The sequence below is a fragment of the Haematobia irritans genome, chromosome 5, assembly GCF_050003625.1.
Source record: "Haematobia irritans isolate KBUSLIRL chromosome 5, ASM5000362v1, whole genome shotgun sequence".
NCBI classification, from domain to species: domain Eukaryota; kingdom Metazoa; phylum Arthropoda; class Insecta; order Diptera; family Muscidae; genus Haematobia; species Haematobia irritans.
In genome coordinates this window covers 12,007,553-12,079,641 of record NC_134401.1, presented here as the reverse complement: position 1 = coordinate 12,079,641, position 72,089 = coordinate 12,007,553, and the positions used below count along the sequence as shown (strand labels likewise).

The 72,089-nt window shown below is 31.4% G+C and overlaps 6 protein-coding genes across 8 annotated transcripts; 1 reads left to right on the top strand and 5 right to left on the bottom strand.

Moving 5' to 3' along the window:
* Positions 1-2,813: 2,813 nt before the first annotated feature.
* On the bottom strand, positions 2,814-3,638 carry LOC142238510 (trypsin beta-like). The gene has a single exon (XM_075310180.1). The coding sequence runs from the start codon at positions 3,634-3,636 to the stop codon at positions 2,857-2,859; it is 780 nt and encodes a 259-aa protein (XP_075166295.1). The 5' UTR covers positions 3,637-3,638; the 3' UTR covers positions 2,814-2,856.
* A 1,000-nt stretch (positions 3,639-4,638) lies between these two features.
* On the bottom strand, positions 4,639-5,577 carry LOC142238589 (trypsin beta-like). Its single transcript, XM_075310280.1, has one exon. It carries the CDS (start codon positions 5,494-5,496, stop codon positions 4,717-4,719), a length of 780 nt encoding a protein of 259 aa, XP_075166395.1. The 5' UTR covers positions 5,497-5,577; the 3' UTR covers positions 4,639-4,716.
* Positions 5,578-8,268: 2,691 nt separating this feature from the next.
* Positions 8,269-29,333, top strand: Mlf (myeloid leukemia factor). 3 transcript variants are annotated; one of them, XR_012722496.1, is made up of 6 exons: positions 8,269-8,496; positions 16,201-16,430; positions 16,501-17,050; positions 18,242-18,535; positions 20,970-21,364; positions 27,963-29,333. XR_012722496.1 is itself a non-coding variant. In XM_075308825.1 (5 exons), the coding sequence occupies exons 1-5, from the start codon at positions 8,447-8,449 to the stop codon at positions 28,168-28,170; spliced, it is 1,332 nt and encodes a 443-aa protein (XP_075164940.1). In that variant the 5' UTR covers positions 8,270-8,446; the 3' UTR covers positions 28,171-29,333. The 3 variants fall into 3 exon arrangements, 2 of the variants coding, with proteins under 2 accessions (XP_075164940.1, XP_075164941.1); XM_075308825.1 differs by lacking the exon at positions 20,970-21,364 and having other exon boundaries at positions 8,270-8,496; XM_075308826.1 differs by lacking the exons at positions 18,242-18,535; positions 20,970-21,364 and having other exon boundaries at positions 8,272-8,496.
* A 7,167-nt stretch (positions 29,334-36,500) lies between these two features.
* Positions 36,501-38,156, bottom strand: LOC142238960 (tubulin beta-2 chain). Its single transcript, XM_075310722.1, has 2 exons — positions 37,630-38,156; positions 36,501-37,569 (listed from the first exon to the last, which is right to left on the bottom strand). Exons 1-2 carry the CDS (start codon positions 38,020-38,022, stop codon positions 36,622-36,624), a joined length of 1,341 nt encoding a protein of 446 aa, XP_075166837.1. The 5' UTR covers positions 38,023-38,156; the 3' UTR covers positions 36,501-36,621.
* Positions 38,157-41,302: 3,146 nt separating this feature from the next.
* bug (thioredoxin domain-containing protein bug) lies at positions 41,303-42,621 on the bottom strand. Its single transcript, XM_075312113.1, has 2 exons — positions 42,546-42,621; positions 41,303-42,359 (listed from the first exon to the last, which is right to left on the bottom strand). Exons 1-2 carry the CDS (start codon positions 42,580-42,582, stop codon positions 41,485-41,487), a joined length of 912 nt encoding a protein of 303 aa, XP_075168228.1. The 5' UTR covers positions 42,583-42,621; the 3' UTR covers positions 41,303-41,484.
* A 12,520-nt stretch (positions 42,622-55,141) lies between these two features.
* On the bottom strand, positions 55,142-56,467 carry Had2 (beta Hydroxy acid dehydrogenase 2). Its single transcript, XM_075310072.1, has 3 exons — positions 56,318-56,467; positions 55,851-56,229; positions 55,142-55,703 (listed from the first exon to the last, which is right to left on the bottom strand). The coding sequence occupies exons 1-3, from the start codon at positions 56,347-56,349 to the stop codon at positions 55,170-55,172; spliced, it is 945 nt and encodes a 314-aa protein (XP_075166187.1). The 5' UTR covers positions 56,350-56,467; the 3' UTR covers positions 55,142-55,169.
* Between the last annotated feature and the right edge of the window lie 15,622 nt (positions 56,468-72,089).

Sequence of the window (72,089 nt, the reverse complement as noted above, 5' to 3'; positions counted from 1 at the left end):
TCGCATCCCATAATGAGTTTCGTCTTTGTTTTCAGTGACTCCTCAACTAAGGTCTTAACGGCACATGGAGGCATCTCCCTGTCATGTCCCATATAGACCGAAGATACCCAATATTTGCATTTGGCTATTTCTAAATTGGCAACGACAGTGATTAGCCCCCAGTATTAGTAAAATTCCATGCCTTATTCTAGTTAATGAACTATTCCTAACTGCTTTCAGTTTAGGACTTTTTTATTGAAGCAAGTAAATTTTATTATTTTAAACAAAAAATTAACTTAATGGAAATAAAATGGCTAAACTAAATTGATGAACATTTTTTCCTTTAGTTCCGAAGGCATTTTTTTCTGGGTGCAGAACATCATTTTAATGTTTGTTTGTTTTTTATTTTATCATGGACAACAAGATTTAGTTCTTATAAATTAAAGTACATGAATTATATGATACAATTACGATATTCTCCACACTTTAATATAAGTAAAAATGTATAAGTATTAAAAAGATTCCAAATAATATAAAAAGACAAATTAATGGACATTAAAAAAAAGTTTAATTAAAATAAAATTTTGAATAGAGATATAACATTATGATAATTATTTTGTATAAAACAATAAGTAAAAGAAAAATAAAAATTAAGTAAAAGTTAGCATAGACCCTGTATATTATATTAGTTTTGGTTAAGATAAGTAATACGTTTTTCCTTAAAAACATTTGCATTGCTGTTAAGCTGTAGACTATGTGGAAGAACATTCCAGAGTCGCACTGCATTTATAAAGAAGTGCCATTCCGAAAACATGGATCGGTACCGAAATGTAGTCAATATTTTGCCCCGATTGGATCTCGCAAACTAAAGCCTCTCGTAAAGATAAGGAGGTTTCCGAGTATATATATAATTTTATGGAGAAACAAAATAGTCCTGTATTTAAGCAGATTTTCCAAATATGTTACATACCGTAGAGCAAGCTACTGTACCGGGAGATATGTTCGAAACGATTAAGTCGATACACATATCTAATTATATTGTTATATAAAACATTCAATTTCCTTTTACTTGCAGCATCACATCTCGCAAGTAGCTCACATCCATATAGTAAAGTCGGAATAATTACACATTTCACCAAAAGTATTCGAATATTTAGTGGAGTTAGGTGCTGGATATGCCACAAAGACCTTAGTTTTGAATATGCCTGTCCTATAACATTATTCATATGGTTCGTCCAAGTTAGAGTGCAATTTAACGTAATGCCCAAGTTCTTCACTGAGTTCACAAACTCTATCCTCTGGCCGTTGAGAACGATATCGATATCACTTGGAAGTTGAAAACCGCGTTTACCCAAAACAAGACATTTGGTTTTCCTGGGGTTAAGGTAGAGACTAGAGGTCTGCATCGAATAACTTTTCACTACATGTATGCAATTCGCTGTCGAATATAGTACATACACTGTCTTTCTCTCAGAGCGCAAGTAGTGAAGTGAAGAGAACACTTGCTTGTTCTCTTCACTTCACTACTTATTCGAAACAATATGTGTTCCGAAAAGAAGGAACAATAAAAATGTAAGTACTTGAGAAGAAGTACAACATGGATTCTCTTCACTTCACGTGGTACCACAAGTATTTCTCAGTTATGTGCGAAGCAAAACTTTCCATTATTATTAATCATAGATATGTATGTATGTCACATATTTCATATATTTATGTATGTCACACACTTACCTTAACGTTTGCCGTTCTTTATAATAAACCAAAACATATATTATGGAGATTAACTGTTTTTTTGTATTTCTGAAACTGCACTTGGTACATGGAGTACTCTATGAAGTTTTGTTCTCGCAACATACTCGACGTGATCACTCTGAGTACACTTCAATAAGAGAGAAAGAGGAATATGTGTTTGTTGGTAGTGAAGACATCAGAGTAGCAACAAGAAATTACTCGTGGCTTTTGGTGTTCATCAAAATGTGTACCAATTGTTTTGCGAATCTCTCAAATAGATGTACTCATGTAGCAAGTACACGTGTACTCTGCATTTACAAATGGAATTGTTCAGACCTCTAGTAGAGACCTTTTGCTGTCGCCCATCTCTGAACTGTGGTCAGATCGTCATGATCGTAAATTGTCCCAGAATCCCCTGTTATATAGACCTGAACGTCATCGGCATACATGTGTATCCTACAATGGTTAAAACGCAATGGAAGGTCGTTGATATAAACGGAAAAAAGCAGGGGAGCCAAGAATAGATCCCTGGGGAACACCCTTTAAACATGAACGAACATCAGAGACACATGTCCGATTATGCACAGACTGTGTTCGTTCGCTTAAATAAGAATTCAGCAGATGGACAGAACGTTAATGGCTAGACATTGTGATTAAAAATTGATTAGAATTGCCCACTCACATGTTAATCCAAATGAACTAAAACAACGGCCTAAATAGATAGGACATTCAAGGAAATATTGACAAAATTTCTTAAGATATAAAATTTTGGAAATCTTTCAGAAACTACATTTTTCCGAAAATTTCCTACAGAAATGAAATTCTCCGAAAAATTCCTTAAGAAATGAATTTTTTCCAAAAATTTCCTAAAAAAGTGAAGTTTTTCCAAAAATGTCATAAAGAAATTAATATTCCGAAAATTTCCTATAGAAATGAAATTATGACCAAATTCCCCACAAAAATGACATTTTGCGAAATTATTTTATTCATGATCAAAATCCATATAAAATTGAATTCCTAACAAAAAACTAACCAAAGAAAATTTTCGAAGAGAAATGTCGGCACAGATTGGTTTTAATTCCATTAATAATTTTTTTCTTGAATTGAATTTGCAAGCTAAATTTTCTAATCACGTTCTGTAACATCTTAAGCAATAATGGAACCGATCCAATTTCTGTAGTGAGCAACATTGGTATATACACCAGGGTATTCAGCACGAGCACATCCAACACCCCAAGAGACAATACCAACAATTTCTCCATTGGATACCAATGGACCACCGGAATCTCCTTGACATGCGTCCTTACCGCCATTTTCGACAGCGGCGCATACCATACCCTCGGTGATCATATTAACACCGTTATACTGTTGACGGCAAAAAGCCCTATCGACAATGAGAACTTCCACTTGTTGCAAAATTTTAGCACTGGCTCCACCCTCTTCCAAAGTACCCCATCCAGAGACAGTAGCAGGTGTAGTGGCAACTGGATCTGCTGTAGCCAATGTAATGGGTTGAGCATTAGGACTGAATGGAATGTCAGATGATAAGAAGATCAATGCAACATCATTGTTAATGGTTGAAGAATCATATTGGGGATGTGTTACAATGCGTTCAGCACCAATAACATTGGTAGAACCACCAACAGTTGTAATGCCATATTGAATACTGTAAGAGCTGGCACCCAAGAAGCTGTAGATACAATGGGCTGCAGTGAGAACGACGCGGGAATTTAAAATGGATCCACCGCAAGAGTGGGAGCCAAGGATTCTCACTGACACCTGATAGGGGTATTTGTCAATGGTGGTGTCTTCACCACCTACAACACGTCCTTTCAAATCGGGAATAAGGCCGGGCATTATAATGCTGCTTAGGGCTCTGGTGATGGCTATCAAAGCCAGTAATATACAGATACTGTTACGATACATGATATTCCTCAAAGTCAATGGTCGTTACTACTTGCTTACCACTGGTCTAGGGACAATTTTATACCCTGCTGTTACTCTTCTATTAGCATGTTTCCATTGTTTTACAAAACAATGGAAACATAATAATTTATGATATGAGCCTCCTGGTAATCTTATCAACAAAGAAACCAAAAACGCGTCACAGAGATATCAATTCCTTTGATTTTTTACCCTTGAAATATATTATTCCAAATGCTCCCAAAAGTATGCTTGCTTTTGGAAAAATTATAATACGATACGTAAAACATTGTGAACGGCCCATGAATTTTGCTATTGATAAGTTCAATAACCGTAATAACACATTTAAATCTTTTATTTTATTTATTTATTTATTCATTTATTTAATCAACCAATGCCCTATAGGACAACATGTTGATAGAATTTAGTACAATTCAGGAAAAATGGACTTTTAGGGCTAGTTTCACCACGAATGATTAGCTAGGAGTTTACTCCAGTTATTTTCCTAGTTTTAGAATTAAGTGTGCCAACAGAACATCATTTTCATGGCTAGACATTGTGATTAAAAATTGTTTAGAATTGCCCATTCACCTTTTAATCAAAATTAAATAAAACAACGGCCTAAATAGATGGGAAATTCAAGGAAATATTGACAAAATTTCTTAAGATATAAAATTTTGGAAATCTTTTAGAAATGAAATTTTCCGAAAATTTCCTGTAGAAATGAAATTCTCCGACAAATTCCTTCAATGTCCTTAAATTCCTTAAAAATGTCCTAAAAAATGAAGTTTTTCCGAAAATTTCCTAAATAAATGAATATTCGGAAATTTTTCCTAAAGAATTTAATATTCCCAAAATTTCGTATAGAAATGACATTTTGAGCAAATTCCCCACAAAAATGAAATTTTTCGAAATTATTTTATTCATAACCAAAATCCATATAAAAGGGAATTCCTAAAAAAAAACTAACCATAGAAATTTTTCGAAAAGAAATGTCGGCACAGATTCGTTTTAATTCCATTAATGATTTATTTCTTGAATTGAATTTGCAAACAAAATTTTCTAATTGCGGTCTGTAACATCTTAAGCAATATTGGATTCGATCCAATTTCTGTAGTGAGCAACATTGGTATATACACCGGAGTATTCAGCACGAGCACAGCCAACACCCCAAGAGACAATACCAACAATTTCTCCATTGGATACCAATGGACCACCGGAATCTCCTTGACATGCGTCCTTACCGCCATTTTCGACAGCGGCGCATACCATACCCTCGGTGATCATATTAACACCGTTATACTGTTGACGGCAAAAAGCCCTATCGACAATGAGAACTTCCACTTGTTGCAAAATTTTAGCACTGGCTCCATCCTCTTCCAAAGTACCCCATCCAGAGACAGTAGCAGGTGTAGTGGCAACTGGATCGGCTGTAGCCAAAGCAATGGGTTGAGCATTAGGACCGAATGGAATGTCAGATGATAAGAAGATCAATGCAACATCATTGTTAATGGTTGACGAATCATATTGGGCATGTTTTACAATGCGTTCAGCACCGATAACATTGGTAGAACCACCAACAGTTGTAATGCCATATTGAATACTGTATGAGCTGGCACCCAAGAAGCTGTAGATACAATGGGCTGCAGTGAGAACGACGCGGGAATTTAAAATGGATCCACCGCAAGAGTGGGAACCCAGGATTCTCACTGACACCTGATAGGGGTATTTGTCAATGGTAGTGTCTTCGCCACCTACAACACGTCCTTCCAAATCGGGAATAAGGCGGGGCATTATGATGCTGCCATAGGCGCTGGTGATGGCTATCAAAGCCAATAATGCACAGATACTTTTACGATACATGTTACTTCTCAAAGTCAATGGTCGATACTACTTCCTAACTACTGGTCAAGAGCATTTTATACCTTTTACTAAAAGTTTGATTTTATTCGCAAAATAGTGGAAACATACTATGATTTTAAAAACAAATCATAAATTTTTAAATTTATGATATGAGCCTCCTGGCAATCTTATCAACAAAAATAAACCAAACACGCGTCACATATAGATATCGATTCCTGTGATTTGTTACCCTTCGAATATGTTATTCCCAATGCTCCTAAAATTATGTTTCGTTTTTGGAAAAAATGATAATATGATAAGGCAAAAATTATGGTCGTCTTGATATTGATAAGTTCAATAACCGTCATGTATCAACATGTATCTCTTATGGTCAATTGCAAAACGCATGATTAGCTAGGAATTGTCTCCAGTTAAGATAGGTACTATGTTTGGTTTTTCCACCAAAACTCTAAATAACAAATTCAAAAATATTTGTGGTCACTATTACACTTGGATGGAAAAATGTTTGGGTATAGATTGTATGCCATTACATCTTTTCAAATTAAATCGTTCAAAAATGTAACCGGTAGAAAAAGCTGGGTTTCGGCTTGAAATTGAGAGATCTTTATTCGTTTAAGGTGGGTATTAAGTTCGAGTTTATCCGCTAAAATCGCTCAAGTGAAAACCAAATCAGTAAAAAATGGCATAACATTATACATATTTGTTGCAAATTTTATTATAACTTGATGGGGAATAGCCCAAAGCAAATTTTCACAAAGTTTGTATTCCTTAAAATGGATTATTAAAGAAAAGTAATCGTGAAAAAAAACGATTTTAGCGGCTAAACTCCAACATAATACCCACCTTAAAAAAAAAAACAAAAATTACGAAAGTTTGAAGTTTTTGGGGCCAGGAACAGAGAATTAAGCCGCCCAGTCGCGCCGCCGACCATTTTTTGCCAGTCGATGCCGCCGCCGAATATGTCGACTCATCTCGACTCAAATTTAACCGCCAATTAATCAAAAATATCGATTTAAATCAGAAAAAATGTATAGGTAATTGTAATTTTTTCCAAAATTTTCAACATAACAAATCATTTTCATGCTGCTATAATGATTTTACAAAAATTTAGCTCAGAAAATTTAAATGAAAAGTAAATTTGTTTGTAAGATTGTTTGTACAACTAATCTCATTATCATTGGAATAACTTCAAATTGATTATATAATTGGGAGAAATCTATAAAAAAAATATGTTACGACGGAAAGAATATACTCGTATGTGCCTTTTTCCTAAAAAGATCAAAATTCGATATTTTTTGAAATTCGAACTTGTGAACTTTACATTTTTTAATCTAAAGCACATAGGTTCACATTTTCTTCTGCTAAGATACGTAGAATTTTGTAGGGAATGTAGTTAAGAAGAAAACTTACGGATGCACTCAAAAACATCTAGGTTCAAAATACTAACCCCACTTTGTCAAAATTTTGCAAAATATAAATTGTGGGCCCCATATCTGCCGAACGGTAAAAGGTAATTGCATACGCATACGAACTTTACAAGTTCTAGCAAAGAAAAATATCATCGAAATCGGTTAAAAATTGCGGAGTTGATAGCCACTTTTCAACACCTACAGGTCAGACAGTGGACTCCGTGAGTAAGACAGCATTACTAACAAAAAAGTTTGCTAAAAACAGCAGTCGACGTCTGCTGTTATATTTTTGTACTTCAGGGCCTAATGAACAACAATTTATAAAATTTTTAGGTTATAAATTTTTCCGCAAAGCATATTTAAGAACCAAAAGTAGTTTTTGGTATATTTTTGCACTGTAATATACTTACAAGCTCCTAAATACGACCAGCAAACATTTTGTTTGCTGTTATGTCTCAATTCGATAAATATTCAGATTTTTGGTCAAATACTATAGATGTCCGTAAAATATTGTTTTAATGATATTAGGATAGCTCCTAAGTTGACATTTTTACTTGTTTTAGACAAAATAAAACATGTTTTAGTGTAATCGAGCTTAAAAAATAGCAGGAAATGTTTGCTATTTCAGCAAACAGTGACTGCTGTCCCTTTTTCAGCAGACTTTCTGCTGTTTTAGCAGACTTTTCTGCTGTCCCTACTAACAAATTTCTTTGGGTGTAGTAATGAGACTTAATAACATAAATAAAAAATAATTGATATAATATATTATACAACTAAATAAAAAATATAAATAAATAAAAATTAAACAAATGAATTAAGGAATTTAAAACTACTCATAAATATTAAATTAATTGACATGAAAATTGAAATTAATTGCGATGAAAAATTCTTTTGATTTAAAACAAATATATTCATTAACTGGCGGCTATACATCATATGAAATGAGCCGACGCAATGTTTTAAGCATTGATTGTGTTTTTCTTTCAAACGATTTATAAGAAGCCGTTTACTATGTTCAGTTTTCAAGCTGAAACCCAGCTTTTTTCACGGTCACTTTTTCTAATTAATTTAGAAATATAAAATTATTAGCAATCAATTCCTTGCTCTTTTCCATCCATTATTTGGCAAGACTTTATCAAAATATAATCGTCTTCATTTAGTGTTGATGATAAAAATATGTTCACACACGGCACAGTATGCTGGCAGAGACATCTAGCGCTACAGTTCTGCATTGAAAAAAACTTTGCTTTAAACTGATTAGTCTTCGTTACTGCTTTTGCTACGATGTTGCCACCTTTGCAGTGACACAAACAGTGCTACCAACATTGAGCGATACGGGCGGAAAATGAATACGCACCATATGGCAGGGTTATTATTGAAAAAATCAAGAAACTCAAAGCAACCCAACCAAACATCGCTCAGTGAAAAACCTTTTATTTACCACTCAAATTTCATAAAATTGTGCAAAACCCCGTAAAACTTCTTAACAAAACGTTGAAAAACAAAATTCATTGAAAAGTATTACCGTTTAAGAAGACAAAATGTCACTTTTCGGTTCATTGATGGGTGATTTCGATGATGATATCTTTGGGTAAGTCTGTGTGTGTGTGTATTTGCGTGTTTCAGCTATAGCAGCAGGAAAACGAAACGAAGAAGAAAAAATATATCTATTGATAAGAGGGAGAAGTGGTCATCAGCTAGTATGTAAATGAATGTAGTACATAATAATAACGAATGAAAATGAGAAAAAAAAAACAATTTTCATCGCTTTGGGGGAGTGACATGGGGCGTGGAAATTTCCAGCAGTCCAAGAAGTAGGCAGGTGAAAATTCAATTAGGCACCTTATGATATTTGTTGTTAATCAATCAGTGGTGGTGGTGGTGGTGTGTGAAATAAACTACATAAGCCCCACTCCGCCAATGAGTCGAACTATTCCTAGTTAGGTACTCAAGCCCGATGAGGGTATCCGTTTATGTTTACTTTGTGCAAATGAACACATATGTAAATTTATTACTTATTTTAATTGACCCTTTTACTGAATGTTTTTTATTGTTGTTGTTGTTGCCAAACATTTTTCTAGAAACATTTGATTTGCTTGGAAAATTCAAGAAGTTCTTGAATTATGTTTTTGATTTAGGTTTCATGAAAGCAATTTCGCATTTTTTCGCTAATTTAAAATTCTATCGTTTGCAATGTCTTATTACCTTCCCCCAAATCAAAATTCTCGAAATATCTGGATAAACAAACACCATGGGGGAATGCATTTTCGTATTTCAATATTCTGCCTCTGTTTGCGCTAGTTAGTGACGAGCTGTTTATTTTGTTGGTATTATATCAAGGACATTGCCATAGAATGTAGTAATAATGAAAAATCTTCAATGATATATCGACTTCTTGTGCATATAAATGCATATATGCATTGCACTACATCTTTACTGAACGTAAATGATACAAAGCAAATTAAGGACGAAGGACAAGAACAATTTTATTATTTTAAATCAATAAGCCATTCAAGTATTGATCTGCAATTTTTTCAAATTTTTGGAAAACATGTTTATTTATATCTCCTGTTACAAATGGCATAACTTTACAAACAACTACTAAGTAAATGTAAAGATAATTGAGCCTTACAAATCTAATATATAAAAATAAGTCGGAGTTTCCTTCCTAATGCTTTAACTCCAAAACGCACGAATCGATTTCCACGGTTTTGCATTCGTTGGAAAGGTCTCGGGCTCTGTAACAAAGAAAATTCAACAAAAGTTTCAACGGAAAAGCGGAAAAATCTTTTTTCCATACAGCGCACATTAGAAGAATTTATAATTTGAATTCATCGCAGTTGCTTTTGTTATAAATTAATTTAAAATTTTTTCACATGAAAAATGTTCGGAGAACGTAGAGGGTAATCATGTGGTGAAAATAGGGTACCTCTTTTTTGCTATCTGGGGGAGGAGAACATCCCCTTGCCCGATTTTTTCAAAATTGGGCCAAAGTTCTCCGATTTGGTTGAAATATCCAAGGAAGGTTAGGGGTGATGTCTAGACAAAAACCCGATTTCGATATACGATTTTTGTTTAAAGTACAGTAAAAAACAAAATTCTCTGATTTACCCCTTTGTCCGACTTTTTTTAAAGTACAGTGAAAAAACTAAGGGCGTTTTCGATTCGCAAAAAATATGTTGCCTTGGTGTTACACTACTTTTTCCCTAATTGACACTTCGGTCAAATGATAGTGTAATTCTAAAGTTATTATTAATTTATAATATTGTGAGGTATAAAGTATCCAAAATCTATGACAGTGTCCTTGATATCTTGCAATCAATTTCGAGAATCTTGCACCTTTTTTCCCAATCGAAATCGCCAAAAAATATGTCGACTTACTGGATTTTTGCGGAGAACTTGGGTGAGATTATAGAATGTAATTATGAATTAATTAAACTTTTGCAATTTACTTGAAATTTACAGAAGATGTGAGGTAGGTTATATTATTATAATGGTTATCTGATTTTGTGATATTCGGAAGGGAAGAGGGGCCTCCCCTTCCCTGCTGTTTAAAAATTGGGCTTATAATTTGCTTGAGATTTTCTGGGACGTTTGCTTGAGATTCTCTGTGACGTCTACACAATATACACTACATCATTTTTCGATATTGGGACGGAGAGGAATGAAAGCTAGAATTCTCAAGTTTACTTGAAATTTACAAAGGCCTTAGGTTATGAAATCAATAAGGTGTACTTGATTTTTGGGTATTTGGACGGGAATCTTCCCCTTGCCCCACACTATGAAACTTGAAGGAAAGTAGTTTATAGATTTTCTTGGAATTTGCAGAGAAAGTGACGTCGCTTTACAAAAAAATAGAGCAAAATCTAACCATATCCGATGAAATTGGGAGAATATGATTAAATTTATACAGGGTACATGATTTTTCGATCTCTGGTTTGGGAAGGGAATAGTGAAGTTGGGTAGTTTGTGAAATGAATATAGGAATTCACAATATCTGGTCGGGGAGGAGCGAAGGAAGGGGGGTTCCCTTTTGTACGATATTTTGCAAATAGAGGATTGTCGATAAATGGGAACTCGGTACATAATTTTATGGTTTTCCAAAGGCCAGACTTTTTTAAGTAAAAAAACTTAAATTTAAATGAAGCTGACAGGCAACGTAGAGGGTGCTTCATTTTCCGGTATATGTTTGGGAAATGCATGTTCTCCGTGTCCAACACTTTAACAAATGTTAATATGGTACATTTTTAAGTAGTTTTACTTTTTCTGATTTATTGGACGGTATGTTGAGGAGAAGTATAACTCCCCTTGACAAACCACGCTTGAAATTCACAGGAAATGTAGAAGATTTCCAACGATTTCAATACAGAACAACTAAAAAATAAAAATAAAAAAATAATTGAAAGGGAACACCCCTACCCGACGTTTGTTAAGCCGGTCCGTTTTACATCTGCATAACCGCCCTATTTCTGTATATAAACGAAAAAGTACGTAAAGTCCTATTTTGGGAAATGTATGTGACACGTGTGTGGAAACAATGGAATGATTAGTCAGTACTTCAGTTTTTGTGCCAGACTTGGCTGTTAAGTCCCCGAAAAACACATTTTTTGTCAAAATTAGTTTTTATTATTCAACATAGTTCCCCTCAAGAGTGATACAACGATTATAATGACCTTCCAATTTTTTGATACCATTTTGGTAGTACTCCTTCGGTTTTGCCTCAAAATAGACCTCAGTTTCGGCGATGACCTCTTCATTGCAGCCAAAATTTTTCCCTGCGAGCATCCTTTTGAGGTCTGAGAACAAGAAAAAGTCACTGGGGGCCAGATCTGGAGAATACGGTGGGTGGGGAAGCAATTCGAAGCCCAATTCATGAATTTTTGCCATCGTTCTCCATGACTTGTGGCACGGTGCGTTGTCTTGGTGGAACAATACTTTTTTCTTCTTCATATGGGGCCGTTTTGCAGCGATTTCGACTTTCAAACGCTCCAATAACGCCATATAATAGTCGCTATTGATGGTTTTTTCCCTTCTCAAGATAATCGATAAAAATTATTCCATGTGCGTCCCAAAAAACAGAGGCCATTACTTTGCTAGCGGACTTTTGAGTCTTTCCACGCTTCGGAGACGGTTCACCGGTCGCTGTCCACTCAGCCGACTGTCGATTGGACTCAGGAGTGTAGTGATGGAGCCATGTTTCATCCATTGTCACATATCGACGGAAAAACTCGGGTGTATTACGAGTTAACAGCTGCAAACACCGCTCAGAATCATCAACACGTTGTTTTTGGTCAAATGTGAGCTCGTGCGGCACCCATTTTGCACAGAGCTTCCGCATCTCCAAATATTGATGAATGATATGTCCAACACTTTCCTTTGATATCTATAAGGCCTCTGCTATCTCGATCAACTTCATTTTACGGTCATTCAAAATCATTTTGTGGATTTTTTTTTGATGTTTTCGTCGGTAACACACTCTTTCGGGCGTCCACTGCGTTCACCGTCCTCCGTGGTCATTTCACCACGCTTGAATTTTGCATACCAATAATCAATTATTGTTGATTTCCCTGGGGCAGAGTCCGGAAACTCATTATCAAGCCAAGTTTTTGCTTCCACCGTATTTTTTCCCTTCAGAAAACAGTATTTTATCAAAACACGAAATTCCTTTTTTTCATTTTTTTCACAATAACAAAAGTTGCTTCACAAAAGACGCTCTATCTCACAAACTAGTTGACTTGCAGACGTCAAATTTTGACACGAATCATTTGAAGGTTGGTACTATATAAAAAGAATATGCATTTAATACTAGCGACGCCATCTATGTGTCAGACCGGGGAGTTATCAGCCAACCTGTTAAAATCTTTTCGAATTTGTATTCAGATCGAAGGATATGGTTGACTAAGTTAACGAAAATATGTTTCGGGATTCGTAGCGAAGCGGCCCGGGTTACTCTAGTTCTTTTATATTTCTATTGTCCTACAATTTTGAATGATCAAGCTATCAATCTTTGTCTAGAGACAAGTTTGCTTTATTGGTTCATCGAATAATGCCTTTAAACCTTAAATCAAGTACTGTTCCACAAAATCATTTAACTGCATTTAATCAAAATCAATCCTTTTGGAATATAGTATGTTAGAAGTTCAATAGATATAAAAATTAATTTAAAATATTTTTTTGTTTATTTTTATTTTAATTTATTTTTTTATTTATAGAATATGGTTACAAAAAAATAGAATATAAAAATAGAATATGGTTACAAAAAATTTTTTTTTTTAATCTTTATTATAACTACCCATTCTGATTTATGAATGCATAACGAAAAATTCTGTACTTCCAAAAACTCGTAATTTTCTTTAAAACTTTTTTAACATTATTTCGTTGCCCATATGAATAAAAATACCTTCGGCTACAGCAGCTTAACCGCAACTATCTATTGAAATCATTTCTTGAATGGTTAGACTATTAGTTGTATGACTAATACTAAAATTTAAGTGGACACTAAAAAGTTAACATTTTTTATTTTGTTACAATTATAAAATTCTACCTAGCAAGTATTGATAATTTTGATAAATTGGAAACTTCCTTTTTGTCAAATTGAGACGACGAAAACGACAAGGTCGTCAACTGTCGACTTAGTGGCTTTAAAATAAGTGTGAAGCCCCTAAGAGAGAGAGAGAGAGAGAGAGAGAGAAAGGGAGTATAAAACTCTCGCTAGCATAACTGATAATTTTTGTGATAAATCTTCCGATCAGACTTCTTATCTACAATATGCAATTTTTATACGATTTTCCTTATATTTAGAAAAATAAACAATTAGACCCCTAAATAGTAATGCTAATATTAGAAATTTGGCATTTGTTAGGCATATATATAAGGAGGATGAGAACATACCATATATTACGATAGAATAAGAATTATCAGAATCTACCTAGCATTAATCTATTGTAAAAAATTTAATCAGCGATTGTTGCCAAAAGGGAATCGGTTATGTGAATCATAATATTGTGCATGATATGAGGGAATGAAGAGCCACTGACGCGATGGCTGCCTCGTTTTTCTTACTTCGGGCAGCAAACGGGCAAAAGAAGTTCGTTTTAGAACTTGTGGCGCTTTTTTAAAGCGGAATCGGAGAATGTTTATCCATCGTTTCGTGATAAATAACGATTACCTAAATTTTCTGGGATTCATATCCGCATTAAATATCTTTAAAAGGGCAAAACAGTCACACGGCTGTACTATGCCAAGAAAAAATTGGCTTTCTTCGTTGTAAGGAGCAAGTTCAAAGTTTTCATCACGCCCTGTTCAAATTTGTTTCATTTTTCTACGCACAAAATTCAGCGAATGATTTGGTCTCCGCCGCCACTGAAGTGTATTTTTCAGACCTCAAGAAAATAAACTTTGTAATGTGAAATGAGTTACATTTTGCTGGTTATTCAAAAGATCTGAAACCCTACATCAATTAACGATCACCTGATCACTATAGCGTTTTGAAGTACCAGGTAACATACACACAAAAAATTTTTTTTTTGATTCAATCACGAAATTAATTGATCCAATTAATTTTTAATTGAAATGTCTTCAATCACAGAAATGATAGTATCAATTAAAAAATTAATTGAAGGTCAATTAAACAGTTAATTGATCCAATTAAAAAATTAATTGATACTATTATTTTTGTGATTGATTTTTGTTTCAATTAAAAAATTTGTTTAATCAATTAAATTTTTAATTGAATATTTTTTAAAACTCAATTAAAATTTTAATTGGAAAAATGTTCGTGAAATTTTTTTGTGTGTAATCGGATATTATGGTCAATATCAGTGCACTTTTCGGTATAAACGAAAGAACTTTTAATTTGTCTGATCTAGGATGGAAAAGTCTTGATCTGATACTATTTAAATAATAGGCGTTCTTCCACAATCTTTGTTGGCCACTTTGAATGCTAAAAACTTTTATATATTTCTGCCAAGCTTGTGGATCTCAATGAAATTTGCGTTCCTAATGACTCAGGTGAACTACTGCCTTGAATTGGTATCATGCACTCAACACTATAATAGAGACAGGATCAGGCTTATCGTCAATAGAATAGTGCGTTTTGTATACGGTCTTCGAAGGTTTGATCATGTCAGTGACTATGTTAGAGAATTCCTTGGATGTAATTTTGAACAATATGTTTCATTGCGTAAACTGATTTTTTTCTATAAGGCTATGTAGAGATCGTCACCCGCAGATTTACTCTCGAAATTTATTTTCTCCCATTCTGTTAGGAACCCACAGATTAACATACCTCAGATTTCCTGTTCTACATTCGAGAGATCGTACATAGTGTCCGTTGCTAGAATTTGGAATTCTCTCCCGTTAACACTGAGGTGCTTCAACTTTACTGTTTACCAATATAAGCAATTCCTGTTACAGAGGTTTTTGAATGAATGATTTATATAATAAATTAATTAATAAAAATGTCTGTCATTGCCAATGGTAGTTATCCTTATTTTCTGGAATAAGTATTGGTGGATATTATTTGAACCTTTAGCCATATTTTTATTTTTATTTTTTATTTTTATTTTTATTATTTGCTTTATTTTTGCTTATTTGGTTTGCACTTATATATTCTACACTTTTTCTAAAAATTCATTCATATTGTTATTTAATTAAATGATAAATTTACTTTAGATTTTATATAATTAATTAGTTATAGAGGCAATGCGCTATTATTGGCCTTTCTGGCTTGTTGTATTGTCGTAAATAAAAATAAAATAAATTGTTTCTGACCAAAATAATAGAGAAAACATTTCTAAAAAGTTCCTTAGACCGTATTAAATGGTTTGAAATTTAAGAAAATTGCATGTCGCTGAAAATGATATACGAAGATGTATCAAAATATATAGAACATTTTTCAAGAATAAAATAATGAAAAAAAAAAACAACACCAGCATTCATATTAGTTCACGTCCCCAGGCCAAATAAATATTCCAAAAATTAAGAAAAACTATCCTGATGAATTCCGCGTAAAGGTGAGTATTAAGTTCGAGTTTAGCCGCTAAAGTGAAAACTAAATCAGTAAAAAAGGCATAAGGTTATCCATATTTGTTGCAAATTTTATTATAACTTGATAGGGAAAGCCCAAAGCAAATTTTCACAAAGTTTGTATTCCTTAAAGTGGATTAATTAAGAAAAGTAATCGTGAAAAATCTTAATTAAGGAAAATTTATTTATTTTTATTTAGTATTTTTTGTAAATTTAGTATATTTGAAATGATAAAATATTTCTAAATAATTTCTTTTTTTCTTTGCAGAAGTCATATGAATGCTATGAATATGCAAATGCGTTCCATGAATCGTTTGATGAATTCATTCATGCCAGATCCATTTAATATGCTGGCACCCTTCGACGGAGGTTTCCAACAGAATGCTTTGATGGAACGTCAAAATGGCCCACCAATGGGCGGTGGTCTATTTGGTTTTCCAGCTATGCCCCACATGCAAATGATGGGTATGCCCAATATGAATCGTTTATTAAGTGCTGGTAAGAATTTTCGAAGATTTACGATATTTGTGAATGTGAATAATTGAAATTCTTTTAATTTTGTACTTAGATATTGGCAACAATGGATCTTCTTTCTGCTCCAGTTCGGTTATTACCATGTCTTCAGGACCCGATGGCCGTCCACAAATCTATCAAGCCACCAGCAGTACTAAAACTGGACCCGGTGGTATACGTGAGACACGTCGTACAGTCCAAGATTCGGTAAATGGTGTGAAAAAAATGGCCATTGGTCATCACATTGGTGAACGCGCCCATATCATCGAAAAAGAACAAGACGTACGCTCTGGCCAATTGGAAGAACGTCAAGAATTCATTAATCTCGACGAAGATGAAGCCGAAGACTTTGATCGTGAATTCACTACTAAGGCCAGCGCTGGTCGCCATGGTCATCATCGTGCTATAGGCGCCCCACCAACACAGACCTTGACCATTGAGCCCCTGGATGATGATGACGATGATGAAGTTATTGAGACTACCAATACTGCTCCTACGGGACGTCCTCAGATCCAAAGGCCATCATCATCATCGTCGGGTCCAAATCAACGTAGATATTTGCCAGCATTACCCACACCACCATCGCAGCCATCACATCAAAATAGGTAAGTGAAATTCAAAAAACATGCTAAGATTTTCTATGAAAATTATGTACATTGTGTATTTTTGTGTGTTTTGTTATATACAACATTTTGCAACCTCTACAAGTTATCTAAATAACATTTAAAGAAATAATAATAAGCTTTGTTTTATTAGTTCCTAGCATTTGGGAGCATTTGTTATTATATTTTTTGTTTTGATTGATAAGACTTTAAGCAAAACTCCCCATCACTGTCCCATCTGCATAGCCCAATTTTGGCTGCTAAATGACGGCGTCAACATTTCTGTTTCCTTTCCTTATTGGTTTCTATGATTTTTATGGGTCTTATTTTATACTTGTACTTTAACACATAATGTTTAGATGATTCTACTTAACAAAAAACTTTTATGTATTTTTTTCTTCAATATATTCAATCTTTTTGCAGATATAATGATTATTAAATTCCAAACACTACTTGTAATTGAAATCATACGAAACGAAACAAAAAAACGAAACGAAATGAAATGAAAGACAAACTTAAAATGCATTAACGATTTAATTCCCTATCCCAGCTAGAGATCTCTAAAATTCTTCTTCTAACCAAAGTAAAAACAAACGCAAACAGAATGCCAAGCAAAGTAAAACAAAAGTCCTCGACTAACGTTCGTTCGTTCGTTATTTAGATTAAATACTAACATTGAAATAATACTTAACGATACCACTTCATCATCACTACAAATTCTAATGACCCCCCACAAAATGTAAAACAAATTCAAACTGAGGTAGGCGGAATTGTGAATTTATTTTGTAATATTTTTCAAGGATAATTTTTGTTTTAAGATTTTTTCTTTATATTTATTGCGTTGATATTTCTTTAATTTTATTTGTAGTTATTTTTTAATATTTCGTTACGCATTGCCCCGTTTTATTTTTTCTATAACTTCATTTAGCCCATAAACTTCCCTAACAAAAATTTTAAGAATACATAATAAAACCATCTGTCATCATCTACGTTCGTTCGTGTATTTTTTGGCCCCTAAACCAAGCAAGCCATAAAAAGCTAGTAGAGGATTTTTTGCCTTTTTACGAAATGCCTAAATAACAAAAATGAAACCCATTTTTTCTGAACAAACACAAAAAACAAATATATCCAACAAAAATTGAAATTGATTTGATGAAACCAAACAACTTCTTTTCTCTAACATTCAACATTCAGCTCCTCTGATACTACTGACACCAACAAAACATCAATGAATGTGACATCGGCATCATCTGCATCGGAAACTAAAACATCATCATCGTTGTCGTCTTCGTTAAATACTGGGGCCGCAACCACAGCCACAATTAACAACAGCCCCTATGTGTCAACTGCTACACCACGCCGTTCGTCTGCCTATCGCAATAGCCATATAAGTGGTGTTTCACCTCGCCGCCCATTGAGAACTCCGCCATCATCTCCATTGGCTACGACACCTACGATGCATAATCACAGTACTGCATCGTCACCAAGGTTTGTGACACACAATCAATCAATCAATCAATCCAACCATTCTAATTTTTATAAAAAGAATTCCAGTTTCATATCGCAAAATGATATTTTGGCCAAAGAATCTAATTACGATTATCCCATTTCGTCGATTGAAGAATACTTGTGTTGGAAGTTTTCAATGCTTTGCATAGTTTTAGTTATGGTATACATTGCGTAACACTTTATTAGGCTTTCGTAAATTGTTTACAGTAAGATGAGAAAATGTTTTCTATTGAAAAACTCGTGCGAATCATTGGGAATAACATAATTTCATTGGGATTTTTATAGTAGCAGTTCAGATATCTCGATCTACCATCATGGTTGCCACTCGAGCATAAAATAATCTACCAAAATTTGAAGGAAATTTTACAAAAAGCTACCAAATTAAAAAATCTTATTTTGTCAAATTTTATTTCTATAGAAAATTTTGTCGAAATTTTATTTCTATAGAAAATTTTCCCAACATTTAATTTCTATAGAAAATTTTCGCAAAATTTTATTTCTATAGAAAATTTTCTCAAAATTTTATTTCTATAGAAAATTTTCTCAAAATTTTATTTCTATAGAAAATTTTCTCAAAATTTTATTTCTATAGAAAATTTTCGCAAAATTTTATTTCTATAGAAAATTTTCTCAAAATTTTATTTCCATAGAAAATTATCTCAAAATTTTATTTCTATAGAAAATTTTCTCAAAATTTTATTTCTATAGAAAAATTTCTCAAAATTTTATTTCTATAGAAAATTTTCTCAAAATTTTATTTCTATAGAAAATTTTATTTCTATAGAAAACTTTCTCAAAATTTTATTTCTACAGAAAATTTTCTCAAAATGTTATTTCTATAGAAAATTTTCTCAAAATTTTATTTCTATAGAAAATTTTCTCAAAATTTTATTTCTATAGAAAATTTTGTCTAAATTTTATTTCTATAGAAAATTTTGTCAAAATTTTATTTCTATAAAAAATTGTTTCGAAATTTTATTTCTATAGAAAATTTTGTCAAAATTTAATTTATATAAAAAATTTTGTCTAGATTTTATTTCTATATAAACTTTTTTCAAAATTGTATATCTATAGAAAATTTTGTCTAAATTTTATTTCTATAGAAAATTTTCGCAAAATTTTATTTCTATAGAAAAATTTCGCAAAAATTTATTTCTATAAAAAATTTTCTCAAAAATTTATTTCTATAAAAAATTTTCTCAAAATTTCATTTCTATAGAAAATTTTCTCAAAATTTTATTTCAATAGAAAATTTTGTCAAAATTTTATTTCTATAGAAAATTTTCTCAAAATTTTATTTCTATAGAAAATTTGTCAAAATTTTATTTCTATAGAAAATTTGTGAAGTACCTCTTAGTTGGAGAGGTATAATTTGCAAAATCTACCAAAACATCAAGCATTCTACCAGACAGTAAAAAATCTACCTTTTTTGGTAGAATTATACCAACTGTGGAAACCGTGTCTGCCTTATTATTCATACAAAAAAATAGGTTTTCGTATATTCCATCACTCTTATACTCTCATAAGCTCCCAAACCTTGTGTTCTGGTGTAATGCCTTAGTATGAGAAGTATTACAGGGTTGGTGCAAATACAAGACATATTCTTATTATTTTAATCTTATTGTGTAACGGTAGATCCTAAATTCATTCCTTCAGCCAAATTATAACATGTTTTAGTGTAATTGATTTTAAAAACTATCATACAGAGCTTTTCTCTTTTTTCAGCAGACTTTTTGCTGTTTTTGCAGATTTTTCTACTGTCTCTACTAGCAATATTCTTCGAGTGAATATACATACATACATATGAACAGATATTCTTCATATATTGAATGAGATGGACGGACATCCAGGTTATGAATACAAAAAATCTGGGCTAAATAGTGGTGTAGGGTATAAAAGTTGAAGATTTATGAATGCATTCAAAAGACTTTCACATTCTAATGGGTAGTTGTTAACTAATTAAAATAATTAAAATTTTTTCTATGAAATGGATGACATCCGTTGCACCAGTAATTCAACTATGACCTTTGGTTTATGATTTGGCCGACCAACTGTAAAAAGTCATAGTGATTTCTCTCCTCAAAATCTACTGTAAACAATGAGAAGATCAAATAACAAACAACAAAAACATTTTAGATAATTATTATTTTTATAAAAGAAACACACAGACTAACAGAGATAAATCAAAAAAAAAATTAAAATTATATAACTACGACTTATATATATCTACGCTAGAATATCATGAAAAAAAGAGAAATTGTATGAATATGTGTTCGTTGCTTTTCAATTTGATTTCTAATCAAGCAATTTTTTGTTTATTTTCAAAAAAACAAACCCCAACCATAAAAACAACATGTACTCCCCTAATCCATCTAAAAATGAAACAATGGCTGTATAATTGAATATATATTAGAGATTGGCGCATGTATAATCCACGATTGTATCGCAAGTGAAAACAAGAATAGAAACAAAAGCGACATGGTTGCAAAAGCATACTACAACAAAACAAATCTGAAAACAAAACAATAATTTCACTCGTTAAACATTTAATTTCATCATCATCGATAAATATATAGTACATGCAACCAATTGAAGAAACAAAATAATCAGCATGGCATCATCAAATTCATTTGCAATACTGTTTTTTTGGCAAGTTCAAAAATTTGATATTGTTTAAAATGCATATCAAAGAGTTTTTGTTTATAACAAATCGATTATGACACTGATTGCGAATGTTGCACACCTCGTACTCTTAATTTATTCGTCACCTTTCCTGCTGCGTACCCATTATGGTCTTGGCTCTTAATTGTAAGATTTAATCTTATTTTACTCATATTGTATAAATGTTGTCTGTTAAGAGTATACATACATATGTGTCCTTGTAAATACATATTTGTCTATAAAAAGGGTGTAGGGAAATTCATTAATGTAAAACAATCATCGGATTTATTGAAACAACTCGGAACAAAGACGACATTGAAAATTTTAAATCTTCGTCAAAAAATTATTAAAGAATGGTGAAACATTGAAAGGTTTTGGGGCAATAAAATTAAAGTTTAATTTTATTTAACTACAATAATAAAAGGAAGATCCAACTAAGTAGTACCTACAGTTTGGTCTACGGAAACTAAAATTATCAACAATAAATTACCATATTTTTCCTTGGGTTATATATTCATCCGATATCTTTACCTTAAGGAATTTTATAGTACACAAAAAAAAATATTTTTTATACCCTCCACCATGGATGGGGGGTATATTAACTTTGTCATTCCGTTTATAACACACCGAAATATTGCTCCAAGACCCCATAAAGTATATATATATATTCTGGGTTGTGGTGAAATTCCGAGTCGATCTAAGCATGTCCATCCGTCCGTCTGTTGAAATCACGCTAACTTCCGAACGAAACAAGCTATCGACTTGAAACTTGGCACAAGTAGTTGTTATTGATGTAGGTCGGATGGTATTGCAAATGGGCCATATTGGTCCATAATAGCCCCCATATAAACCGATCCCCCGATTTGGCTTGCGGAGCCTCTAAGAGAAGCAAATTTCATCCGAGCCGGCTGAAATTTGATACATGGTGTTAGTATATGGTCTCTAACTACCATGCAAAAATTGGTCCATATCGTTCTATAATTATATATAGCCCCCATATAAACCGATCCCCCGATTTGGCTTGCGAGGCCTCTAAGAGGAGCAAAATTCATCCGATCCGGCTTAAATTTGGTACATGGTGTTAGTATATGGTCTCTAACAACCATGCAAAAATTGGTCCATATCGGTCTATAATTATATATAAACCGATCTCCAGATTTCACCTCCGAACACGGTTGCCACACGAACCAAAAATAATCTTCCAAAATTTTGAGAAAATTCTATCAAAAAAACTACCAACCAAAAAAAAAATTATAGAAAATGTCAAAATTTTATTTCTATAGAAAATTTTGGCAAAATGTTATTTCTATAGAAAATTTTGGCAAAATTTAATTTCTATAGAAAATTTTGGCGAAATTTTATTTCTGTACATAATTTTGCCAAAATTTTATTTCTATAGAAAATTTGGTCAAAATTTTATTTCTATAGAAAAATTTTCCAAATTTGTTTTCTATAGAATTTTTTTCCAAAACTTTATTTCTATAGAAAACTTTGCCAAAATTTTATTTCTATAAAAAATTTGTGCAAAATTTTATTTTTGTAGCAAATTTTCCAAAATTTTTTTTATAGAAATTTTTTCCAAAATTTTATTTCTATACAAAATTTTGCCAAAATTTTATTTCTATAGAAATTTAATCCAAAATTTTATTTCTATAGAAAATTTTGTCAATTTGCTGTCGATATATTATAGAAAATGCCAAAATTTTATTTCTATAAAAGATTTTGTCGAAATTTTATTTCTATAGAAAATGTTGTCAAAATTTTATTTCTATAGAAAATTTGGTCAAAATTTTATTTCTATAGAAAATTTTCTCAAAATTTTATTTCTATAGAAAATTTTGTCAAAATTTTATTTCTATAGAACATTTTTCCAAATTTGTTTTCTATAGAAAATTTTGCCAAAATTTTATTTCTATAGAAATTTATTTTAAAATTGTATTTCTATAGAAAATTTTGCCATCATTTTATTTCCATAGAAAATTTTGTCAAAATTTTATTTCTGTAGAAAATTTTGTTAAAATTTTATGTCCGTAGAAAATTTTGTTAAAATTTTATTTCTGTAGAAAATTTTGTCAAAATTTTATTTCTGTAGAAAATTTTGTCAAAATTATATTTCTATAGAAAATGTTGTCAAAATTTTATTTCTATAGAAAATTTTTAGAGAGGGATATTCTGCTAAATCTACCAAAACATCAAGAATTCTACCAAACGGTAAAAAAATCTGCCATTTTTGGTAGAATTCTAACATCTGTGGTAACCATGCCTCCGAAACATCTTGGAGGAAAAAAATTCATTCGATTCGGTTGAAATTTGGTACATTGTGCTAGTATGGGCCATGCCAAAAGTCGATCTATAGTTACATATAGCCCTTAGAAAGCCGATGCCCAATCACACAAAATTTCGCCTATATCGGTTTATAAGATTATAGCCCCCATATTTAAATTCTGGCTCTCTAATTACCACACAAAAGTTCATATCGGTTCGTAATTATTTGTAGACTTTTCCTATATATACCGGTCAAGAATTGAATTTTTTGTCTAATATATATCCCGTATGGACTAACATACAATATAGAAGACGATGTTAAGAAGGTTTAAGATACCTCGGCAAGTGTTACCGAAACCCAAGTAATTCGATTGTGGATGACAGTCTTTAATAGAAGTTTATACGCAATCCATGGTGAAGGGTACATAAGATTCGGCCAGGCCGAACTTACGGCCATGTATACTTGTTTTATTTTCAATCACGATTATTACTAACCAGGGGGGATTGTAATTTATTTATTTATTTATTTGTATATTTCTACACAGCAAGACAATGTCTTATAATTATAGTGCAGATTTCAATAGTTGAAATCAAAAAGTGGACTTTTCAGCCTTTCAACTTTTTTAAAATTTGGAAAAAACGACTTTTCGACTTGGGATTGGAAAAGTAGACTTTTCGTGTTTTGACTTTTTTTAAATTTGGAAAATTCGACTTTACAACCTTTCAACTTTTTAAAGTGTCTGAGCTACAGTTAAACCGCATAATTTTACACATTCATATTCACTGTGTGTCTGTCTTTTAAAATAGTTTTTAACACAAATTATATCGTCTACAGTTACTAATGGAGTTCAGTTACTATTAGACTATAGTTAAAAGTATAAAAAAAGTTCGTTAAAAGTCCATTTTGGCCAACATCAAAAGTCGATTAATTGAATTAGTTTAGTTTACAAAAAAGTGAATTCTCTGATTTTCTCTAGTCTTTTGTATTTACAATAACTTCAAAAAAAAAAAAAAAATATTGCATTGACAATAATTCAAAAATATTGCATTGATAATAATTCATGAGGCAATAATTCACTTTACTGGTGATATGGGAGGGACAGCAGGTAGGGTATATAAGATGTATTTTGTATTCAATTTACTTGATTTTTTAACTTCAAATAATTAAAATGTATTGGTAAAAATCCCTTATTTGATATAAACATCAAAGGCTAGCTTACAAAAGTTACGGTACGATCACGCTACACAAATATTTGATAGAAATAAAAAAAAGATTACGTCACCACAGCGAAACCAGTAAACCATATTAGCTCATATTGGATACATAACCTCACGATAGGAGCGATTCCAAAAAAAAAAAACAGTTTCCAGATATTTTGAAAATGTTCCTGGAAAAAAGTTTGACACTTTTTTCGTCAAATATTTGCCTTGCGTTGACCTGACCATACCCTAATGGTAATTTCGATTGGGAAAAAGGTTCAACATTCTCGAAATTGATTGCAAAATATGAAGGACACTGTCAGCTTTTGGGTCCTGTATCTCTCGCAATAATATGAATTGGCAATAACTTTGAAATGTCACTATCATTTTGGTGAAAATATAATGAGAGAAAAAGTAGTGTAACATCAAGTCAACATATTTTTCGCGAAACGAAAACGCCCTAAGTCTTATTTAGTGTCTATAGGGTACTATTTTATTGTTAGCCTAATATAAAAAAGCATACATATTATAATTTTAATACGAGCTTATTGGATATGAATATTAAGGAATTGTTATTATTAAGATATTGAAGAGAAAATACCAGATTACAATCTCCACAAGCCTGACATCTTTCATCGGTGGTTAATGCGAATTTCCATAGTCTTTGGTGTTGATCTGGCAGATGATTCAATTTGGGTTTTATGTGGCTAATTTCTTATAAAAATTACATACGAGTATTTTTCCACTCAAATTGAATCATTTTTCACCACCACTGTGCACCATTTTCTCATATAATCAATCCATTAATATATTATTCTTTCGTTTTGTAAGTACACTAATGCACCAAGCAAGTCGGTCATAGTCTGAAAGAAATAAGAGCCCTGTACAGTGAAACCTCTCAGAAGTGGACACTTACGGTGGTCTAAATTTTGTCCACATTTGGGAAGTGTCCAGTTATGAGAGGTTGACTTTTCTTGTGTTAATATATGGGGAACGTTTAAAGACAATTGTCCACTTTTAAGAGGTGTCCACTTTTAAGAGGTGTCCACTTTTAAGAGGTGTCCACTTTTAAGAGGTGTCCACTTTTAAGATTGTTCTATTTTGAGAGGTTTCGATGTGAAATCTCTGAAAAGTGGACAACCACTGTCGCCTAAATTTTGTCCACATTTGGGAGGTGTCCACTTATGAGAGGTTAATATTAATGTATTAATATAGCAAACGTCCCCAGACAACTGTCCACGTTTGGGAGGTGTCCAGTTTTCAGATTGTCCTATTTTGAGAGGTATCTTGTTCCTTCTGAAAGATAATTCTGGACACTGGCATAGACAATGGAATGAATCTTTCCTAGTCTCAAGGTCCAGACACCATCTACAAGATCATCATTCGTTAGACCGATCCGTACTATGTATTTTCCTAGAGAATTTTTGTCCTGTTATGATACCTTTTAACGGCATCAGCACCTCTTTGGTTTGTTCGCAGACCGCAGAAGAGTCCCAACTTCGCTTCCATAAGTCCTCATATTGGCCATTGACCCTGTATATAAACAAATAAAGCGGAGGAGAAACGTCTGGAATGACATTATTTGTGACGCTTACACCTTCCTTAGCCAGTTCAGTGAGAACCGTAAGTAAGCTCTGTACGACAGCGGTTGACTACACAGAAAAAAATTTCATGAAAATTTTTCCAATTAAAGTCTTAATTGAGTGTTAAAAAATATTCAATTAAAAATTTAATTGAGTCAACGAATTTTTTAATTGAAACAAAAATCAATCACAAAAATTAGTAGTATCAATTAATTTTTTAATTGGATCAATTAATTGTTTAATTGACTTTCAATTAATTTTTTAATTGATACTATCATTTCTGTGATTGAAAACATTTCAACTAAAAAATTAATTGGATCAATTAATTTCATGATTTTGAATCAGAAAAAAAAATTTTGTGTGTACCTTCGACCTTATGTTTGTATTGCCCGGGCCTTTATTGCTCCTGGCTATCGATGAAAATGCCGATATCGCATCTAAGTAAAGGCTTTATCAACCCATTAATTCGACGAAAATTTCTTCCGCTACACACAAAAAAATTTCACGAACATTTTTCCAATTAAAATTTTAATTGAGTTTTAAAAAATATTCAATTAAAAATTTAATTGAGTCAACAAATTTTTTAATTGAAACAAAAATCAATCACAAATATAATAGTATCAATTAATTTTTTAATTGGATCAATTAACTTTTTAATTGACCTTCAATTAATTTTTTAATTGATACTATCATTTCTGTGATTGAAGACATTTCAATTAAAAGTTAATTGGATCAATTAATTTCGTGATTGAATCAGAAAAAAAAATTTTTTGTGTGTAGTGTTTTGGCTTGGCACCAGATCCGAAGAATATAGTCAATCCCCATCCGGAAAATTTATTCTGGGTGGGTGGTGAGTGAAGCTAAACTTAAAATCGTTTAGTACCCAATGACAATAGAGAAGTTCGCCACCAGAGCTATCGCACTGGACTTGATGACCATCACACAGTCGTATATACCTATAATCTAAACTAATAAAAAAATATACAAAATATGCATTATATATTTCGAATTAAATACAAATTAAAAGACGGAACGAACAAAGACACGTATTTTCTCTGCGATTTTTTGTTAAACCTGTTTGATGAGCTGAATGTTACTATCAGAGGAAATATATAAAAATTACACTAAAGCTTTGCTCATAAGATAAAAATATAGCAAACGCGTATTGCTCTTGGGTTTTAATCGGCGCTTCATACGAAATATTCCATTATAACATTCCATACTATTGGGCGAGTTATTGAATATATCCAACATTAATTAAAGCATGTGTCATTTAAAATCATATAAAGTCAAGAAAATTCTGTAACGTCCGGTATATCATCCTTCTTAAAGGAAATTACTCCCAGAAATAAAAAAACTTATCTTTAGTCCAGGTCTTCATTCGCTAATATAAGAACTAGTGAAGACCTTGATGATTGCCTTGGTGTTTCCTCATACATAAATCATATCACATATGTATTTGGTATGCAAATATGGATATATGTTCACTGCTTATTTTCCCCCATTTACATTTTAAATATAATTTTGGATTTATTTTATAAATATTATGTCCTTGTAAAATATTATTTTTTATGTACTGTATTTTCTGTTTTATATATTTTGTTATAGAAACATTTTATACAATTATGAAATTTAAAAAAAAAAATTAAAAATTGTTCTAATGAAATTTTTTTCCTTTAAATCTTTTACTATTACAGCGTTCATCCACATCCATATAATTCATCAGCAGCCAGACGTTCCCATCATCATCACCACCACCATCATCATCAACACCGTTCCAAGCATGGAAAACATGCTAATGGAAGCGGAGTTTCAACAGCTGCTAATGCCGCCTCTGCTGCTACCACAGCCAGTAATAGTAACTCAACACCAAACCACAGAGAAGAACAGAATAAACAAAACTAAATAACAATAATGATAAGCACTATTAGGAGGGCAGGGGCGGGTGAAAATTAAAAACAAAACAAAATAAAAATAATGTTGTGTAATATGGATTTTTTTTGGACCACATAACCCCAACCTAAATTCACACAGAAGACCCTAGACTCTGTATACAAACCTTGGAATTTGGATTTAATTTACAAAAAAAAAAATAATAATAATTAATAATACAAATTAAAATAAAATAAAACATTTAAGAATAATTATAAAAGACGGAAGAAAGGGTAACTGAAGGCCCTATTAAAAAGTTTATCTTTATGGAATTTAGCAAACACTACAAACAAATGATATATTTGATTTATAATTAATTTAATATAATATAGATTTTTAGCTTTATACCATAATCCTCTCTCCCTCCCTCCTTCCTTTTCCTAAAATCCATATTTAGTATATGTAGTAATCTCGTAACATCTTACAAAAATCCCACTCTTTAAAACACACACACACACACACATACACCCTACAAAATTCCCCCTATTATTAAATCTTAAGTATGATTGATGAAAACCAATTGCTAGAAAGAAACGAATAATAATTCCCTTCCCCATTACAATATATAGAGTTACATGTACATTAAATCAGTCGATCAGCTGTAGGATGAAGTACAAGACATTGATAAAAAGAAATGAATTCCACTTGGGAGATTGATTTGATTTTTGTGTTTTCGAAGATATTTGTTTTTTTTATGTTTTGAGGAGGTAGGCTTATATTGCCATCACTATTGGTTTGGTTTGAATATGTCTTAAAAAATATCCAAATCATCGTTTTGTGTTTGCCTTATAATAAATCTATGGAATATTGAAACAAGTTTTTTTTTTCGTTTAGTTTAATACCCATTTTTTTAAAATTCGAAATTTATCTTGAATTTTATTTTATCTTTGTACGTTACACATTGTAATTCTGAATTATTTTTATTATTTGTATTTCTTTTTTTTATTCCATTTTTATTTATATATTTTTTCTGGTTATTTCAAAGATTATTAACTTTTTTTACTACTCAATAAGAGTTTGCAGAAGCTTTTCTTTTTTTTAAAATAGTATGTAAAACAAAAGGAATATTGATCTAAAATAGTTTTAAAAAAATCTATCCGAAAATATATCAAATAAAATTTAAACAAAAAAATGTACATATGTTTTGTTTCAATTTATATAGTATTTTTACTTCAAACGAAACATTTTTCAAATTAAATGAAACTTTTAGCAAATCGAAACCTTTTCCAAATTAAATGAAAGTTTAACGTAATCAAACGTTTTTCAAATTATTTGATCTTTTGAAAATTTTCTCAAAATTTTATTTCTATAGAAAATTTTGTCAAAATTTTATTTCCATAGAAAATTTTGCCAAAATTTTATTTCCATAGAAAATTTTGTCAAAATTTTTATTGCTATAGAAAATTTTGTCAAAATTTTATTGTTATAGAAAAATTTCTAGAAATTTTTGTCAATTTTTTTTTGCTATAGAAAATTTTCTGAAAAATTTTATTTTTATAGAAAATTTTCTCAAAAATTTTCTTTCTATAGAAAATTTTCTCAAAATTTTCTTTCTACCCGTGTAAAAATTGAGAGATCTTATCATGTCTAATAATATCAAAGTATATATAATTATATCTGCTCAGATATGGTTGTATGTATAAATAGATCTACGGAGATATGTTATGTATAGTGTTATATATGATTAGATCTGATTCAAGATCTCATTATATATGTTGTTATATCTATTTATATCAGTCATATCTGGTAAGATCTAATTGTATATCTTCATATATGACATCATATCTAATTATATATACTATATATAGCTCCATATCTAATTATATATATCGCATTAAATCATGAACCAGTTCTGTAACATGGATAAAAAAATATTTGTATATGTTTGTGTTTAAAAATAATGTGTTTGTTACGAGAATATTAACATGACATATTTGGTTATAAGCACGTATGTTTCGTCGCACATCAAAACAAGTGGTGTGCTATATATGGTGCTAGATCTGGTGAGATATAATTGCAGATCTCATCATATATAGTATAATATCTAATTATATCTGGCATATCTAATAATATATGCTTGGATAGGACCATATATAGCACTATATCTAATAAGATATGGTAGATATAACATCATATCTGACTATATATGGGGTTAAATACGGTCCAAAATATAATAAAAAAATCATGAACAAGTTAAAAAGATTTTTGAAATACACGTCTAAACCTCAATGCCATTATGTCAAATGTCAACGCCGTCAGGGGCATCACTTCTAAACAAATTTAACGCCAGACTAGCTGAGAAAATTAAATTTAATATAATTGTTTTAAATGTGTTCCTTTGATAAAGTGTATATCGTTTCCTTTATTGCGGAGATTATGTAGGTAAGTATATTGTATTTGTTATTTCCTTAGTAGTCATTTTCATATTGTTTTACTATTTTCTCGATTGGGAAAAAAAGGAAACCTCAGTGGTGTACTGGTTAACATGCCCGCCTTGCATTCAAAAGGTCACGGGTTCAATCCCAGTTCCGACCAACACCAAAAATTATTTCGGCGGTGGATTATCTCCTCGCAGTAATGTTGGTGACATTTCTGCTTCAAAGATTCTCTAAGTTGTTTCAGCGCAACGTGAAATGCCGATAGGACTCGATTATAGCAAGGAGGTCCCATGTTGAGCTAATTATTGAATCGAGCAGCAGTCAGTGATAAGTGAGATGTTGATCACTGTGATGTCAGGATGGTCTGAATAGTATGTATGAGCCTAAAATAACAGCCTATCGCTATACCTAACCTAATCCCGAATACACTTTAAATGTGAGTATTAAAAGCAACATAAAATTATATGGCAATTTTTATTGCAACTTAAAGAAGAATGATCCAAAACAATACTAATACTTGCTTACATAGTTCAATATATTCCCATATTTGTTTATTCCTATATTTGTTTAATAATTGTTTTTTACTTAATTTCATTGCAGATTGTCTTAACGCTGTAATACTTTAGTCGAGTGTCTAAGTCCAAAGCAGAAGAAACAAACGAAAAAACCCTTGGACAACACTCTAACTCAACTGTCAATACTCTTAAATAGCTTTGATGGATCAATTTTAATTAAACATATTTATTATGCACATACTTTTTGTCTGTATTATTAAATAAAACAATTGATCTCATTTTATATACAAATTATGGGCTTTTATGTGTTGAAAGATCTCGAAAGATACAATTGTATCAAATAATATACAATTATATCAAATTAGATCTGATTAGATGTGTCTCATTTTTGAGATCTGATCAGATCGAATTTCATAGTATTTAGATCTGACCAGATATAACCATTTTTCGGATCTGCTCAGATCTGACCATATCTTGGCTCAGATCTAACCATATCAAATCAGATCCCCCAATTTTTACACGGGATATCAAATATTTGATGATGCGACGTAAACATTTGTGACCAGGCCATATCCGAAGTTGCGATAGAAGGAAGTATTATCCAATATCAAAAAGAATAAACATTTGGAGATGCTTTGCACTGTGAACCGGATACATTCCCGTGCAATTATTCATAGTATGGTATTTGGGGCTTCGCACAAACCATTCAATATAGCGTTGGTTTAAATTATTGGGTACGAGATGCAAATTTTGGTAAGTATATGTATTATTTGCAAATATATCTTTAAATAAACTGATAATTCTTCTGTATATTTTATATTTTTCAGAGTTTTCATTCCGAGTAGCCAAATGAAGGAATTGCGAGACTCATTTAAAGAACTGTTTGCAGAGAGCAATGTACTAATGCCTTGGGAAATTTAAATGCCAGAGCCCTTGGTGGCTATGTATATATATATTTTGTTTTTGTTGTTGTTTTTTTTTTTAATTCTTAGATTTTATACCTAGACATATATAATGTACATATGTTTGATCCAACTTATAATATTAAATACTCTTTTCATTATAATACCATAAAATAAATCTTTTTTTTTTATTAATTACTGTAATATCAATATTGGAAATTTGAAGATAAAGTTATATATAATTAGATATATTAACATCTAATTATATCAAATTAGATATAGTTAGATGTGGGCCAAATTTGAGATCTGGTCAGATCTAATTCCTTTAGAATTAGATCTGATCAGATATTACCATTTTTCGGATCTGTCCAGATCTGCCTACATATACTACCATATCTAATCAGATATGGCAGGAGATCTAATAATATCTGGCTAGATCCACCAATTTGTACACGGGTATAGAAAATTTTCTCAAAAATTTTATTTCTATAAAAAATTTTGGTTAAATTTTCTTTCTATAGAAATTTTTTTTCTATAGAAAATTTTCTCAAAAATTTTATTTTTATAGAAAATTTTCTCACAAATTTTATTTCTATAGAAAATTTTTTCAAAAATTTTTCAAAAATACAAAATTTTGGTTAAATTTTTTTTCTATAGAAATTTTTTTCTATAGAAAATTTTCTCAAAAATTTTATTTCTATAGAAAATTTTCTCAAAAATTTTATTTCTATAGAAAATTTTCTCAAAATTTTATTTGTATAGAAAATTTTGTCAAAATTTTATTTCTATAGAAAATTTTCTCAAAAATTTTATTTTTATAGAAAATTTTCTCAAAAATTGTATTTCTATAGAAAATTTTCTCAAAAATTTTATTTCTATAGAAAATTTTGACAAAATTTTATTTCTATAGAGAATTTTGTCAACATTTTTTTCTATAGAAAATTTTCTCAAAAATTTTATTTCTATAGAAAATTTTGTTAAAATGCTCTTTCTAAAGAAAATTTTCTCAAAAATTTTATTTCTATAGAAAAATTTCTCAAATTTTTTTATTTTTATAGAAATTTTTTTCAAATTTTTTTTTTATAGAAAATTTTGTCAAAAACTTTATTTCTATACAAAATTTTCTCAAAAATTTTATTTTTATAGAAAATTTTCTCCAAAATTTTATTTCTATAGAAAATTTTATCAAAATTTTATTTCTATAGAAAATTTTCTAAAATTGTAATTTCTATAGAAAATTTTCTCAAAAAATTTATTTCTATAGAAAATTTTGTCAAAAATTTTATTTCTATAGAAAATGTTCTCAAAAATTTTATTTCTATCTATAGAAAAATTTGTCAAAAATTGTATTTCTATACACAATTTTCTAAAAATTTTATTTCTATAGAAAATTTTCTCAAAAATTTTATTTGTACCCGTGTAAAAATTGGGGGATCTGATTTGATATGATTAGATCTGAGCCAAGACATGGCCAGATCTGAGCTGATCCGAAAAATGGTTATATCTGGTCAGATCTAAATGCTATGAAATTGGATCTGATCAGATCTCAAAAATGAGACACATCTAATCAGATCTAATTAGATATAATTGTATATTATTTGATACAATTATATCTTTCGAGATCTTTCAACGCATAAAAGCCCATAATTTGTATATAATGTATAGAACCCATTTATTAGAACGTATGATAGATGTAAAAAGAAGAAACTTTTGTTATTTGAAACTTAACAAGTACAATTTACGCAATTAATAGCAGTAAAACGTATTAAGTGAAATTTACAATATAAATATTAAAATCATCTTGACTAATGAGGCTCCATCCACTTCGGCGCCTGCGTCAATAAGCAAAATTGCTTAGAAAACCAAGAAAGTATTGTTGAGAAGCCCCATCCTCAAGGTACGACTGTTTGGTGATGTCCGAGTGGGACATATATTAAAAAGGACGACTTGCTCAGAAATGTTATTGCATAATCAAAATCTACTAAATGTTTTTTAATGTTTGAATTTCTATTATTTAAGCAAACTACTAAGTTTTGGGCTGTACGTCTGTTATTCCAAACCAACAGATTGTTTGCTACTTTAGCAGAAAAACTGCTAAAACAACACTTTTTTGTTTACCGAAAAAACAGCAGTCAGTGTTTCCTATTAACAGCAGTCTTTTTATATGAGTATATTTCAAAATAAAAATTAATTTTGCAATCTACTTTGGATACTAAATAATGCTTTGGATGAAAGGTTAATTATACTCCAAACGCATGGGAACGACAAATACTAAATGGGTCTGTTAATTGCTTCTTTGCGCATTTTCAACAATTTATTTTTATTACACTTTTTGACGTCAACCAGCAGTATCCGATAAAACATTTAAAAACTGGCGCTGATCATATTATATCCATTTCCAAAACTGACTGCTTTAGATTGTTAAAACTATATGACGTGAAGGAGCTCAACCATGTTCTGAAACTCGAAAAACATGTTTGTAAATACTTTAAAATTTATTATGTAAGTCCGTTAAATAAACAAAAGTTGTTTTTCCCATCTGTAACTTTGTGTATATATCTCGAATAGTTTTTTAGACGTATATTTCAAATATTTTTTTAATTTGTTCATGATTGTTTTTAATTATATTTTGGACCGTATTTAAACCCATATATAGTCAGATATGATGTTATATCTACCATATCTTATTAGATATAGTGCTATATACGGTCCTATCCAAGCATATATTATTAGATATGCCAGATATAATTAGATATTATACAATATATGATGAGATCTGCAATTATATCTAACCAGATCTAGCATCATATATAGCATATCTGTGCATATCCAATTATCGTGTCTGTTCTGGTACACACATGTACAATTTTCGTATGGTGTCACACTTAAAAGGTGTTCTGGCCAACACTATACACCGTTATAGACCTGGAAAATGTACACGAACATTTCTTTTGTGTAGGCTTAGTATACAGCCATCGTATGCAAAGTTAGAAGTTTTTATAACAAATAAATAACAGAATCTGAAACTTTAATATGTTTTTTTATAAATATTTGCAAATTTTATTGGGAAAGTCACTTATATATGGCAGAAACCACGATTTTAAAAATCCATCTAAAATTTGAACCGAAATTTCCTCTGATTGGTGTATAAATTTTGGGTTTGTTTTAATCAGCTGATTTTCAGTGTGTTCGAAAGTATAATGTTGCCACAATTTTTAAAAGTTAACACAAAAAAGTTTTAAGCAAAATTATCTTTGATTTTTGTGAATACTATCCGCTTTCCTAAACAAATCAAAGGTCTTTTTGAAAATATAAGGTAATTAAATTATAACTTTTACAAAATCAATGGGCTAAGAAAAGTGAATTTTACCAAATTTATTGCATGAAAAATATGGCATCTTCAATTCTGCAAAGTGTTCTTGGTGCACAAATCACTGAGCAAATTAAAAAAAACTAGCGCCGCCACCATCTTTCTGCAAATGGAGGCCGCCACGATAGAAAATTTGTTTGCAATATTATTGTAAATATTTAAGCAATACAAATGAGAAAAACCTTAACAGAATAGTTAATTATGCCCACTATAATAAAATTTCCTTTAATGTATGGATGTTAAAAACTGTTTGACCAAAACCAAAAAAAAACTTCTCCGCCGTCAAAAACTAAAACGAGAACGACACGGCGATCGTTTGTTCATGAGTAACATTGAGGAGGGATAGAAAAAAAAAACAAATCAAAACAAAGGTAGAAATCGCCTTCTTATTTGTTCTTGATAAATTGCTCTTGTCCTTACATTAGTCACTCCTAACAAAAATCCGGCAGGCATTTTATGGCTTTGAATTATGCATTACATTTAATTTTTTATGTTTATACCGGCAAAATATGTTTTGTTTATAATTTCTATCTGCAAATAATATGGCTTGCAGAAAAAATCAGCTGTCACATTTTTCGATTAAAAGTCCGAAAAAAAGAGTTCACACGTGTGACTCAGAACAACTAACTTTGTGTGTGGTGTGTAGAAAGTGTATAGTGTGGTGCACAATGCGGTGTGAGCCAGAACAGACATGTATGTCTGAACTAATATCTGAACAGATCTAATTAGATCCAATTTGATATTATTAGATAGGATTGGATCCTCCAATTTTTACACGGGTATAGAAAATTTTGTCAAAATTTTATTTGTATAAAAAATTTTGTCAAAATTTTATTTCTATAGAAAATTTTGTCAAAAATTTTATTTTTATAGAAAATTTTGTCAAACATTTTATTTCTATAGAAAATTTTGACAAAATTTTATTTCTATAGAAAATTTTGTCAACATTTTTTTTCTATAGAAAAATTTGTCAAATTTCGCTGTATACTCTTCAGTAAGTTTACATTTTTTTCAATTACAATGCAAAGCAATGTCTTGCAGTTGGCAAGAGTACACGAGTCCTCTCCAAAACTCCCAACTCGTATAAAAATTAATTTTCACTAATTTTAACAATTAATTGAATAGATTTATCACAAAATTAGTTTTTAAATATAGTACCAAAGGCCTAGTACAGATCTTTAGATTGAGTATATATTTTTCGAAAGACAAAAACAGCTATACATCGTACTGGGAATTTAACTATGTAGAATTTGTCATCATTATTCATCACCGCCACCCTCTTCATCCTCATCAAATTCACCTTCTTCATCGGCTGTGGCCTCTTGATATTGCTGATATTCCGAGACCAAATCATTCATATTACTTTCGGCTTCGGTGAATTCCATTTCGTCCATGCCCTCACCAGTGTACCAATGTAGGAAAGCTTTTCTTCGAAACATTGCCGTGAACTGTTCGGAAACACGTTTGAATAGCTCTTGAATAGCCGTGGAATTACCAATAAAGGTCGCCGACATTTTAAGGCCCCTAGGAGGTATATCACAAACAGCTGTCTTGCAATTATTCGGAATCCATTCGACAAAGAAACTGCTATTTTTATTCTGGATATTTAACATTTGCTCATCCACCTCCTTCATGGACATACGGCCACGGAATATGGCTGCCACAGTTAAATATCGACCATGCCTTGGATCACAGGCAGCCATCATATTTTTTGCATCAAACATTTGTTGGGTTAATTCTGGCACGGTGAGGGCTCGATATTGTTGAGAACCACGGGAGGTGAGCGGAGCAAATCCAGGCATAAAGAAATGCAAACGGGGAAATGGTACCATATTGACGGCCAGCTTTCGTAAATCCGCATTTAATTGACCTGGAAATCGTAAGCATGTCGTTACACCTGACATAGTAGCCGATACCAAATGATTTAGATCTCCATATGTGGGTGTTGTCAATTTCAGAGTTCGGAAGCATATATCATAGAGGGCTTCATTGTCAATGCAATATGTTTCATCGGTATTTTCCACCAGCTGGTGGACACTCAAGGTGGCATTATAAGGTTCCACTACTGTATCAGAGACTTTGGGTGATGGAACTACAGAAAAAGTATTCATTATGCGATCGGGATATTCTTCACGAATTTTGGATATTAATAAGGTACCCATGCCAGACCCGGTACCACCGCCCAAAGAATGGGTTAACTGGAAGCCCTAAACAGATACCCACGCATTAACAAAAAATATGTTCCAATTTCCATATATAACTCATACCTGAAGACAATCACATCCCTCAGCCTCTTTACGCACTACATCCAAAACCGAATCCACCAATTCTGCTCCTTCTGTGTAATGACCTTTGGCCCAATTATTACCAGCTCCCGATTGACCAAATACAAAATTGTCGGGTCGGAAAATTTGACCAAATGCCCCCGATCTCACAGAATCCATTGTGCCAGGCTCTAAATCGACTAAAATTGCCCTTGGAACATATTTGGCTCCTGTGGCTTCATTGTAGTATACATTTATACGTTCCAGCTGCAGATCACTATCGCCATAATAAGTTCCTGTAGCATCTATACAATGTTCATCCGAAATAACTTCCCAAAATTTTCCACCGATTTGATTACCGCACTGACCAGCCTGAATGTGGACAATTTCACGCATTTCGAATATTTCAACAACTATTGAGAGAAGCTTAAAAAGCGCGAAGAAAGTTTTATTTTTTCGAATTAAGAGGGAAAATTGAAAAAATAGTTTGTCCTCTGCTCTGAATCAACTGAAAAAATATTTTATGTATCTAATAAAATTTGAATCTAGATCAAGGCATATGTGATAGAAACAAGAATGTAATTATAAATGGGGGTATTTTCTGAACAAGTAGAAATAAAATTTTCAGAAATGAGATTTAGAAAAAATCTCCTATAGAAATGAAATTTCCGAAAAATTTCCTACAGAAATGAAATTTTGGAAAAATATCCTATAGAAAAGAAATTTTTGGAAAATTTCCTATTGAACTAAACTTTGAGAAAATTTTCTATAGAAATAAAATTTTGAAGAAATTTCCTATAGAAACGAAATTTTCCAAAAATTGCCTATAGAAGTGAAATTTTCATAATGTTTCCTATAGAAAAGAAAATTTCAGAAAATGAAATGAAATTGTGAGAAAAGTTCCTATAGAAATGAAATTTAGAGAAATTTTTTTTAGAAATGACATTTTGAGAAAAATTCCTAAAGTAATGAAATTTTGACAAAATTTCCTATAGAAAAGAAATTTTGGCAAAATCATACAGAAATTAAATTTTCCAAACTATATACATTTTCAGAAAATTCCCATTGGAAAGAAAATTTGAGAAAATTTTCTTTAAAAATAAAATTTTGCTATAGAAATTAAATTTTGAGAAATTAAAAAAAATTCTATAGATATGAAATTTCCCGAAAATTTCTTTTATGAATGAAATCTTCAGGAAATTTCTTATATAAATGGAATTTTCAGATAATTTCCTATAGAAATGAAATTTTTGGAAAATTTCCTATAAAAATGAAATTTTCAGAAAATTTCCTATAGAAATGAAATTTTCAGAATATTTCCTGAAGAAATCCAATTTGAGAAAATTTCCTATAGAAATTGAATTTTGAGAAATTTTCCTATAAGAATTCAATTTTCAGAAAATTTCCTATAGAAATTAAATTTTCAGAAAATTTCTTATATAAATGAAATTTTTAGAAAATTTCCTATAGAAATGGAATTTTGAGAAAATTTCCTATATAAATTCAATTTTCAGAAAATTTCCTATAGAAATTCAATTTTCAGAAAATTTTCTTAAAAATAAAATTTTCAAGAAAATTTCCTACAGAAATAAAATTTTGAGAAAATTTCCTATAGAAATGAGATTTAGAGAAAATTTCCTATAGAAATGGAATTTTGAGAAAATTTCCTATAGAAATGGAATTTTCAGAAAATTTCCTATAGAAATTAAATTTTCAGAAAATTTCTTATATAAATGAAATTTTCAGAAAATTTCCAATAGAAATTGAATTTTCAGAAAATTTCCTATAGAAATGAGATTTAGAGAAAATTTCCTATAAAAATTAAATTTTCAGAAAATTTCTTATATAAATGAAATTTTCAGATAATTTCCTATAGAAATTAAATTTTGAGAAAATTTCCTATAGAAATGAAATTTTCAGAAAATTTCCCTAGAAATTGAATTTTCAGAAAATTTCCTTTAGAAATTAAATTTTCAGATAATTTCCTATAGAAATGAGATTTAAAGAAAATTTCCTTTAGAAATGAGATTTAGACAAAATTTTCTATAGAAATGGTATTTTCAGAAAATTTTCTATAGAAATTGAATTTTGAGAAAATTTCATATAGAAATTAAATTTTCAGAAAATTTCCTATAGAAATTAAATTTTCAGAAAATTTCCTATAGAAATGAAATTTTCAACAAAATTTCCTACAGAAATAAAATTTTGAGAAAATTTCCTATAGAAATGAGATTTAGAGAAAATTTCCGTTAGAAATGAGATTTAGAGAAAATTTCCTATAGAAATGGAATTTTGAGGAAATTTCCTATAGAAATTAAATTTTCAGAAAATTTTTTTATAGAAATAAAATTTTCAGTAAATTTCTTATATAAATGAAATTTTCAGATAATTTCCTATAGAAATGAAAATTTTCTTTCCTATAGAAAGACAATTTTTCAAAAATTTCCTATAGAAATGGGATTTTTGGAAAACTTCCTATAGAAATTCAAATTTTTGGAAAATTTCCTGTAGAAATAAATTTTCAGAAAATTTCCTATAGAAATTAATTTTTAAGAAAACTTCCTATAGAAATTGAATTTTCAGAAAATTTCCTATAGAAATTCAATTTTCAGAAAATTTCCTATAGAAATTCAATTTTCAGAAAATTGTCTTAGAAATGAAATTTTCAGAAAATTTTCTTAGAAATGAAATTTTCAAGAAAATTTTCTTAGAAATGAAATTTTCAAGAAAATTTCCTACAGAAATAAAATTTTGAGAAAATTTCCTATAGAAATTAAATTCTCAAAAAATTTCTTATATAAATGAAATATTCAGATAATTTCCTATAGAAATTAAATTTTTAGAAAATTTCCTATAAAAATGGAATTTTGAGTAAATTTCCTATAGAAATTGAATTTTCAGAAAATTTCCAATAGAAATTGAATTTTCAGAAAATTTCCTATAGAAATGAGATTTACAAAAAACTCCTATAAAAATGGAATTTTGAGAAAATTTCCTATAGAAATGGAATTTTCAGAAAATTTCCTATAGAAATGGAATTTTCAGAAAATTTCCTATAGAAATTAAATTTTCAGTAAATTTCTTATATAAATGAAATTTTCAGATAATTTCCTATAGAAATTAATTTTTAAGAAAACTTCCTATAGAAATTGAATTTTCAGAAAATTTCCTATAGAAATTCAATTTTCAGAAAATTTCCTATAGAAATGAAATTTTCAAGAAAATTTCCTACAGAAATAAAATTTTGAGAAAATTTTTTATAGAAATGAGATTTAGAGAAAATTTCCTATAGAAATGAGATTTAGAGAAAATTTCCTATAGAAATGGAATTTTCAGAAAATTTCCTATAGAAATGGAATTTTCAGAAAATTTCCTATAGAAATTAAATTTTCAGAAAATTTTTTATAGAAATTAAATTTTCAGTAAATTTCTTATATAAATAAAATTTTCAGATAACTTCCTATAAAAATGAAATTTTCCGAAAATTTCCTATAGAAATAAAAATTTTCTTTCCTATAGAAAGACAATTTTTCAAAAATTTCCTATAGAAATGGGATTTTTGGAAAACTTCCTATAGAAATTCAAATTTTTGGAAAATTTCCTATTGAAATGAATTTTTTTTTTCAGAAAATTTCCTATAGAAATTTTACGTTTGTCGTTGTTATAAAAAAAGCAATTTTAATTTTTTTCGTTTTGTAATTAGCTAAAATATAAATACTATAATTCATTATAGAATGCCATATAGAGATATAACCCCCTCAAAAAAAATGTTATCCCCAAAATTATAACTATATTACAATCTAAATGGGACTTTGTGACATCAGTTCTTTCCGTCTAATGATAGTTGAGGTCCCTCTTTCAATTGTTGTGCTCCAGTTCTTCGGATTCTCTCCAATTTCTTTTAACCATTTCGACAATTTGTGTACACAAACGAGATTGGGCAAAATAATAACCGGCACATGTGAATATAAATAACCAGGCCATAATTAAAACATAATCGGTTCGACTATCCAACGAGAATACCAAGGGTGAGGTGGGTAGATTTTTGGGTACTTCAGCGGGTTTAAGACCTGTATGTCTTGTAACAAATGTATTACAATTGCTTTGACCTTTGTATTTGACCACGGGACGTCCTTGATGGAACAGCATAACAGTGGGCAAGGCCACTATACCAAATTCGGTATTAAAACTTGGAAATTTATAAGCATCTATCGCTGCCACAGGTATAGTCTTAAAGGCATAAGGTAATTCAGAAATTGGAGTGGATAACAGAGAACAACCCAAGCAAGTGGGAGTGTAGAAGAATACAACTACACAACTACCGGGCTGATAGCGTTTTGTGGTATTTCCAACCGGTTTTAGTAAGTCGACAATTTCCTGAACCGAGTTCATGACACGTAATTCATTTGTTCCATTTCCTATTAGAGGATTGTCCAGAAGACATTTCACCATAATGGGTGGTTTTCGTGGGACTTCTGTTGCAGATGGTGAGGGTAGCAAATGTAGAATATACTCGTCATCCACAGAACATATTTCCATGTCATCATAGCCAACAAAAGTGATGAAATCGTAAAAGCAACGTCCACGACTAACACCCAATTCATCGGTCATTTCTTCCACAGTTTTGTTGGTGCTAGTTCCATTGTTGGGATTATCTTTTTGCAAGAAATCAAATAATTTGTAAAATGAGAAAAAGAAATGTTTCTTTGCCATACATGTTGAGGCACAAAGAGCTGCAAGACGGGGAGACAAAAACAATGATATATAAGAAACAAAGTACGGTTTAATTTGGAATGTGAATTCCAAATTTGGTAAATGGAGGTCGAAATGACACGAAAAATTTGGCATTTGGGCACAGGAAATAGAAATCTCTAGTATTTTTCACTTGGGGATGCTTTTTTCTTTGATGCGGTACTTACAAAGTATAAACAGCGTAAACAATAAATTTTTCTTCATATTAAAGATGAGAAAGTTGTATATTTACGTAGGATAATATCTGAAGACAGGGCTGTTCAATACTAGGGTTTGTATTTTAGTGTTGCATTAGTCACATCACATGGGACCTACAAAGGTAAAGAAAAAAAGTTTGGAAATGTTCGTTGTGTACAAGCAAGAGAAAAAACAAAAATGCTAACTAAAGGGAGATTTATTAGCTATTATCTTGTTTGTTAACACCGGTTGAAACAGCTAACGCATGTTTTGTTGTTATTGTAAACATTTTTGTGATTTCATCCATTTTTGTTATGTGTCGTCCCGACTATAAGTTTTTCCGGACGGAATTTCTGTGTTTGTAAAGAATCTTACAGTGTGGCCAATCGATACGAATTGTCGGCGATGACTAAATAATCGGTAAATGTTTTTACGATCCTATAAACATGCAGCAGTATCGATTATGCCTTCGGACTTAACATATATTTTGGCCAATATATGGGATATGTTCGACGCGAGCACTGTCGCCCGGATAAACTTATAGTCTGGACGGCATTTAGAAGAAACAATATACTAGGCTCCCTTTTCCTTTCAGGCTCTCACTGATCTGCGGCAGTGCAGCTTAATGCGCTTTACAGACTATCAGTTATTCCGGACGACAGTGCTCGTGTCGAACATATCCCATATATTGTGCACATTATACGTTAAGTCCGAAGGCATAATCGATACTGCTGCATGTTTATGGGATCGATAACACATTTACCGATTTTTTAGTCATCGCCGACAAGTCGTATCGATCCGACACACTGTAAGATTCCTTACAAACACCGACATTCCGTCCGGAATAACTGATAGTCTGTAAAGCGCATAAGGAACATAATTGCCTTCATCAGGACCTCTTGTTTGTTGTTCTAAGATTTATTTAATAGAAGACGGACAAGTGGAGGTTCTGAAACTACTTTAAAGGGGATCACTATGGACCTATAGTGGCCTAAGTGAACAACAATTCAACACAAAATTGACATCAATTTCTTCTACAACCTATCCTAACCTATGCGCTTGTGTACATCAGCTTGTATCCAGATCAAGGAACTTTGTAACGAAGATGGGATGTGTCCAGAGTAAACTAGGTTTAGCTGGACAAACAAAAAACTGGAGCACACTTCAGGTACGCTACAACCAATTACTGACATGTAGGAATTGAGGTGGTTGCACTTGCCTGATCTTAGTTGGGCTAAAACTATCCCAGGATGTCTGGGGTATACTGCGGAGATATCCTGTTGTAGTTCTAAGGGCAGCGTTCTGGCAGACCTATTCACTACGTATCGCTTGTTTGAGGTGTTCACACAGGCGCTGCATCGTTTACAACTGACCGATAAATTGCCTTATATGTAGTCAACAAAGTTTCTTTCTCCGTAATGCGCTTTACAGACAATCAGTTATTCCGGACGACAGTGCTCGCGTCGAACATATCCCATATATTGTGCACATTATAAGTTAAGTCCGAAGGCATAATCGATACTGCTGCATGTTTATGGGATCGATAACACATTTACCGATTATTTAGTCATCGCCGACAAGTCGTATCGATCCGACACACTATAAGATTCTTTACAAACACCGACATTCCGTCCGGAATAACTGATAGTCTGTAAAGCGCATAACGCCGACTTGAGGACCTTGTTTGAAAAGTGCCGGAGATATCGCCCAACATGGGGAACTCAATTCTTTGTAAGTGCTCAACGATAAAGCTGATACGGATTGACGTGTTAGATGCCGTCTATATACCCTTTTGTTGGAGGAAGTTCATCCCTCCATGCCTTCTCTATTTGGTATTGGTCTGGGATAGAGAAAACTCCAAAACCATGGTGTGTGTAACCATGTACCCAATAATTTGGTTCTTGTGAACCGGTGTATGGAACTATTCTGGTTTAACATCCTGAAGTTGGTAGAATTACATGTCATGCGTTGATCCGAGACCTTATCAACTCAGAGAGAATAATTCAAGAATTCAATCAATACGTGCAAAGTGATGCGTCAACCAGCACTGGATTATAAAGATACGTAACACCATCGGAATACATTGTTCCGGTAGCTAATTATGAATAACTAATTCTGGAAGCTGCATCGGAATGGGGCAGCCAGCTCTGGAACTGCTTAAAAAGAGATACAGTCCGCCGGTTAGAACCTGTACTCCTTGTAAAGCTCGTCCATAGACAGTGGTTGCTATGCCATTAAGGCTTTATTGTGCACCTTAGAAAGGTTTAATGCGCACAACCAAGGATCCTAAGTGATGACCAGAGATTTTAATGTTTAAACTTTCTGCCCTATGCAAGTGAATGCTCTCATGCATAAACAGAATAAAACTAACTGGGGCTGCGTTAGAGAATACAGAAATCATCCATAATGGGCATTTCTCTCAGAAGAATTCCCCGGATTTTGTCATCGCAGAAATTTCATCTTGGCGTACTGCCAGCACAAGCCTAACTTCCCACCATGAGACGAGCTTTGGTTTCACTGGTGGTTTGTCTGTAACAACAGATATCGACCACTTCTAATCCAGATCACCGGAATCAATGAGCTACGGTTAACATAAGCAAGTTGTGAAGCACGGTGAAGGACTCCGGTAGAACATCAGACTTTGTTTTGCGCGAGACCTACCTACTACATTCCAGAATTTGTTCCTGTAATCATTCTTCAAACACGAAATCTGGAAAATTGGCGCAGTGATACATCTAAAGCCAAGGCAAAATTCAATAAGGATGCCGAGTACATATCTATCTCTCTCTTGAGTTCTTAACCTCCCGAAGTACTTATTTCAAAGATCTTTGGTACGGTCCGTCATGCCACTTTTTTCGAGACGATGACGAAGCGGCTTATACTTGGAACTTAGAGAAGCCAGATTCCCGAGATCTAGGTTTAAAAAAGGACTTCCCCAGAGTATAAGGCTTTTTGCCGCATTGTATATATTGTCGATTCATTCCCTCTCCTGATGACTTTGAGACCGAGGATAAATCCGGGCCTTTTATAGAGGACATCTCTGATGTATACTGGGCGAAGACAAAGAAACCACTGATCCGGAACAGTGTAACATGGGTCTCATGACACCTGTCCACACACTATCTACAAGATCAGTCCAGAAACAAATAGATCAATCCTCAAAAGTTTTAAAAATTCTCTTATTCCTATCTTATCTCTCCTTAAGGTTCTTTACCTCTTTACTCTTATACCTCTATTCTCTACATTTAAAGATCTATTCAAATATTTTTAATTTAAATTATACGATATTTTTGTTGGGGGGTTTTCTTGTTTTGCAATATTGTGGCAGTGCTCAATGAGACAAAACAGCATCACTCTGTCTTGCCATTTTTGAGGCATGCAAAAACCATATCACCCACATGCCAACTTGAATGTATAGACACATTTTTCAATTCTCGAGAAGCAAGCAAAATAAATGAAAGAACAAGGGACAACTTGGAAACTTGGCCATTTGCCCGTCATCATCATCTTAAATGCATTTAGGTAAAATGTATCCGAGATTTAAGTTAAGCAATGGCAACTGAACCAACTGAATGAAATACAAGAACTGCATCATTTCTAGAGTTCAAGTTGGGTTTTATCACAGTCCTTCTCCTATCCATGCTGCATTGGCCTTAATAGCAAGCAGACTTTGATTGTAAATTGTAATTTAGATAAATTTTCCTATATCGCCAGCCAACAGGGTCTTCTATCCAACCCTGCCCAATCAAGCCAAATGCTTCTCATGCACCCACATGTAATGTAATGGTCGCATTTTCAGTTCCCAAAAGTGAATGACATCTACAAATGTTGCACAAGAAAGTTATAGCATAAACTTTGGGATATCGTTTGAATTTTTGGCCAAGAGATGGGCATGTAGGGAGAGGGTGGGATCTAAAGGAACCAAAGTTTTAGGCAGTAGTCTTTATTACCTTTTGCACTTTGGCAACTGAAAACGTAGTAGATGACGATGAAGTAGGCAAGCAACCAACCACAAGGAGATGGAAGATGTCTATGGTTATGGTCAGGGCACAAATAAGGTGAACAACAACAGCAAATTGAAAAGAGTTTTCATTCCTTCCTTCTATCATGTAAGTAAAGAAACTGTCAGTCAGTTTCAGCTTGTTTTAGTGGTTGCGGGTTTGAGAGGACAATGAAGTTTTCCTAAGATATTTGAAAAATGTTCTAGGTTTTCTTCATTGATCAAACATCCAATTGGAATAGCAGTATTCAATAAATTACAGGAAAACCTAGTGAATTCAATTGAAAAACTTTCCATATTCATTCCCTTAGTCATTGGTCATTGAGATCATAAAATCACTGGAGATTTCATTGAAATAAATTAAAGGGAGACGATAGTTGAAGTATAGGGGAATCAGTACAAATGATGAAATCAATAAGGATAAATTCAAGAGGGTACTTGTTCTACTTTCGGACACATTTTGAATCCTCTTTTAGCAATTGGTTGTTTTTATTCAATCAAAATATCAGAGTATACTTGGAAACAAAATCATAGTAGATGTCGGTAGGTGAACTTCTATTTCTATAATCTTTTTTTGGGGAACCAAAAATCTACTATAGAATTCTGCCCCGGATAGCTTCATGTCTTTAAATTCCCTGATACCAGAAATACATAAATCAAAAATTGGTGGAGTGTTATTGAACAGAGGAACTGCAGTTTACTTACTGAGAACTCGATCTTCATAGTCTCTACTGCACCCAAAGAAATTTGTTAGTAGGGACAGCAGAAAAGTCTGCTAAAACAGCAGAAAGTCTGCTGAAAAAGGGACAGCAGTCACTGTTTGCTGAAATAGCAAACATTTCCTGCTATTTTTGAATCTCGATTACACTAAAACATGTTTTATCTTGGCTAAAACAAATATAAGTGTCACCTTAGGGGATATCCTAACATAATTAAAACAATATTTTATGAATATCTATAGTATTTGACCAAAAATCTGAATATTTATCGAATTGAGGCATAACAGCAAACAAAATGTTTGCTGATCGTATTTAGTAGATTGTAAGGATATTACATTGCAAAAATGTACCAAAAACTACCTTTGGTTCTTAAATATGCTTTGGGGAAAAATGTATAACCCAAAAATTTTATAAATTGTTGTTCATTTGGCCCTGAAGTACAAAAATATAACAGCAAACATCGACTGCTGTTTTTAGCAGACTTTTTTCTATGAGTGTGGGACATTTAGAGGTTTGCAGTTTTTCCACTAAGATTTCAGTGGATTTCTTCTACCACTAGGAAGACCTTCAACTCCAACCGATTTTGGATTCAGTTAGGGCTTTTCCTGAGTCTTAACTCTACATTATCAACTCTGGCTTGTATTTATCCAAAAGAGTCTTCGGTCTGCCGTTTACCCTCTGATTCTTTGGTTTACAGTTCTATCTTTGGTACTTTAGTTTCGCTACTGAGATTTATGTCTGGGGTTCTCCAATCGGCACGTGGATCCATGATTCTCCCTCCTAGTTTTCGGTATATAGTTCCATCTGTATTTTCAACTCTGGCTTGTATTTACCCAGCTGAGACTTCGGTCTGCCGTTTACCTTCTGATTCATTGGTTTACAGTTTTACCTTTGGGACCTTGGGTTCATCACTGAGATTTAAGTCTGGGATTCTCCCGTCGAAAGGTGGATCTGTGATTCTTCCTCCTAGTTTTCGGGATATTTATAGGTTTGCAGTTTTTCCACAGAGATTTCAGTAGTCCCTTCTACCACTAGGAAGACTATAGATTCCCTTCAACTCCAACCGATTCGGTTTATAGTCGCCCAACTATGGGTTCTGTTAGGGATTTTCCTGAGACTTACCTCTACATTTGCAACTCTGGCTTGTATTTATCCAACTAAGACTTCGGGCAGTCGTTTACCCTCTGATTCTTTGGCTTACAGTTTTACCTTTGGAACTCTACATTATCAACTCTGGCTTGTATTTATCCAAAAGAGTCTTCGGTCTGCCGTTTACCCTCTGATTCTTTGGTTTACAGTTCTACCTTTGGTACTTTATTTTCGCTACTGAGATTTAAGTCTGGGATTCTCCCATCGAAACCTGGATCAGTGATTTTTCCTCCTAGTTTTCGGGATATTTATAGGTTTGCAGTTTTTCCACAGAGATTTCAGTAGTCCCTTCTACCACTAGGAGACTATAGATTCCCTTCAACTCCAACCGATTCGGTTTATAGTCGCCCAACTATGGGTTCTGTTAGGGATTTTCCTTAGACTTACCTCTACATTTTCAACTCTGGCTTGTATTTATCCTACTAAGACTTCGGGCAGCCGTTTACCCTGATTCTTTGGCTTACAGTTTTACCTTTGGAACTCTACATTATCAACTCTGGCTTGTATTTATCCAAAAGAGTCTTCGGTCTGCCGTTTACCCTCTGATTCTTTGGCTTACAGTTCTACCTTTGGTACAGTAGTTTCGCTACTCAGATTTATGTCTGGGGTTCTCCAATCGGCACGTGGATCCATGATTCTCCCTCCTAGTTTTCGGTATATAGTTCCATCTGTATTTTCAACTCTGGCTTGTATTTACCCAGCTGAGACTTCGGTCTGCCGTTTACCTTCTGATTTATTGGTTTACAGTTTTACCTTTGGGACCTTGGGTTCATCACTGAGATTTAAGTCTGGGATTCTCCCATCGAAAGGTGGATCTGTGATTCTTCCTCCTAGTTTTCGGGATATTTATAGGTTTGCAGTTTTTCCACAGAGATTTCAGTAGTCCCTTCTACCACTAGGAGACTATAGATTCCCTTCAACTCCAACCGATTCGGTTTATAGTCGCCCAACTATGGGTTCTGTTAGGAATTTTCCCGAGACTTACCTCTACATTTTCAACTCTGGCTTGTATTTATCCAAAAGAGTCTTCGGTCTGCCGTTTACCCTCTGATTCTTTGGTTTACCGTTCTACCTTTGGTACTTTAGTTCGCTACGGAGATTTAAGTCTGGGATTCTCCCATCGAAAGGTGGATCTGTGATTCTTCCTCCTAGTTTTCGGGATATTTATAGGTTTGCAGTTTTTCCACAGAGATTTCAGTAGTCCCTTCTACCACTAGGAAGACTATAGATTCCCTTCAACTCCAACCGATTCGGTTTATAGTCGCCCAACTATGGGTTCTGTTAGGGATTTTCCTGAGACTTACCTCTACATTTGCAACTCTGGCTTGTATTTATCCAACTAAGACTTCGGGCAGTCGTTTACCCTCTGATTCTTTGGCTTACAGTTTTACCTTTGGAACTCTACATTATCAACTCTGGCTTGTATTTATCCAAAAGAGTCTTCGGTCTGCCGTTTACCCTCTGATTCTTTGGTTTACAGTTCTACCTTTGGTACTTTATTTTCGCTACTGAGATTTAAGTCTGGGATTCTCCCATCGAAACCTGGATCAGTGATTTTTCCTCCTAGTTTTCGGGATATTTATAGGTTTGCAGTTTTTCCACAGAGATTTCAGTAGTCCCTTCTACCACTAGGAGACTATAGATTCCCTTCAACTCCAACCGATTCGGTTTATAGTCGCCCAACTATGGGTTCTGTTAGGGATTTTCCTTAGACTTACCTCAACATTTTCAACTCTGGCTTGTATTTATCCTACTAAGACTTCGGGCAGCCGTTTACCCTGATTCTTTGGCTTACAGTTTTACCTTTGGAACTCTACATTATCAACTCTGGCTTGTATTTATCCAAAAGAGTCTTCGGTCTGCCGTTTACCCTCTGATTCTTTGGTTTACAGTTCTATCTTTGGTACTTTAGTTTCGCTACTGAGATTTATGTCTGGGGTTCTCCCATCTGCACGTGGATTCGTGATTCCTCTTCCTAGTTTTCGTTATATAGTTCCATCTGTATTTTCAACTCTGGCTTGTATTTACCCAGCTGAGACTTTGGTCTGCCGTTTACCTTCTGATTTGTTGGTTTACAGTTTTACCTTTGGGACCTTGGGTTCATCACTGAGATTTAAGTCTGGGGTTCTCCTATCGAAACGTAGATCTGTGATTTTTCCTCCTAGTTTTCGGGGTATTTATAGGTTTGCAGTTTTTCCACTGAGATTTCAGTAGTCCCTTCTACCACTAGGAAGACTATAGATTCCCTCAACTCCAACCGGTTCGGTATATTGTCGCCCAACTATGGATTCTGTTAGGGATTTTCCCGAGACTTACCTCTACATTATCAACTCTGGCTTGTATTTATCCAACTGAGACTTCGGGCAGCCGTTTACCCTCTGATTCTTTGGCTTACAGTTTTACCTTTGGAACTCTACATTATCAACTCTGGCTTGTATTTATCCAAAAGAGTCTTCGGTCTGCCGTTTACCCTCTGATTCTTTGGTTTACAGTTCTACCTTTGGTACTTTATTTTCGCTACTGAGATTTAAGTCTGGGATTCTCCCATCGAAAGGTGGATCTGTGATTCTTCCTCCTAGTTTTCGGGATATTTATAGGTTTGCAGTTTTTCCACAGAGATTTCAGTAGTCCCTTCTACCACTAGGAAGACTATAGATTCCCTTCAACTCCAACCGATTCGGTTTATAGTCGCCCAACTATGGGTTCTGTTAGGGATTTTCCTGAGACTTACCTCTACATTTGCAACTCTGGCTTGTATTTATCCAACTGAGACTTCGGGCAGCCGTTTACCCTGTGATTCTTTGGCTTACAGTTTTACCTTTGGAACTTGGGTTTCACCACTGAAATATATGTCTGGGATTCTCCCATCGGAACGTGGATCCGTGATTCTTCCTCCTAGTTTCGTAGTTCCATAAGTGGCACTGATACGTTGCAGTTTCCTCTCAGTCTGCTTACAAATTTACCAATGAGACACCAGTTACAAATCTAGGGGTTTTTGAGATCGGTATGCAGTTCTCGGTCAGAGATTGCAGTTGATCCTTTTGGCCATCGACGTGCAAGACTTTGGCCTGAGGATTAGGTTAGGTATAGTGACAGGGTCACTTAGACTATTCAGTCCATTGTGATGCCAAAGTGGTGAACTTCTCTCTTATAACTGAGTGCTGCCAGATTCTATGTTAACCTCAACGACAAGGGACCTCCTTTTTACAGCCGAGCCCGAACGGCATTCCACATTGCAGTTAGACCACTTAGAGAAGGTTTGAAACACTCAAAAATGTCACCAGCATTACTGAGGTGGGACAATCCACCGCTGAAGAACTTTTTGGTGTTCGGTCGAAGCTGGGTTCGAACCCACGACTCTGCGTATGAAAGGCGGGAATGCTAACCATTGCACCACGGTGGCTTCCTGAGAGTTTTATTCTCCCATTGAGATTGGGGACTTCGCTAATGAGACTTTGGCTTTGTTAAGAAGTTTTACCAACTTGAATCTTCTCTGGGAATTTTCTTTGCAATTTCTCACTATTATGGTTTATCATTTTTGCTACTCTTACTGCAACAACGGAACGAGTTTTCAACTGCAGTCTACAGTTTGAAATCCACCCAGTAATGTCATAGTATTACCCTCGCAGGCTCTTTTGTCAGTAGTACCCCAGTTATCCTTAAATCAATTCCTCTCCCACTGAGATTTTGATTTGGGGCTCTGCTAAAGAGACTTTGGCTTCGTTATGACGTTTTACCAACTTGGACCTGGGAATTATCTGGGAATTTTCTTTGCAGTTTCCACACTAAAGGTTGAATTACACACCATGCGTCAATCCGTGCGTTGATGGAAGGGTTCATTTTTTTTTGTTTGCGTCAGACTATTCGAGCTTTTGATTTCGAAGAGAAATTTCAACTCTTCAATCATCGGACGCATTTAACGCATTGAACGCATGGTATGTAATTTTACCTTAAGACTTCAGGCTAAAGTTCTCCCACTGCGAGTTGAGTTCGAAGTTCTGACTCTGGATGCTCTGCTTGAAGTATTGTTGAGCAGTTACTCCACCAGTTGACCAATTTTTGGTCAACATCTCTTCCTGATTCTCCCAAGCATTTTGATTGAGTTGAGATTTTGGTGCACTGTTAACCAACTGAGGACTTGTTTGGAACTTCTACCATGCAGCATTTGCTTTTTTTGCATTTGCATCACTCTGACTTCCACCACAAAGACTTCTATCTTCAATTCTCCCTATGAGACTTCGTCTTGAAGGTCTTAAACTGCGACTTCGGAGTTCTACCAAGCTCATTTGGTTGGCATTTTCCTTACTCTGACATCGTTCTACAGTTCTCACACTGAGAACTCCTTCTAGTTCTTCTTAGTTTCACAGTATTAACATTGTGATATTGGCCTTAGAATATTCCAAGCATAATTCAGTCGGCTGTTCTCCTATTGGGACCTTGAGTTATATCTACCTCATCCCTTTATTATGTTGTTTCACAGCTGTTCTCCAACTGAGACTTTGCAGATTTTCAATAAAAACTAATGCTATTTTCCTACTTTGACTGCGGTCCGAACTTGGATCTGCAGATTATCCGCCGCACTCTAGAAATTTGGCGTTTCGGCTTACAGTTTCCCCCATTAAGCAGTCTTGGACCAAATCGTCACCGTTGTGACTGGGATTTACCGTTCCTTTTGAACATTGGAACTATGTCCCTCCAATCGGTCCTTCGCCCCATCTCGTTCCAATATTTCGTACCGCTTTGAATATCTGTCATCTACTAAAGGCGATACCCTTGGGAAATTTCGTTTACCAAAGGGGTCGATATTTTCCGTTCCCTACCATCAGAGGAACTATTACCTTTATATCGTACTTTAGAATTCTTAATTTTTCACATATGTTTTCTCTCCAACCATCTCTCAGGGAGCCTCTTCGTTTCTAATGATGATAAGCAGCTGTCCAAGGTGGTATGATATGTAAAATGAGAAAAAGAACTGTAGACGTGAAAGTGACGGAACTAGAATCGGTTGTTATTGTTCTTGTAACAGTTTTTTAATGTAGTTTCATCCATTTTGTTCTATGGTTTGGGAGTTCAATTAGTAGCCAGATCAAGGAACTCTGCGACAAGGATGGGGTGTGTCCAGTGTGATCTGGTGGTGAGACGGGTAGGTGTAGCTGGGCAAGCGAAAAGTTGACGAGTGTCACGTGGCCCTTGATTACAGATGGGATACACGTCAGCTATGCTGCTATCAATCACTGATAAGTAGAAATTGAGTCGGCTGCACTTGCCTGATCTTAGTTGGGCCAAAGCTACCTTTGTCTGCCGTGCGAGGTCTCTCTCCTCATGTGCTATGGGCGGTGGTCGAGCTCCGAGAACGGGGTTAGTCTTGTAGCTTCTCACAGTAGGAATTGAGTCGGCTGCACTTGCCTGATCTTAGTTGGGCCAAAACTACCCTTGTCTGCCGTTGGAGGTTTCTCTCCTCAGGTGCTATGGGCGGTGGTCGAGCTCCGAGAACGGGATTAACCTTGTAGCTTCTCACCGCTTCAGATACAGTATACTCAGGAATCCTGTTAATACCTGTCTGGTATGCTGCCTGATCTAGAGGATCTCTTTTATAGCGCTGGATCTCGCGCTCCAGAAGGTGAAGATCAACCCTTACATTCCTGGGTGGAAGTTGCCTATCCCCAAGATGGTGATTTGGATGACAACTTCGATAGCAACCCAAGAGGTACTGCTTTGACATGCAGTAATTGCATATAATTGTGTCGACGCACTGGAATGATCTAGGTCTCCGCATAAAGGTGATCCAGATCTGTACTGCGAGACATCCTGTTGCAGTTCTAAGGGCAGCGTTATGACAGGTCTGCATGTTATTCCACTGCGTGTCGCTCGTTTGAGGTGTCCACACTGGCGCTGCATAATTTACCACTGACCGGCCAATTGCCTTATATGTAGTCAACAAGGTTTCTTTGTCTGCACCCCAACTGCTGCCAGCAAGCGACTTGAGGATCTTGTTTCTACCGCGGAGCTTATCACAAATTGCAGTGGCATGGGCAGACGACTTAAAAAGGCCGTCGAATGTGAACCCGAAAATCTTGGGGTAATTTGTGGTTGGAATTACTTCGCCGTGGACTTTGACATTCAGCTGCCTGCGTACTTCCGCCGTCCATGTAGTGAATAGTGTGGCTGAGGATTTGGTGGGAGATATCCTCAAATTTCTTGCAGTGAAATAACTGGTAAGATCAGCGATGTAGAAGTTCAATCGATCGCATATGTAATCAACAATGGGCCCGGATGCCATGATTGTACAATCGTCCGCAAATGATACAATCTCGACGCCGTCAGGAGGGGGTGGAATCGAGGAGAGGTAGATATTAAATAGTGCCGGAGATATCATCCCACCCTGGGGAACTCTCTGTTTAACTCTACGGGGTTTTGACTTCTTGTCCCTGAATTCCACGTACGACTGGCGTCCGCACATATACTTCAGCACCCAACTCTTGGTTCCGTATTCTCAATGTCCTCGAATAGTGTGGCATGGTTGACCGTATCGAATGCCTTCGATAGGTCAAGCGCCACGAGGACCGTCCTATGACACGGCTTGGGCCGATTGAGTCCCATATTAATATGTGCTAGAATCGTTCATTCCATTTGATGAATCGGTCATTTGAACTTGTTCGTTCCGGAACGACAAAAGACTTCAGTTTGCTATTCCCCCATAAAGATATTGGTCTAGAGATTTTCGAAATTTCTGGAAAATCTTGTATTTATTTTTCAAATTCTTTTTTTAAAGTAACTAATTTGGTTAAAAATTCATCTCGTTCCTTTCTCCTCTCACTTAGTTTCTCTTTCGGTACCATTTCCTCGCATTGTTTGGCAATTCGCTCCAACGTTTCACCTTCTTCCATTTTTGGTATGGGGTCGTAAGTTTCACTAACCTTATGGATTTCACTGCCAAAACGTTTTACATAATCAGCAATGCCATCAGCATTTAAATGGGCAGTTTCTAGGGGTCCCAAAAAAGCATAGCGCAGCCCCAAACCTTGAGTCATTACAGCATCAATGTCAGCAACGGTTAGAATATCCTTATCGACCAAATGCCAAATTTCATTAAGTATAGCATATTGGATGCGGTTTGTGGCAAAACCCAGGACTTCACGTTTTAAAGTTACCGGTTTTTGTTTTATTTCCAACATCAATTGTTTGGTAATTTCAATGGCCTTTGGCAATGTCCATGGGGCTGGTACTATTTCCACTAAGGGTATATAGTAGGGAGGATTTAAAGGATGTGAAACCAAAATCTATAAAAACAAAACAAAAACAGAATCACCAACGTTCATCTGAGTAATGAAGATTTCTCATTGTGTATCCGGTGAGCCTCAACAACAAGTGGACATATGAGAAGTATTTGTACTCTTAGGTTCCCTATTGTGGTATCCTTTACTTACATTATGTCTATGCTTGAGACCATCACTGAACAATGATGGCATAAAAGTGCTCGTTGAACTGGAAACAATCGTTTCTTCCTCGAGTATGTCATCCAGTTCTTGGTACAATGACTTTTTCCATTCAATGCGTTCGGGTATACACTCCTGTATGAAAATGGCTTTCGTTGTCAACTCCTTAATGTTGGTTGTGGTTTTTATACATTTGAATTGTTCCTCGGCACTGAGATGGCCTCGCAGTAATCCTTGCTCCTCAAGGCGATGCAGTTCAAGGTCAATGTACTCTATAGCCGAGGATAATTGTTCAGGAAGAATGTCATAGAGCATAACCTTATAGCCCACAGATGCAAATAACATGGACCAAGCGCGTCCAATCAAACCACTGCAGGAATATGAATGAGAAAGGGAATTTGAATCAATAGAAAATAACGATCATCTCAATTCACTCCCTCTCCCCCATTATTTCTTACCTTCCTATGATTCCAATTTTTTCAGTTTTCATTTTTTTGGTTCGACTCAGTTAGGCTCCTGTAAATCCAAACTCTTCATATGGCTTCCATTAAATCACTGAGTGCAAAGTATTCGCTTTCATTAGTCTTTGATTAATTTAAGAATTTTATTCTGAAATTATCTTACGCTTTTATGTCAGTGGATGAATAAATGATTTATGCATTATTTCCTCTCAGTCTTATCACAAATTGTTTCAGTACTAAGTGATCAAGTGGAGGTTTGAATATACCCTACATTACACTAAGTGGTATCGATAATTTCAAGGGGAAAATTTTGACAAAATTATCTATAGAAATAAAATTTTGAAAAAATTTTCAATAGAATCAAATTTTGACACAATTTTCTATAGAAATAAAATGTTGATAAAATTTTCTATGTAAATAAAATTTTTAGAAAATTTTCTATAGAAATAAAATTTTGACAAAATTTTCTATAGCAATAAAATTTTATATAGTAATAAAATTTTGACAAAATTTTCTATAGAAATAAAATTTTGACAAAATTTTCTATAGAAATAAAATTTTGACAACATTTTAGAAAATTTTCTATAGAAATAAAATTTTGACAAAATTTTCTGTAAAAATAAAATTTTGACAAAATTTTCTATAGAAATAAAATTTTGACAAAATTTTCTATAGAAATAAAATTTTGACAAAATTTTCCAAGAAATAAAATTTTGACGAATTTTCTACAGAAATACAATTTTGACACAATTTTCTATAGAAATAAAATTTTGACAAAAATTTTCCATAAAAATAAAATTTTGACAAAAATTTTCCATAAAAATAAAATTTTGACAAAAATTTTCCATACAAATAAAATTTTGACAAATTTTCTTTAGAAATAGAATTTTGACAAATTTTCTTTAGAAATAAATTTTTGACAAAATTTTCTTTAAAAATTAAATTCTGACAAAATTTTCTATAGAAATAAAATTTTGACAAAATTTTCTATAGAAATAAAATTTTGACAAAATTTTCTATAGAATTAAAATTTTGACAAAATTTTTAGAAAATTTTCTGTAGAAATAAAATTTTGACAAAATATTCTATAAAAGTAAAATCTTGACCAAATATTCTATAAAAATAAAATCTTGACAAATTTTTCTATAGAAATAAAATTTGGACAAAATTTTAGAAAATTTTGACAAAATATTCTATGGAATAAAATTTTGACAAAATTTTCTATAGCAATAAAATTTTGACAAAATTTTCTATAGACACAATTTTGACACAATTTTCTATAGAAATAAAATTTTGACAAAAATTTTCCATAAAAATAAAATTTTGACAAAAATTTTCCATAAAAATAAAATTTTGACAAAAATTTTCCATACAAATAAAATTTTGACAAATTTTCTATAGAATAAAATTTTGACAAAATTTTCTTTAGAAATAAATTTTTGACAAAATTTTCTTTAAAATTAAATTCTGACAAAATTTTCAAAAGAAATAAATTTCTGACAAAATTTTCAATAGAAATAAAATTTTGACAAATTTTCTTTAGAAGTAAAATTTCGATAAAATAAAATTTTGACAAAATTTTCTATAGAAATAACATTTTGACAAAATATTCTTAAGAAATAATATTTTGACAAAATTTTCTATAGAAATAAAATTTTGACAAAATTTTCTACAGAAATAAAATTTTGACAAATTTTTCTATAGAAATAAAATTTTGACAAAATTTTCTATAGAAATAACATTTTGACAAAATATTCTTAAGAAATAATATTTTGACAAAATTTTCTATAGAAATAACATTTTGACAAAATATTCTTAAGAAATAACATTTTGACAAAATTTTCTATAGAAATAAAATTTTGACAAAATTTTCTACAGAAATAAAATTTTGACAAAATTTTCTATAAAAATAAAGTTTTAGCAGAATTTTATATAGAAATAAAATTTTGACAAAAATTTTCCATACAAATAAAATTTTGACAAATTTTCTATAGAATAAAATTTTGACAAAATTTTCTTTAGAAATAAATTTTTGACAAAATTTTCTTTAAAATTAAATTCTGACAAAATTTTCAAAAGAAATAAATTTCTGACAAAATTTTCAATAGAAATAAAATTTTGACAAATTTTCTTTAGAAGTAAAATTTCGATAAAATATAATTTTGACAAAATTTTCTATAGAAATAAAAATTTTAGAAAATGTTCTATGGAAATAAAATTTTTAGAAAACTTTCTATAGAAATAAAATGTTGACAAAATTTTCTATAAAAGTAGAATTTTATTTAAACTTTTAAAAGAAGTACAGATTTGACAAAATTTTCTATAAATTCCATATCTTTAAAAATTCGTGTTGGGCCATTCTATCAAAGTCATTTGTAAGTTATCCCTTGTTGATGCAAGCTAAAATCGTTATTTAAAATTCGACGCATCTACTAAAGAAATAAAATTTTGACAAATTTTCTTTAGAAATGAATTTTTGACAAAATTTTCTTTAAAAATTAAATTCTGACAAAATTTTCTGTAGAAATAAAATTTTAACAAAATTTTCTATAGAAATAAAATTTTGACAAAATTGTCTATAGAAATAAAATTTTGACAAAATTTTCTATAGAAATAAAATTTTGACAAAATTTTCTATAGAAACAAAATTTTGACAAAATTTTCTATAGAAATAAAATTTTGACAAAATTTTCTATAGAAACAAAATTTTGACAAAATTTTCTATAGAAATAAAATTTTGACAAAATTTTCTATGGAAATAAAATTTTGACTAAATTTTCTATAGAAATAAAATTTTGACAAAATTTTCTATAGAAATAAAATTTTGAAAAAATTTTCTATGGAAATAAAATTTTGACAAAATTTTCCATAAAACTAAAATTTTGACGAATTTTCATTAGAAATACACTTTTTGGCAAATTTTCTTTAAAAATAAAATTTTGACAAAATTTGTCTATAGAAATAAAATTTTGACAAAATTTTCTATAAAAATAAAATTTTGACGAATTTTCATTAGAAATAAAATTTTGACAAATTTTCTTTAGAAATAAAATTTCGACAAAATTTTCAATAGAAATAACATTTTGACAAATTTTTCTATAGAAATAAAATTTTGACAAAATTTTCTATAGAAATAAAATGTTGACAAAATTTTCTATAAAAGTAGAATTTTAATAAAACTTTGTACAAGTACAATTTTGACAAAATTTTCTATAAATTCCATAGCATTAAAAATTCGTGTTGGGCCATTCTATCAAAGTCATTTGTAAGTTATACCTTGTTGATGCAAGCTAAAATCGTCAAAACATTTAAAATTCGACGCATCTACAGTTCAAAACTTTGTCACTAATAGAACATAATTCATAATAAATCATTTCTTGCGAAGAAACAATTATTTGTTCCTACTACAGAAATTTGATCAAAATAAGACTTTTTTAATTTTGGTAGATTTTTGGTAAAATTATCTTCAAATTTTGGTAGATTATTTTTGGCTGGAGTTGCAACCGTCTATGGGAGCTCCAACAGGATCTTTTAATCGACGAGAAAGATGGAATATGAGAATCTTGTTGGGACTTCGAGTAGAAGATGCATAAAGTTAGAGAACCCGCAATCGGTGCTCCCGCTTCCCTTCATGACGGACCGTTCGAGAAATCTCCCTGGAATTAGGGATGCATGCAGGGCCTGGTCGCAATATCGGTCCTCAGTGTTGACCACGGACATTTATTAAAATACATGGGGGCGGGGGTATCTCCAGCCAAGTTCCTAAATAATGTAAGTGAGAAAGAAGTACACCCTCCTGACTTACCAGTGACAAAGTGTAGAAAAGTAAATTGATGCAGTGTAGAGTAGTACCCAAAGAACCCAATCAATTCTATATTACTTTCGATTTCAGAAGGTGGCAAATGTTTGCATACTTTTAGGCGTAATATTCTGTAAACTCAATTATTTTTGTTAATTTGTTAAATTCGTAATTCGGGGTCAAAAATTTATTTTTTTTCGTAAACGGACTAGCCTTAAAATGACATTCCTTTTTATAAATAGAAAGTTAAAGGCTAGAATCCATTTTCCAATATGATTCTTCTTTTTTATATTGACTTTTCGAATCAATTGCTCCTCCTGGTAACTTCTTCCACAATAAACTCAAAGTATGTATTATATTCATCATACAAGTAAAACAATCAAAGTTACTGAAACTTATTTCACTTTTTCATATGAATTATTTATTACATTCGGTGGTTGATGGCAATTATTATTCGTCTGTAGGTCTTATCATTTAGTCATTCGAATGTAGTCACCCATCCAGACAGTCATTCATCTTCTCCATTCAAGTTTACTATATATTTCAATCTCCATTCTTATTTCATTCATCTCTTAGAAGTTCAACTCAAAGGTCAGTCTTTTTTTTTTGAGGGGGGCTGGTTGGACAGATATGGCAGCAGAAATTCGTTATCGTCCAGAACAATAACAAATGACACACCACCAGCACGGCAACAGGGGTATCATTTAATGAACAATAAAATAAACTTAATGAATTGTTCTCCCATAATAATTATTTATTACAATATTTTATTTCTATATACATACAGGGGTTGTCCTTTTGTTTAGTGTCATCGTTTTGATTTTTAGCCATGGTTTGTCTTTTGCGTAAAATTGAAGTCATTGTGGAAATAGAAGGGGGAAACCATTTAATATGATTGGGATGGTTTGTGGGTGTAGATTTCTTTCCTGAAGGCCTTCAAGAAGTTTTTGGTTATAGTTGCAGCTTGGTGTTTAGTATGGCAAAGACAAACGAGACATTTTAATACCACACGAACCACTAATACCTTTTCGTAGAGAGTTTTGTAGTATTTGCAGTTAAACCCACCCAAATAATTCTTCTATTGAGCCAACTTGAATGCTTGAAAAATTGTAAGAGGGACTTAATCCTTTAAGGCCTAAGCCCAGTTTCAGAAGGCCCTTATTAAAACGGAAAGTTTTTAGTCAACCTCGCCTAACGACAATAACATTATTTAAACAAAAAAAAAAAAACATAGTCAAAACTGAACAAGAGTTCTCTTTTTTACCGTGAAGACTTTACTTTCATGTTTTTGTGCAATAAACTCTGAATATTTTATCAGCTGGTAAAAAATGGGACATTAGAGGGTTAAGTTATTACATCTTTCAATTTCTTTGGTCTATAAAGAAAACGCCTAAAAGTATTCTTTCATGTTATAGATAAAGTGAGAGCATTTTGAGAGCACGTTTGTCACTGTTGGTAGAATCCTACCAAAAATGGTAGATTTTTTACTGTTTGGTAGTTTTGGTAGAATTCTTGATATTTTGGTAGATTTTGCAAATTATTCCTTTCCATCAAAGGGTACTTCACACGTTTTCTATAGAAATAAAATCTTGACAAAAATTTCTTTAGAAATCCAATTTTGATAAAATTTTTTATAGAAATAAAATTTTGACATTTTTTATAGAAATAAAATTTTGACAAAAATTTCTATAAAAATGAACTTTTGACAAAATTTTATATTTTTTATAGAAATAAAATTTTGACAAAATTTTCTATAGAAATAAAATTTTTACGAAATTTTCTATAAAAATGAAATTTTGACAAAATTTTCTATAGAAATATAATTTTGACAAAATTTTCTTTAAAAATTAAATTCTGACAAAACTTTCTATAGAAATAAACTTTTGACAAAATTTTCTATAGAAATAAAATTTTGACAAAATTTTCAATAGAAATAATATTTTGACAAAATTGTTTACAGAAATAAAATTTTGACGAATTTTCTTATAAAGTTACTGAAACTTATATCACTTTTTCATATGAATTATTTATTACAAAAGTTTCTTTAAAAAATAAATGCTGACAAAATTTTCAATAGAAATAAAATTTTGACAAAATTTTATATAGAAATAAAATGTTGACAACATTTTGTATAGAAATTAAATTTTGACAAATTTTCTTCACAAAAATAAAATGTTGACAAAATTTTCTATAGAAATAAAATTTTGAAAAAATTTTCTATAAAAATAAAATTTTGAAAAAAATTTCTATGAATATGAAATTTTGACAAAATTTTCTATAGAAATATAATTTTGACAAAATAAATTTCTGACAAAATTTTCTATAGAAATAAAATTTTGACAAAATTTCCAATAGAAATAAAATTTTGACAAAATTTTCTACAGAAATAAGATTTTGACAAAATTTTCTATAAAAATGACATTTTGACAAAATTTTCTAAACAAATAAAATTTTGACAAAATTTTCTTTACAAATTAAATTCTGACAGAAACTTTCTTTAGAAATAAAATTTCTACAAAATTTTCTATAGAAATAAAATTTTGGCAAATTTTCTTTACAAAAATAAAATTTTGACAAAATTTTCTATAGAAATAAAATTTTGACAAAATTTTCAATAGAAATAACATTTTGACAAAATTGTTTACAGAAATAAAATTTTGACGAATTTTCTTATAAAGTTAGTGAAACTTATATCACTTTTTCATATGAATTATTTATTACAAAAGTTTCTTTAAAAAATAAATGCTGACAAAATTTTCAATAGAAATAAAATTTTGACAAAATTTCCTATAGAAATAAAATTTTGATAAAATTTTCTATAGAAATAAAATTTTGATAAAATTTTCTATAGAAATAAAATTTTGACAAATTTTCTTTAGAATTAAAAGTTTGATACATTTTCTGTAGAAATAAATTTTTGACAATATATTCTATAGAAATGAAATTCTCACAAAATTTTCTATAGAAATAAAATTTTAACAAAATTCTCAATAGATATACAATTTTGACAAAATTTTCTTTAAAAATTAAATTCTGACAAAATTTTTTATTGAAATAAATTTCTGACAAAATTTTCTATAGAAATAAAATTTTGACAAAATTTCCAATAGAAATAAAATTTTGACAAAAATTTCTTTAGAAATAAAAGTTTGACAAAATTTTCTATCGAAATAAAATTTTAACGAAATAATTTATTTTTGTGGGTAGTTTTCTGGCAAAATTTGCTCCAAATTTTGGTAGATTATGGTGGGCTTGAGTGGCAACCGTGTTTGAGAGTCTTTTCATGATTCTCGGGTTTCCGGAAGCACAGCAAGAGGTTAAAACTTTCTTGTAATAGATCACAAAATCTTCCACTTTGTGCTTTTATTAAATTTTTTCAAAATTCAAAATTTCAAAGTCAACCCTAGACTTTTACAAAATGTGAGTTTGCGATTTTCCGACTTTTCCCAAATCCGAAAAATTCAATTTCTCGACGATTTTCGACCATTTAATAAATTTTTGGCATAAAATGCAAAATCTCGTTTTCCTTTCATTTGCTTAACTAATCAAACATTGAGTTTAAATTCTGCAAAAAGTCGTGTGGAATATACTACAAAATAAATTCATTTTTTATTTTTGACACTCTTATAAAATAAAGCATCTAAAAAACAAAAAATGACCAACAAATATTCAACACAAAATATAGCACAATGTTTATATTGTATTTATTTTGAAAACTCCCTCCTGGACAAGTGCCATACTCACTCACAAACATAAAATATTTTATGGCATTGGAAAAAAATGCCATAAAATCAAATCTAAACAATTATAGAGTGAAAAGACCCACTTTGAATAAAATGATAAAAAAAAACGAAATAAAAAATACGAGGACAAATTGAATTTTTATCATCTGAAAATGTCCAGGACATTCAGCAATACAAGTGAATTTTGCTTTGTATTTATTGCATTAGTTATTGTTAGATTGTTTAATAAATTTAAATAAAAAATCAACATGTATGCGCAACGTGATTTTAGTCAGTTTTGCAAATTCATTTGAATAAGCTTGAAATATACAATATATATGTATTATTTTTGTGAAAACTTTAATCTTTTTCAGAGGAAACACATCAGGTTCTCTTTTTTGAAAAGATAAAAAATCAACAATGCTAGGTTTAAAATAAATATCTAAATTTTTAATGCATGGAGGATTGTAAGAGTTTTCTGTAACGGATTTTATTGAAATTAAGTCATTAAATGAAAAAATATTATTTCATTAAGGTCGGCATTATCGCGCTAAAATAGCCATTTTTCGTGGTTGCTCTCTTTAATAATTCATTTTAAAGAAAATAAACTTTTTCAAATTGTTGCTTTGTATCATTCCTCACCAAGTTATAATAAAATTTGACAAAAAAAAGTTATAATTTTATTTATTTTCGATTTTAGTGCCTAAACTCGAAATTGCAATCAATTTCTCATATCCGAAACGACCGTTTTCGTTCAACTGAAATGCCAAAAACAGCTGATTTTCCTTTATAAATGCAGCTGTTTTGGACATCCTAGTCCATTCGTCAATATCCACCTTTAATTGGGACGACTTTCACATTCTCTTTAAAAATGAACATTCTCTGATCTCTGAGTAAGTAAGTAAACATATCATTCATCGTTGTAAACTTTTTAACTAGGTAAAAAAGTTTGTTTCAGAACAATTTTTATCATGCGAAAATACGGGTAATTATATTAGAGTGGGTCCAACTCAATGGAATTTAATTTAAATTGAAAATTAAAAAATACAGATATAGCCAAGAATATTCTTAATACAGGCTTTTCTTATAGAAAAGTCTCTCTCTCTCTTTTGCTCTCGGAGAATTACATTTAATGTTCTTGTATCACCATAAACAAAGAGAATAAAGAAATAACAGCATTTCATTGAGAGAATCTTACTCTTACAACTCATTCAAGTGTGAGTGGTTAAAGTCTAAAATATTCCAACTTTATTGTTATAAATCTTCATCTTACTTTTTAATGACTTTTTGTGATGTGCCTTATAGACGACCTTCCTTAATTAAACCATATAATACAATTTAATTATATTATTAGTTTTACATATTTATAATATCATTTGTTTCTACAATTTTGTTGCGAAACTTTCTCATAATGGTTGTCATCTATGTATGTCTGTATATATTTATTATCATATACACATACATGTAAATTAAATCCAAACACATGTACGAACTTTGCTTATGTGAAGTAAACTTTATGGTTTTACCTTGTTATACATTTATTAAATAAAAATGTATAAGTGAGTTTATATTCATAGGATTATGAAAATGGACTAAAAGATGTCAAAATTGGAGCTATGATTAAAATTAGTTTCAAATCCTTAATGAAGTTGGTTCCCACAAAAAATTATGTGGAAAACAATTTTATCTTTGGGAGCCGTTTGCGTTATTATGAAAATAAAACCAAATATTTCAAATGTAAATAAACCTAATTTCCTTATTGGGATTTTACTTCGTTTTCAACTGCGGCCTATTTTGGAATTCTGGCGTTTGACAATGGCGTTTGACGACTATTCACACTTTTGTTGTTCGGAATAGAATTCTATCACATCATATTTGGTTTTTGCACGCCCGGCTTTAAGGCTTTCTCTTAAGGACAGAGTTCTAAGTAAGCTAACTCAATTCCCAAGAAATTCGTACTAAGTTACATATATTTAATTTTTTTCTTAAAAATGCATATTTTTTCCATCAGTTAGGGTTAATGTTAAGAGCTGCAGTCACATTCTGTTGGGGTTCAGTTTCATGTTAATTATAAAGTGCCGCCCCACATTCGTGGCCCTGTTTCATTTTTAATATTGGGCCTTATTTTCCTGGGGCCCATTTTCAAAATTAAGCCTCAAATCACATTTTAGAGGTATTATTTGAAAGATATCATACCTTTAATCTAGTGGTTGTCGAGTATTCATAAATAAGATTTCACACACTCAAAAAAAAGTGAACTCTCTATTTCACTAAAGCCAATTTAACTTTATTTTAGTTCATGGAATTATTATGTTTGGAGAAAGTTTTTGTGTACGTTAGTTAAACTAACTAAAACCGAGGAAAAAATATACTCAAATGAAGCATAAAGATTAACTAAATTCGTGTCTTCCACAAAATAGTTCAGAATTTCTTTAAATTTGTAAATTTTACCAAAAATGCGTCCATCATGAACTTCGTATGTCACTAAAGACATTCTTGCAATTTTGAACTCCAAGTTTTTCCTTCAAACTACAAAATTTTCTTTAACAAGTGAAAAAACTTAGTTATGTCTAATAAATTTTCTTGAATTTGGCGAAAAATATTTACTTTTTTTTATTACATCGGCGTGATGCCAACGTTTGTAATACTGTTTAGTTAAAATTTTCTACAAATATTCAAAATTTTCTAAAATTAACCGAAAGTTTTCTTCCTGGTGGGTTCACTGTTTTTTCAGTGCAAGTGTGTAATGCAGAAAGTCGGGGTGGGGCCGACTATATTATATCCCTATTGAATTAGTTAATCTAAGTATGGAGGGCTATTATTAAAATAATGTTGGGAGATAGATAAACCTAAATCGCAGACGACTTATCTATAGCCTTGTCTATATGTCCGTCCGTTTATTTTAATATGGCTGATATATAATGCAAGAAGGTAAATCGCTATATTTTATCATTTTTTATACCCTAAACCACATAGTGGTCAGGATATAATAATAACTTTTGCTCTTGATGCAGGTTTGAGATAATCATATTCCTTCTCTGTATGTGGCTCTGAGGTATTTTGGCTCATTCGTGTTCCAATCGACACTTTGGTATTTTTTAGTGCCAACCTTACTCTCCAAAGTTATGTAAAACTATTATTTTGGACTTAATTTATATTCGGTTGCTTAATTTTCATCATCACTTATGAGTTATCGAAACATGGATGGACAGACGGACTCATTGAACTTAAGAAGTTATGACACGTATTTAGTTTCATCTTAGGGCCTCTGGATATTCTTTATATGGGCTAATTGTTTGGTTGTATCATCTAACATATGCTCTCCACCTTGGGAGATGTGTACATACAAACCCTCATCTCTCAAATCTCTCAAACAACTAACTTATAAGGCGAATAAAGTTTTCTGTGTACTCATACTCAATTGTAGGAACCCTTTTGGGGAGTGTGTGAGCATGTATGTATGTGATTTGATGTGCGAGTGCTTCAATCTTTAGTAATGTGTAACATTGTAGCTTATCATGCCGGTTAACTCTCACAAACAATAACAAATCTCATTTGCTCTTCCACACTGGTAATTTTACATTCATACCAACAAATGAGAATTCATATCGAATACATCAAACTATTACGCTATTCATGAGACTTTGTCTCAAGGATATATAATTGACAAAACCAAAAGGTAACCAAACTACGTAGATAATGTGCTTAGCTAGAAAATTGTCAACACTTAATTAGGGGATATATCAGATGGATGTCATGACAGCTTACTTCAGAGCTGCATGATTGTGTGACTTTCATACATAAAGCTTTAGCTCTTAGTTAACGTTAAATTTATAATGAATTTCAGCAAGTAGTTGGCAAAAAGTTGTTAATATGAATAGTAGATTTTTGCATATTAATTTAGCAATTAAATTGTAATTATACCATTAGTATTTGGTTAGAAATTGTAGTAATTTAATTTAAAAATGCATAACTCATTTGCGAGTAAATTGTAATTGTAAATTGTGATAAAGTAAATTGAATATCTCTTAAATTGAATATCTAACAGTGATATATATAATTAATTGAATTAGATGAGGGATTATTTTACTAATATATGTAGTATATGGGGAATTTAATAAATTAATTTTTTATTAAAAATTATAATAATATTTATTGATATAAGGAACGACACCAAACTTAGAGAAGTGGAAAATGAGGTTAGGCTAGGTATAGTGGCAAACTGTTATTTTGGGCTCACATATACTATTCAGTCCAATGTGTTATCACTGGTGGTGACCAATACACCTACCTGTGAGTGCTGCCACCGTGGTGCAATAGTTATCATAGATTATGGGTTCAAGCTCAGTGGCAACCAAATACCACAAAGTGTTTTTAACCGTGAGTGTATTAAAGCTTCTCTAATTTTTAATTCATTGAATTTTAAAGATGTAGAAATTCAATACAATTGGCAAAAAATAATTTCTGGTGCAAAAGAGAAAAAATTCACAGATTTCTAATAAAATAAAAAATCATTGGATTCCTCTTCGCATTGCTTTCACCCCCCATGCTCATCTTTATGACTTTCTAAATAGCCTCAAGGCAACATCATCGGATTTTATGTTTGTATTTTTTCGACAAGATAATTTACACATTCTACATCATCACCTGCAGACTGTTAAAAGACATCTTTCGCCATTAGAAATGCATCATATTGATTACTTATTTGTCAGCAATTCTAAGGTATATGGATAGGTTAGGTTAGGTTAGGTGGCAGCCCGATGTATCAGGCTCACTTAGACTATTCAGTCCATTGTGATACCACATTGGTGAATGGCTGGTATATGGATGGCTCATCCAAAGCTTTCTAATTCCAAGTTGATTTTTTTCCTTTTGGTTTTCTATTAAAATGGTAATGGAAGTGCCACCGACCATTGAGTGCTAGAAAAGCTTAAGTCACACAGTAGTTTAAAATGATACGAACCCAAAAAGGGCAACAATTCTTACTTTTGTAAAAATGCCTTAAAGAATCTTTTGTTTGGTGTTGCTTTATGGGTCTCAGAATTTCTCATTCACTTTATTGAAAATGGCAACAAAAATCTCCATTTACTCGCCCCAAAAAAACAACTACCATTGATACAACGAATCATTTAGATAATTCCCTGCAAACATTTTCTCTATTTTTTCGCTACGGAAGATATGATTTTTGTAGGCGATATACTTTTTATATTGACTTAATGTCCTATTATGCGATAGTGTCCTCGGGGAGTTATACCAGGAGCTAAGAAAGGTCTAAAAAACGATAGCAATTTTTTAAACATTAAAAATAACGATCGCCCATAACGAGCATTGAACTTGGGACCTAACCACATTCGTCGGCAAATGTGAAACGTGAAATGTGATTTTTTCCGCCACACTGAGGAACAGAGTATTATAAGATAGTGTATATGTTTGAAACGCACACAAGGAGACGAAATACACACATGGTAGGTTAGGTTAGGTTATGGAGGTTGACACCAATCCGAACTAGCGGGTTTGTGTCCACTTAGACACACATGGTATCTTTAGCAATAGAATTCTAAAAAAATGGTAATTTTTTTTTGATTTTCATAGATTTTGCAAAGAGGTACTTTTGACAAAATTTTCTATAATAATACAATTTTGACAAAATTTTCTATAGAAATAAAAATTTGACAACATTTTCTATAGAAATAAAAATTTTATAAAATTTTCCAATAGAAATAAAATTTTGACAAAATTTACTATAGAAATAAAGTTTTGACAAAATTTTCTAAACAAATAAAATTTTTACAAAATTTTTTATAGAAATAAAGTTTTGACACAATTTTCTATACAAATAAAATTATCGCAGAAATAAAATTTTTAAAAAATTTTCGCAGAAATAAGTTGTTGACAAAATTTTCTGTAGAAATAAAATTTTGACCAAATTTTCTATAGAAATAAAATTTTTACCTTTCATATTTGGCGATGTTTTAATGTATAATGTTGCCACAGTTGTTAGAATTCTACAAAAAATGGTAAAATTTTTACTGTTTTGTAGATTGGTAGAATTCTTTATTTTCATAGATTTTGCAAAGAGGTACTTCTTTATAAATTTTCTAATGAATATAAACTTTTGACAAAATTTTCTACAGTAATAAAATTTTGACAAAATTTTCTACAGAAATAAAATTTTGACAAAATCTTCTGTGGAAATAAAATTTTGACAACATTTTCTACAGAAATAAAATTTTGACATCTTTTGTGGAAATAAAATTTTGACAAAATTTTCTACAGAAATAAATTTTTGACAAAATCTTCTATGGAAATAAAATTTTGACAAAATTTTCTATAGAAATAAAAATTTGACAAAATTTTCTACAGAAACAAAATTTTGACATTTTATATAGAAATAAAATTTTGACAAAATTTTCTATAGAAATAAAGTTTTGACAAAATTTTCTAAACAAATACAATTTTTACAAAATTTTCGTAGAAATAAAATTTTTACAAAATTTTCTATAGAAACTAAATTAAAAAAAAAAATTCTATAGAAATAAGTTGTTGACAAAATTTTCTATAGAAATAAATATTTGACAAAATTTTTCAATAGAAATACAATTTTGGCAAAATTTTCTTCAGAAATAAAATTTTGACGAAATTTTCTACAGAAATAACATTTTCGACAGAAATAAAAGTTTGACAAAATTTTCTATAGCGATAAAATTTTGACAACAAATTTTCAATAGAAATAAAATTTTGACTAAATTTTGTATAGAAATAAGTTTTTGACAAAATTTTCTATAGAAATAATATTTTGACATTTTCTGTAGCAATAAAATTTTGATAAAATAAAGTTTTGACAAAACTTTTTATACAAATAAAATGTTTACAAAAATTTCGCAGAAAAAATGTACAAAATTTTCTATGGGAGTAAAATTTTGAAAAAAAAAAATTTTCTATAGAAATTATATTTTCAAAAAAATTTCTATAGAAAAAAGTTGTTGACAAAATTTTCTATAGAAATAAAATTTTAACAAAATTTTTTATAGAAATAAGTTGTTGACAAAATTTTCTACAGGAATAATATTTTGACATTTTCTATAGCAATAAAAAAAATAAACAGAAATAAAATTTTGTCAAAATTTTCTACAGAAATAAAATTTAGACAAAATCTTCTATGGAAATAAAATTTTGACAAAATTTTCTATAGAAATAAAAATTTGACAAAATTTTCTACAGAAATGATAATTTGACATTTTCTATAGCAATAAAATTTTGATAAAATTTCGTATAGAAATAAAGTTTTGACAAAATTTTCTATAGAAATAAAATTTTTACAAAAATTTCGCAGAAAAAAAATTACAAAATTTTCTATGGGAGTAAAATTTTGAAAAAAAAAAAATTCTATAGAAATTATATTTTCAAAAAATTTTCTATAGAAATAAGTTGTTGACAAAATTTTCTATAGAAATAAAATTTTAACAAAATTTTCTATAGAAATAAGTTGTTGACAAAATTTTCTACAGAAATAATATTTTGACATTTTCTATAGCAATAAAAAAAAAAAAAATAAACAGAAATAAAATTTTGACAAAATTTTCTACAGAAATAAAATTTTGACAAAATCTTCTATGGAAATAAAATTTTGACAAAATTTTCTACAGAAACAAAATTTTGACATTTTCTATAGAAATAAAATTTTGACAAAATTTTCTATAGAAATAAAGTTTTGACAAAATTTTCTAAACAAATACAATTTTTACAAAATTTTTGTAGAAATAAAATTTTTACAAAATTTTCTATGGGAGTAAAATTTTGAAAAAAAAATTTTCTATAGAAATTATATTTTCAAAAAATTTTCTATAGAAATAAGTTGCTGACAAAATTTTCTATACAAATAAAATTTTTAGAAAAGTTTCGCAGAAAAAAAAATTACAAAAATTTCTATGGGAGTAAAATTTTGAAAAAAAAAAAAATTTTTCTATAGAAATTATATTTTCAAAAAATTTTCTATAGAAATAAGTTGTTGACAAAATTTTCTATAGAAATAAAATTTTAACAAAATTTTCTATAGAAATAAGTTGTTGAAATTTTCTATAGCAATAAAATTTTGATAAAATAAAGTTTTGACAAAAATTTTTATACAAATAAAATTTGTACAAAAATTTCGCAAAAAAGAATATTTACAAAATCTTCTATGGGAGTAAAATTTTGAAAAAATTTTTCTATAGAAATTATATTTTCAAAAAATTTTCTATAGAAATAA

Bases quoted from the DNA above. Each gene is read 5' to 3' on its own strand.
- LOC142238510 (XM_075310180.1), bottom strand. From the start codon at position 3,636: ATGTATCGTAACAGTATCTGTATATTACTGGCTTTGATAGCCATCACC.
- LOC142238589 (XM_075310280.1), bottom strand. From the start codon at position 5,496: ATGTATCGTAAAAGTATCTGTGCATTATTGGCTTTGATAGCCATCACC.
- Mlf (XM_075308825.1), top strand. From the start codon at position 8,447: ATGTCACTTTTCGGTTCATTGATGGGTGATTTCGATGATGATATCTTT. The intron at 8,497-16,200 runs GTAAGTCTGTGT...TTTTCTTTGCAG, and splicing joins TTCGATGATGATATCTTTGG to AAGTCATATGAATGCTATGA. The intron at 18,536-27,962 runs GTTTGTGACACA...TTACTATTACAG, and splicing joins AGTACTGCATCGTCACCAAG to CGTTCATCCACATCCATATA.
- LOC142238960 (XM_075310722.1), bottom strand. From the start codon at position 38,022: ATGCGTGAAATTGTCCACATTCAGGCTGGTCAGTGCGGTAATCAAATC. The intron at 37,570-37,629 runs GTATGAGTTATA...GTATCTGTTTAG, and splicing joins AGGGATGTGATTGTCTTCAG to GGCTTCCAGTTAACCCATTC.
- bug (XM_075312113.1), bottom strand. From the start codon at position 42,582: ATGAAGAAAAATTTATTGTTTACGCTGTTTATACTTT. The intron at 42,360-42,545 runs GTAAGTACCGCA...CCCGTCTTGCAG, and splicing joins GTTTACGCTGTTTATACTTT to CTCTTTGTGCCTCAACATGT.
- Had2 (XM_075310072.1), bottom strand. From the start codon at position 56,349: ATGAAAACTGAAAAAATTGGAATCATAGGAAG. The intron at 56,230-56,317 runs GTAAGAAATAAT...ATATTCCTGCAG, and splicing joins AAAATTGGAATCATAGGAAG to TGGTTTGATTGGACGCGCTT. The intron at 55,704-55,850 runs GTAAGTAAAGGA...TTGTTTTTATAG, and splicing joins GTCTCAAGCATAGACATAAT to ATTTTGGTTTCACATCCTTT.